General features: G+C 45.9%; 1 long non-coding RNA gene across 1 annotated transcript; it reads left to right on the top strand.

Annotated features, from left to right (window-relative positions):
• Window positions 1-31621: 31621 nt before the first annotated feature.
• LOC137209880 (uncharacterized) lies at window positions 31622-52265 on the top strand. The gene is made up of 3 exons (XR_010936162.1): window positions 31622-31746; window positions 32324-32478; window positions 52070-52265. It is a non-coding gene; the product is annotated as an uncharacterized lncRNA (long non-coding RNA).
• Window positions 52266-63952: the final 11687 nt, after the last annotated feature.

The following is a 63952-nucleotide window of genomic DNA, read 5'->3' as shown; positions in this document are numbered from 1 at the left end:
GCCACACAACGGCATTTCCTTACTGATTTTAAGAAACATAAATTTGGCTTTTTGGGAAGATGGTCATGTTTCTAGAGTAGAACTAGAATTTGGAAATGAAGGAGAAAACTTCAGACCCTACATTCCAGAGGAGTGATATCTATGTAATTTACAAATCGAAATACAAAGCAGTCTCAGAGCTGACAGATGAAAGGGAATCTTTTAACTTCGTGACAACCTTTGTTTATAGCCATTAGCACTTTGTTTTATTCCAAGGTGTCTCCTTGGTGTTGCGTCCCACTGTGATCACTTAAGATTACTGAGAAACATTAAAGTCAAAATTCAGGATTTCTCTATGACAACATAAAAGTAGCTTATCCTCTAGAAGAAAAGTGAAACAGACTTTAAGTCAGTGGTTCTCAAAATGTGGTCTCGGGTGGCCTTAGCCTGCAGCAGCTTGAAGCAGGGTTTCAGTTCCCGGCCAGTGACTGAGGTCAGGTCACAGCAGTGAGAGCACCGAATGCTAGCCACTAGACCAAAGGTCAGTGACAAGGCCCTGGCCCTACAGCTTTGCAGAAAAAGAATTCCCACAAAGACGGAAAGTAGTGAAACAAGTAAAGTATTTATTAGGAGAAAAAAAAGTACAGTACGTGTGGAGAGACACACGGGCAGACTCAGAGAGAGAGTCGTGCCCTCGTGAATCAGTGAATCACTCTTATGGGGCATTTCTTCCTGGTTTCCTTTGGCCAATCATTTTGATTTGCCTGATCTGAGTCCGTATTTGGTTTATCTCAGGATTTCCCCACGTGTGCGTGCACATCTCTTAGCCAAGGTGGATTCTACTGAAGGGGCCTATGGGCCACTTAGCATCACTCCCCTTTTGACCTCCAAGGAGCCTTTCTGGGCATGTGTAGTCGGGGAGGTCTCCTGACTTGGAGAATGAGGAAGATGTGGTCTCTTATCTTCTATCTGGACAGGGCCCAGCCTCCTCTCTCAATTGTCCTGTTATTCTCCTCGGAGTACCTGAGTATCAGTCCACATGGAACGAACTGCAACCATTTGCCCCGGGGGCCAGTCTACTTCCTGCCTCAGTCTGGGCCCAGAGGCATCAAATCATAAGGGAACTCACCGGAAGTGTAAATCCAGGGGGCCCAAACCCAATTTAACAAGTCCTCTGGGCGATTCTGATCAGTGCTGAACGTTTGAAAATAGACTTTTTCAGTACATCTTTTTTCTAAAGTACATATAGTTCATACATATGAAACTGGGTGGAAAACAGGCTTGCTTTGGTGAAAATACTCCATTCCTGGTATTCCCAGTGGCTATAAATCATCTCCTAGTAAGGAAAGTGTACTCATTGTTCATGGACCTTCCCCAGTGTTTCTTCCTTTATGGGCCTTTCTCAATCCTTTGAGCCACAATATGAAGTTGTTTTGTTGATATTTTTCACAGTCAAAGATGCTATTCGTGATGATGGGTGTGCACGGAAAGACTGCTCAAGCAACCCTTCCCCCGTATAAAGACTTAGAAGTCTTTATACTCAAAGAAGCTATGCAGATAGCCCCTTTGATCACCTAAATTGAGAAGTCTTAAGGTTACTTATCTTGTTGCATTTGCCTAAGACTCTAATTGTATACTATGTAATATTAAATTGGCCAGATGGTTTTCAAAGTGATGTATAATATCCATTTTATTAATAAGTAAATTCATAGAGATTCAGTGAAAATAAGAATAAGAAAAAAAAAAGGACAAGGGCCAGCCACGTTAAAGAGAAAATTTCATTTATTTAAAGATTTGAGAGATTGCTGTATTTATGTTCATATGTTTTTATCTCATATGATAAACGTTGGGTCTAAAATGTTGATGAAATCGATAGTTTATTACTATATACACTTAAATAGATGAAACAACTATTTTGAAGTGATGACATAACTTTAATTGCTTCGTCCTAAACAATTGAAGGGCTTCCCTGGTGGCGCAGTGGTTAAGAATCCGCCTGCCAATGCAGGGGACACGGATTCGAGCCCTGGTCCGGGAAGATCCCACATGCCGCGGAGCAACTAAGCTCGTGTACCACAACTACTGAGCCTGCGAGCCACAACTACTGAGCCCATGAGCCACAACTACTGAGCCTGCAGGCCACAACTACTGAAGCCCACGTGCCTAGAGCCCGTGCTCTGCAACAAGAGAAGCCACCACAATGAGAAGCCCGTGCACCACAACGAAGAGTAGACCCCGCTCGCCACAACTGGAGAAAGCCCGCGTGCAGCAACAAAGACCCAATGCAGCCAAAAATAAATTAAATAAATTTTTTTAATTGAAATAATTGTTTAATGATTGTATAGTTATCTTTGCCTATTTTTTCTCTTACTCTGGAACCTGCGTTCCCTCCACATGTCAGATTTCACCCCCTCTCTGACAGATTAAAAGTACAAAAAGTTAAAATCATTTCCCTAAGACAAATATTTACATTATATCTTTGTTTCAAATTTGGCAAAACAGGCTTCTTTCTGGAACTCAAATATGATCATGTGGTTTCCTTTTTCATTAGAATAACAGCTTAGGGGAGAAATTGCCCTAATAAGCTAACTATATATCATAGGTTTATATATTTTAAGCTACTAACATAATAAATGTAATGAAGATATTTTTATTGACAAAAATAGCATTTAAGATACTCTATTTCCATGAAAACTTTCAGCCTCTTCCTCTCGTCCTTTCTCCACGTCTTCACCATCTTTTCTACTGTGGGCATTCAGGCACTAGTAAATGGAAAGAGGAAGTTATTCCATTTTCAGAGATGATTAACGTTTAAGAGAAGAGAAATCTAACCATCTTGCATCTGGATTCAGATCCACCTTTAGATTTTTTTTTTTTCCCTATCAAAGCTTATTCCAGAGAGCTGCCTGTGGGCAAACTTCTATTATAAACTTGAAAAGTAATGGCATGATACCTTCAAATTTGATAAGATTAGGTTTTTTGTTTGTTTGTTTTGGGGCCACGCCCGCTTCTTGTGGGTCTTAGTTCCCTGAACAGGGATTGAACCCCGGGGCCCCGGCAGTGAAAGCACTGAGTCCTAACCACTGGACCACCAGGAAATTCCCAAGATTAGTCTTTTATGAATGAATGACTGAGAAGGAGAAAAACACTGGAAGTGTACCCATTTTCATACTTCCTATTGCTTGGTACTGTGAGAATTATATTCTATAAAAAATATATATATATTACATTTGTGCTAAGAAGGAGGAGGGGGGAGGGGCGGGGAGGAAAGGAAAAGCCTCCCGCTCTCCATTTAGTAAAATTCATAGAGGCCAAATTAATTGATTCTTCTAATCCTTTAGAATTATCATTCCCATATTATCTTATTTTTAACGGCTCTTACAGCTATGTTCACATTTAATTTATGGTGTCGACAGGCCTCTCCACATAGATTGTGAGAAGCTTAAAAGAGGCCTAGGGCCTAGCACAGTGGCCCGCGGGAGGGGCTCTACCAAAAAAGCATCAGTAGAATGTTCATAGTCTATAAACCTCTGCGGGAGAGAGACAAGCAGTCTTGTTAAGTGATGCGCTCATTCGTTCAACAAGTGTTTATTAGGATGTGAGCTCTGCTGGGCAAGGAGATACAGCAGGTAACAGTTGGAAAAGGCCCTGCCTTCTTAGAGCTCATATTTTAGTGCAGCTGTACATAAACAGACAGTGGAAATTATGGGGCAATAGTATAAAGAATTTCAGAGCTAACCAGTACCTTAGAAGGCATTTGGTCAGCTCTCATGTTTTAACAGATGGATTGAGTATTAACTGTAACTTTGCAATTACAGTAGATTTCATATTGATAGGATACTGGAAGTTCTTCCAGTAAAAGGAAATATAAAAATTATCAACAAAAAAGGAATTTATTTTAGGAAAATAAGCATTTCTACTTCATTGTCTGCAGTAAATAGTGACTTCAACTCTAATATGTTTTTTAATCTATAGAGATGCTTTTCTTTCACTAGGGATACTGCTTGTAAATTAGATGCATTGAAACTATAGATTTAATTTTTTTTCATTTATATGTAACTAAATTTTAAATTAATTTTTAAAGAATCTATTAAAAATTTAATGAACATTTTCTGAGAAACTGTGATAGATGTTCAAGATATGAAGCAAAATGTGACATCATTGCTTTCTTAATAAACTTGTATTCAAATAATGCAAGGAAGAAAGTGACGCGGCACGTGCTTAAGCTATGGCATCTGAATTCTGAGATGAAGATGATAAATTCCTTGGTCAATAAGCCTGTCTTTATTGATCAGATAACTGAACCATAGTAATGAGTCCAGGCACTGAAATGATAACTAGTATTCATAGATTCTTGCTGCTCTGAATGGGTTGATAATCTTGAACACAGTAATTAGGAGGAATTGACCAGAACCAACTGGCCTTCAAATAGAGTGTTTTTTAAAAAACCCCATTAAATGGAATAGTTTGCTAAAAATAATACTAAAAATAGGGGTTGTGTCAACAAATTCATTATTAGGGCAGAACAGAGAATTTAAATGAAAAACTAAAACAAAGCCTTGGCCTAAATAATCATCAACACCCTTCCTTTTGGCAAACGTGGTATAAATCAGAATGTGACTTAAAGTCTACGCTTTTTCAAGGAGATATTTACAGTCTGGTCCACCCCAAACACTCTGGAAGAGTGTTCAGTGTAGCCCAATTTGAAGGTCATGGTTAAGTGACAGAGGCAGTCCAAGAGCACAGGTGCTTGGATCACGCAGCTCCCCGGCCAGGACCAGCTATAAACCAGCACTTAACATGAGCAGCACATCAGCTCTCCTCCTCTGCCTGGTGCCGTCACGCTGCCCGACCCCTCTGTGGTCTCATCCCCACCTTCCCCACCAACATTCCCTCTGCCTCTCTACAATGTGTCCTGTTGGACCCAGGAGTAGCACCATGTTGGAAAGAACTTATAAGGGATTCACGGCAAGATGCTTCATAGACATAATCAGCTCGGTTTCCCTCCAGGAGTATTTTTACTTAGACAACTCTCTAAAAAATGTAGAATTCTTACAAAGGAATTAACTAACGATGTTCTAATCACAGAGGACTTTGGCCTCAGCGGTAAGCCGCCACTGAATGTTACAGGGAGAGGGCTTTCTGTCTCCTTAGCTTCCTTCAATTTCTAATGAAAAGGCTGAAATATGAAATACATCTCTGACACTAGTTTATATTTTTATTCTGCATCTGTTCCTTTTCCCTTGATCTGCTTGAGCAGGTAGGCAAGCCATGTGGCTTGTGCCTTGTGGGAGAGGTGAAGTTGGCAGGACAGAGAGCTGACTTTGTTAGCACAATTATGCCCCAAGGCCTCCCTCCCCAGATGGGAATGAAACAGATGACCCTGCGTCCAGTGAGCAGCAAAGCAAAACCAAAACCTGTTTACCAAGCCAGGGGCGAGACCTCGGAGAAAATGGACGCGCAGTATAGCTGGAGAGGCCGGACTTTCAGACTTGGAGTTTCTGGTTGCACGACATTCTCTCACGCCCGTAGGGTAGAACGGACTCAGTAGGACCTCCAGAAGCCAAGGGTCTACACCAGGTGGGACAACGGGCATCTCAGTAGTAACTACTGTGAGCTGATAGCTCCAGGCCAGGACAGCCTCCTCGGTGGTTTGACCTCACACAAGAACCCAGGAGGTTTAATCATTACGGACATAGGAGACCTACAAGTATAATTCAAACGGCAATTTCTCATTGGTTCCGTAGGTTACGAACTCACACTCAAAATTCTTTTGACTAGGAAAAAATATTTGACTGTATTGACTTAGACTTTAAAATTGCACAGTCTGCTGTGGTTTTAACTGCATTCCAACATACCACTGGAGTATTACTGGACGGCTGTCTGGAGGTCAGATATTCTCAGCCCACAGACTGAAGGTGACCATCCGTCCTGGTGTGCTCGTGGCAGTCCCAGTTGATGACTGCCGTCCTGTCATGATTATTAACAGTGCACCCTTTCACTTGCAAGTGCGCAGGTTTGGATGATACACTGCATGGCTCCCCGATACAAAACTCTCAACTACCGTCTGCACAGGCTAGATTCTGCCTCTGTAACAACACAGAGTTGCCGTGGTTTCCCCCGACACAAGTTTATCAGGTGAACTCTAGGCCGCCGTCCCCGTGGGTTGGCTCAGGGTTCCAGGCCCCACCGTATTAACATGTGTTTTCCACGACCTTTACAACGGGAAAAGAGAGCTCTTAAAGCGTCTCATGCCAGCAAATAAATGATCCAACTTGCTGGCCAGGACTATTCATACGGCTCAAACTATTGGCAAGGGCAGGGGTGGGTAATTTTGCCATTTTCCGAGAAGAAAAGAGCAGAATATGAGTGTGAAAACTCTCACTGCTAGCTATTCAAGCAAGAAGCCAAGGGGCCTATTTATTGTCATGTTATGAAGCTGAAAAATGTACTCTCAAGTAGGCGGATGAGTTCTTTGCCACTTCCCTCGGGCTTAACCACAGTTCTAGTCAAAGTGACTCTGAGGTTCCTCGATGGCGCAGTGGTTAAGAATCCTCCTGCCAACACAGGGGACACAGGTTCAAGTCCTGGTCCAGGAGGATCCCACGTGCCCTGGAGCAACTAAGCCCGTGCGCCACAACTACTGAAGCCTGTGCGCCTGAAGCCCATGCTCCGCAACAAGAGAAGCCACTGCAATGAGAAGCCCGCGCACCGCAATGAAGAGTAGCCCCCGCTCGCTGCAACTAGAGAAAGCCGGTGCGCAGCAACGAAGACCCTACTCAGCCAAAAATAAATAAATTAATTTATTTGTTAAAAATATATATTAAAAAAAAGATAAGAGGGTTTAAAGTTTTGTTTGTCACTAAGAAAAAAATCCAAAATACAATTCAAGATCCTTTGAGTTTGAGAACATTACCAGTTAAAAATAATAGTCATAAAACAAATGCACACTTCATAAATATATATGTATTGCCTAGCCCCTAACGTAACTAGTAGTCAGGAGAAAAAGAAAAAAAAAAAATCTAAGCTAATTCATACATATGCATTCATGGTCATTAGCATTCCTGTTGAAGAAATTAACCATTTGTTTTGACTGTAGAGAGAAACTTTATGTTTCAGTAGAAAACCATACCACAGCCTCTGGGTTATCAGATTCTAGTCCTAGTCACTGTCTTGGAGCGATGTGTCGCCTCTTTATAACCTGCATGGTATTCGTACCTACCTGTCAGTTGGGCTGGGTTCTGCTGTTGTGCACATTCTGCCCATCCTTTACCAAGTTTTCATTTCTTCACATTGGTTCATATTGTTCCCCTCCCCTCAGTGTGATCTGGGGAAGCTTGCCCAGGGGTCTGGTGGCTGCAGTCTGATGCTGCCAGAAGGTCACTACCTCAGCCCAGCTGTTACTAGTACTCTGCAAATACTGCTCGCCCCAGAAACACTTAGTGACCACTTCAGAGGAAATGTTTAACTTAGCACTTCTTTGTTATAATCTACCACGTTCTCAAAATTATCCTGTGTTGTCATTTTGCTTGATTACAAATTTTTTGTTGTCATTTTTCTTCTGAAGGCTACTTTTGTTTTTCTTATTAGTAAGAAAAAATATTCCTTCTTCAATATATTTCTATTATCTTAAATTCTTAATCATTGTTATTTGAATACATTTCAACCTGTTCCTTTTCTTAACATTTTTTTTGGAAATAATTATAGATCCACAGGAAATGATAAAGATAGTACAGAGAGTTCCCATGTACCTTTACCTAGTTTAATATCTGATGTGTTTATAATATGATATCAAAACCAACAGCTTGGGAGTTCTCTGGTGGCCTAGTGGTTAGGTTTAGGTGCTTTCACTGCAGAGGCCTGGGTTTGATCCCCAGTTTGATCCCGTAGAGCAAGCCGCAGTACGGCCAAAATAAATTTTTTAAAAAAAGCAAAAAAAACAAAGAGCTTGACATTGGTGCAGTATGCACTCTTCTGCTGGATCCAGTCTGAAGCTCTGTTGCATTCTTCACTTCATTCATTGAATCCTTCAGCTCCAGAACCGACCTTCGGTTCTTTTGAATGATTTCTCTCTCTTTGTTGAACGTCTCGTTTTGTTCATGAATTGTCTTCCTGATCTCACTGTCTATCAATGTTCTCACTGAACTTATTTAAAACATTTATTTTGAATTCTTTGTCGGGCAATTTGTAGATCTCCATATTTGGGGTTGGTTACTAGAAATTCAGTGTTCCTTTGGTAGTGTCACATTTCTTTGATTTTGTGTGTTCCTTGCAGCCTTGGTGGGTGTACAGTGGCCCCTTCCAGACTTGACGGACTGGCTTGGGTGGGAAAGACCTTCCCCTGCAGTGGTGCGAGGGTGCCTGCTGGCGGGGGGGGGGGGGGTCACACCGCGACACGTCCAGGGATGTGGGGTGCCGTGGAGGCATGGACTCCGGGGGAGCACAACGGCACCGCGGATGCGGGGGTGTGCGGTGAGAGGGTCTCAGGGGCGCCTCCAGCTGGGCAGGGGCCGCGGGGGCAGAGGTGGCTCCACAGAGGGAAGGTGGGGTCTTCGGCCCCTCGATCAGCATCAGCAGACTGAGGAGGCCATCCTGCTCTCCTTTTTCCCCCCAGAAGGAGGCTGCAGCTGAGGGTGTCCCTCTCTACACTCAGCTGTGCAGTCTGCAGGAAGAGGCCGACGCAGGTAAAATGCTCCCTATGCTTTTCTGTGCAGCCATCCTTGGTTTTTATGCTCCACTGGGTCGCTGAAGCATTTTAATTGTATTCTGGAACTTTCCCAGAGCTACTTTCTTTCTTCCATGGGTAGTTGTTCATTGTTTTTCTGGGGGAAGGAGGGCTGGGAGGTCTTAGTCTACCATCTTGCTGACATGACTTCTGTATGTAGAACTCTAGGTAATCTTACTACATGTGCAGATTCCTGTAATCATTACTGCAGTCAAGACATAGCACGATTCTATCATCACAAAGATCTCCCATCTATTACCCATTTATAATCACATCCACCCCTTCCCCACCATTCCTAACCCATGACAACCACTAATCTGTTTTCCATGTCTATAATTTTGTCATGTAAAGAAAGTTATAAACATGGAATCATACAATAATATGACATTTTGAGACTGGCATTTTTCAATCAGGTTAACGTCTTTAATATCCTTCCAAGTTGTTGCCTGTATCAGTAGTGTGTCCTGGGCTTCCCTGGTGGTGCAGTGGTTGAGAATCCGCCTGCCAATGCAGGGGACACGGGTTCAAGCCCCGGTTTGGGAAGATTCCACATGCCGCGGAGTAACTAAGCCCGTGCACCGCAACTACTGAGCCTGAACTCTAGAGCCCGCGAGCCACAACCATTGAGCTTGGGTGCTGCAACTACTGAAGGCCGTGTGCTCTAGGGCCCGTACTCCACAACAAGAGAAGCCACCGCAGTGAGAAGCCCGCACACCATAACGAAGAGCAGCCCCTGCTCACTGCAACTAGAGAAAGCCCACACGCAGCAACGAAGACCCAACGCAGCCAAAAATAAATAAATTAAAAAAAATAGTGTGTCCCTTTTCATTGCTGACTAGCATTCCATGGTACAGATGTACCACCGTTAATTGAACTTTTTATCATCTATTGAGGGATACCCTGATTATTTCCAGTTTGGGGCTGTTACAAATAAAAGTGCTATGCGTAATTATGCTATGCATAATTTTTCTGCAGATATAAGCTTTCATAAGTAAAATTTCTGGGTCATATGGTAAGTGTATGATTAGTTTTTTAAGAGTTTGCCAGGCTATTTTCTTTCTTTTTTATAAATTTATTTATTTATTTATTTATTTATTTATGGCTGCATTGGGTCTTCGTTGCTGCGCACAGGCTTTCTCTAACTGCAGCGAGCAGGGGCTACTCTTGGTTGCGGTGTGCAGGCTTCTCATTGCGGTGGCTTCTCTTGTTGCAGAGCACGGGCTCTAGAGCGCAGGCTTCAGTAGTTGCGGCACGCGGGCTTCAGTAGTTGTGGCTCGTGGGCTCCAGAGCACAGGCTCAGTAGTTGTGGCGCACAGGCTTAGTTGCTCCATGGCATGTGGGATCTTCCCGGACCAGGCTCGAACCCGTGTCCCCTGCATTGGGAGGCAGATTCTTAACCACTGCGCCACCAGGAAAGCCCCTGCCAGGCTATTTTCGAGCGGTTGTACCATTTTACATTCTCACCGGTAATGTATCAGAGAACTAGATTTTCCACATCCTCACCGGCCTTTAGTATTGTCATTATTTTTTTTTTTTTAACTGTCCTACTAGTAGTGATTCTGAACATCTTTCTCTGTGCTTACTTACCATCAGTATATCCTCTTCAGTGAAGTGTTTCTTTAGGTCTTTTTCTCATGTTCAAATCGAATCTAAAATAGGACACAAATGAACTTACCTACGAAACAGAAACAGACTCAGACATAGAGAACAAACTTGTGGTTGCCACCACTAGGTTTCAGGACCTCGGAATAACCATCTGGGCTCACAAATTCACCCTCTGAATTACTGACTGTCCTCTGGGCTTGTAGTCCCACCCTCTGGTTCCGTGTCTTCACACGTAGAGCCATTCTTCTTCTTTCATGAAAGGTAGCAGGTTTGCGATTGAGTAGTTTTATCAGCCTGTTTCCGGCCTGGAGAATTTGGGGAGTCTGACACCCTTGGCATCCTTCCTTCATTCTGTTCTGTCTGGTCCAGTTCAGCTCAGTTCAGTGTTTCTGCCAAGAACCGTGTGAGTCTCCCGTGTACGTCTTAGGGATTCACTCCATTAAAGACAAGAGGCTTCTCTACACATCGTTCCTGGATTTATTCCTTGTTTACACTTGTTTACACTTAGGTGGCTGAGGGTGGCCATGAGTCAAATATCTGGTCTCTTCAAAGATCCCCCTGTGTGCTTGAATACTCTCACGACAGCAAAAGATGTCCAGCCACACTCCTGGCTTGCTCTCAGAGAAGGCTTTCCTGCCAGTGAATCTCTTACTTCTAGCATCTTTTGCAATCTGAGTAGAATGTTTCCCAAATCATCAAACCCCGATTCTTTTTTGCTTCACAGTTCTTCCTTCAGTTTATCTCTTTCCTCTCACTTTTTACTTAAAAGCTGCAAGAAGAAACCGGGCATCAACTTCAACATTCTTGAAAATCTCCTCAGCTACATAGTGACAAGGACTCTCTCCTTTGACCAGACTCTCTCCTCTGAGCTCTGGTTTTGACTAGGTCTTGCCCTTGGGCTCTGTCCTTGGCTTACTTTGTCCAATTTTAGCAAGAATCCTGCTGATTCAGTTTAGTGAAAAACCCCACCCTGATCAAATTCCTCATCCTCAAACTTTGCTAGCCGCCTTCAGCAAAAATCCTGTCGGGCCAGTTTAGCCAGAATCCCCCTACCCACAGTGCCTCCTCTTAGTAATTTTCCATCCACGGACCGCCACCTGCTTCCTGGGGTACTTGTGCTTGTATTTGGCGTTAAGCTGAATCTCTTTGCTTCCTGCAAACCCCGTCGTAGTGGTCGCTGAATGAAGTCAACCTTACTGTCTTTCACATGAGTCATGAAAATTTTTCTTTACCATTGTCCAAGTTCATCACTTACAAGTTCTGCTTTCCACAGAAAGGCAGGAAACTGCCAGTATGTAACAAGGATCCCCTTCCTCCAATTTCCAGTAATGTTTTCCTCATCTCCTTCTGGGCCCTTAGAGCAGAGCCTTCGGTGTCTGTTAACGGTCTCTTCCTGATGATTCACGAACTCTCTAAAACAATATCCTTTCTCTGCCATGCTTCTCACTGCCTGCTGAGTCCATACTAGCAGACCCACTAACAACCACATTTTCTAATAGGGAAGAACAAATCTCCCTTTATTTAACCTGTGTATTCTATCGCTCTTGCTCCAAATTCATCACTAATGGGATGTTGCCTATAGCTTAAAGTACACACAATTGCCCATCTCAGGGAACCCTGCCCCCGCGCTTGAATGTTAAACTAGAATACCTTTGTTCAGCTCACAGAGAACATCCGGACCCCGCCCACCTGTAAATGGCTGCAGGAAAGAAGACATTAATACATCCCCTACAGAGTCTGGCGGAAACCCCGAGATATTTGAAACAACCTATAACCTAGATTGCCTTTTCTGTTGTTTCTTGCTTTAACAGATGTGCGGCTAAGCCTCTGATAAAATGATAATGTATAGTTCCAGATGAGATTGTCGACTTAAAAAAAATGCCCAGTGTGAGGGTTACGAGTTAAGTTTCATTGGGGGCAAAATGAGGACTGCAGCCCGGGAAACAGCATCCCAGATAGCACTGAGGAACTGCTCCAAAGAGGCGGGGGGCGGGGGGGGGAGGTCAGTATATATATATGTGATTTTGGTGTACTGCTATAGTCACGCGGAGCAGACGTCACCGTGAAGGAATTTAGTGCTTTTCTAGGTAAGAGGAGATACAAGAATTGGGCTCATAAAATCAGCTCCTGAAAATACCTGACTATCTGAAGACCTGTTCTGCCGGTTTTTCCCAGAGCACAGAGCGCCTCATTCCTGATCTCCACCCTGAACTCCTTTCTGGGGATGTTGAAGGTCAGCGGCCGCAGGGACACCTGATTTAATCCTCGAAGACATAGAGGGTGAGTGCCAATGGCGAGTGACAATTTGTAGTTGACAAAATCTTCGCCAGACCTGGGGATGAGCATTCCTACCACCATGGGACGAAACGGTTATGAAATGCCACGAAAACCATGGTCAAATTTAGGACCATGAAGGGGCCCTGCTGGCTGAAAATTGACACTTACCACCTGCCTCTCCACTGTAGCTGCTGTCCTTCAACACGCCCTGAAAGGAGTTAAGGGTGATCAGGAACGAGGCCCTCTGTGCTCTGGGAAAAACTAGCAGAACACGTCTTCAGATAGTTAGATGTTTTCAGGAGAAGATTTGACGAGCCCAAATTCTTGCATCTTCACATATCTAGAAAAGCATCAAAATCACTAATGGTGATGTCTGCTTTGGCCATTGAGGAGAGAAATGCATTTGGAAGTAAAAATGGAGTAGCGGTGTCAGACTTAGATGCCGCCAGCCATTCTCAAAGCAGTGTCGGCCGGAATGTGGGTATCTCTGTCAAGTTTATGATTAACTTCCTTATCTGAACCTTTATTCCTTTTCTTCTTCAAAACTTGTTCTCCTCAAGACTGAGGAGTAGCAAAGAAAAGGGAGAATTGTAACCGAACAGGACCCCAGGGCCTTCCCAGGACAGACCTCCCCCATGTCCTCTGCTGTAGCTCCTCTCTGAAGGACCTAGATAGTAGTATTTGATGCGAATTTCCTGAGTTGTTTTGCAGATGTGAAAAAACCCCACCAAAGGGAAGATGTTAACAATTGGCACCATGAACACACAGCCCCAGGCCTCCTGGAGCCTAAGGATTGATAATGTGAACCCCTGTGACACCACCCTGCAACCTCAGCCGCGGGCTTCAGTAGTTGTGGCGCACGGACTCAGTAGTTGTGGCTTTCAGGCTCTAGAGCACAGGCTCAGTAGTTGTGACACATGGGCTTAGTTGTTCCATGGCATGTGGGATCTTCCCAGATCAGGGCTCGAACCTGTGTCCCCTGCATTGGAAGGTGGATTCTTAACCACTGCACCACCAGGGAAGCCCCTTCCGTCCCTCTTTGGAACAGCTTCTCAGAGCCACTGAGAGGTTGTCTCCCAGGCTACAGTTCTCAATAAGACCCTGAATAAAACAACTCACAGCCCTTACGTTGTGCACTGTTCCTTCAGCCAACACTTGTCAGTTACCCTTGCTCATTACGAGTTCTTTAGGGTCTCATTCTGCAGGAATTCCTGGGTACCCGCTGTGAAAACACCTGTGTAATGAAGATTAGGAGTTGACTTTGGGACCCTAATTAAGTGGGGAAGAAATGAGTAGACAGAGAAGAAATATTACACATTTTGCACATAGAATTAAATGAATAAGATGAAATAATGTCTTTTCTCATATACCCTTCAATTTAAAATTGAACCACAGATCTTATAAACCTTGCTAAAACATGATGATAGATACAACTTTTACTACTATCTGGTTTTTGCAGAGAACGTAAAAGAGTGAGAACTATAAAATACGCATCAAGGTTGGTCAGATCCTAAAAGTAAAGCTAGAACATTTCCACAAGGATGGTCCAGAGGCTGCGAAGTAACTTCTCCCAGCCTTGACAGGTCGCCCACCCCAGGCAATGTCAGGGATGGTGAGGAATTCTGGGTGGCATTGAAGAGGCAACCGGGAGAATTTGGGGAAGAATTGGTGTTTGCTCTGACCACTCCCCTCCCCCTCCCGCGCAGGAGGCCAAAGGAGAGGATCTCAGAAGCGTGGGGAGCTGTGGTCACCTGGGACTTGTGGGGTTAACGGGGCCGCTAGGCTCGTTCGTTCAGCAAATGGGTGCAGGAGTCACAGTGGCTGCTTTTTTAAATTAATTAATTAATTAAATTGTTGGCTGTGTTGGGTCTTCGTTGCTGTGCATGGGCTTTTCTCTAGTTGCAGTGAGCAGGGGCTACTCTTCGTTGCAGTGCACACGCTTCTCACTGCGGTGGCTTCTCTTGCTGCGGAGCACGGGCTCTAGGGGCATGGGTTTCAGTAGTTGCAGCACACAGGCTCAGTAGTTGTGGCTTGTGGGCTCTAGAGCGCAGGCTCAGTAGTTGTGGCGCACGGGCTTAGTTGCTCCGTGGCATGTGGGATCTTCCCAGACCAGGGATCGAACCCGTGTCCCCTGCATTGGCAGGCGGATTCTTAAGCACTGAGCCACCAGGGAAGTCCCCGCAGTGGCTGCTTTGAACGTGAGCTCTGCTACCGGCAGCAACACCAGCTTGGGTGTGGTCCTCAGTACCTCCATGCCTTTGCTTCCTCATCTGTAGAGTGGGGTCACAGATGACACACGTCCCAAGACTGTTGTGGGGATTTAATGACGTTTGTGAAGGATAGTACTTCTGGGGCTTCCCTGGTGGCGCAGTGGTTAAGAGTCCACCTGCCAATACAGGGGACATAGGTTCGAGCCCTGGTCCAGGAAGATCTCACATGCCGTGGAGTAACTAAGCACGTGCGCCACAACTACTAAGCATGTGCTCTAGAGCCCACAAGCCACAACTACTGAGCCCGCGAACCACAACTACTGAAGCCCGTGTGCCTAGAGCCTGTGCTCCGCAACAAGAGAAGCCACCACAATGAGAAGCCTGCGCACCGCAGTGAAGAGCAGCCCCTGCTCGCCGCAACTGGAGAAAGCCCGGGTGCAGCAACGAAGACCCAACACAGCCAAAAAAAAAAAAAAAAAAGAATAGCAGTTCTGACACGTGGTAGGACTATGTGTGTAAGAACTCCGCTGATTAATCCCTGAGTGCCAGGGATTGTTTCTGTCTCTAGGGAAGCAGCAGAGAACTAAAGTACACAGGACTTTGTGATTCTGACCGTTGTCAACTGTGATCTGAACATCTCTGATTTCAAGATGCTTCATCTTTCAAAATCTTTCCAGCTCTGAAATTCTATGAAAAAGGGAAATATTACTAAATTGACAAAACACCTATCAATTCAATGCTAATTATTTTCCTACTATGATGGTTAATTTTATGTGTCAACTTGGTTGGGCCACTGTTCCTAGATATTTGGTCAAATACCAGTCTAGATGTTGCTGTGAAGGTGTTTTTAAGATGGGATTAACATTTAAGTCAGTAGGCTTTGAGTAAAGCAGATTACCCTCTGCAAGGTGGGTGGGCCTTATCCAATCAGTTGAAGGCCTTAACAGAAAGAAGACTGAGGTCACCTGAGGCAGAGGGAATTCTGCTCCAGATGCCTTTGGAATTGAGCTGCAACTTCAGTTCTTCCCTGGGTTTCCAACCTGACAGCCCACCCTGTGGGCTTCCCAGCAACCCCCATCATGTGAACCAATTCCTGAAAATAAATTTCTCTCTCTCTCTCAATAAATACATAGACAGATGGATAGATAGATAATTGGTTCTCTTTTTCTGGAAAAATTCGACTAATGTACCTACCAAAATTAATGTACGGGCCCTATGTTTTCTTGTTTGGGGATTGTAAGCAAGATTACATTGGTTAAAGTGTGATATACACTATCTGATACGTGAAACTGCACAAACTCATCTTTTTATTTATTTATTTAAAAAAAATTTTTTCTTTTTATAAATTTATTTATTTTTGGCTGCTTCGTTGCTGTGAGCAGGCTTTCTCTAGTTGCAGCGACCAGGGGCTACTCTTCATTGAGGTGTGTGGGCTTCTTATTGCAGTGGCTTCTCTTGCTGCAGAGCACGGGGTCTAGGTGCGCAGGCTTCAGTAGTTATGGTACGTGGGCTCAGCAGTTGTGGCTCACAGGCTCTAGAGCTCAGGCTCAGTAGTTGTGGTGCAAGAGCTTAGCTACTCTGCAGCATATGGGATCTTCCCGGACCAGGGCTCAAACCCGTGTCCCCTGCATTGGTAGGCGGATTCTTAACCACTGTGCCACCAGGGAAGTCCTAACTCATCTTTTTAAATTGCTCAAATCATTAACCAAGGAGGTGAGTATATAAAATGGGCAATTGTTAACAGATGTCAATTCCTTCCTGTATCTCACTAGCCTCTCCGGTTTCCTACTAAATTTAGATACTGTAAGATATTAAAAGAAAAAGTCCCCACCAATTTAGGTTTTATTTTATAAGCTCTTCTATCCTTCTGGAATAATAATAATAATAAAAAAAATCCCAAGTTTAGCTGCTGGAAGCTGCATCCTTCTTAGAGGAGGTTTCCCGAGATCTGGGACCATCTTCTCGCCAGCTGAAACCCAGTTATCATCCACACAGGACTGGTTCAAGAAGCATTCAAGGCCCTGCTTGCATTTGACCATTATAAAGGTGAACTGTAGTTTCTGCATAAGTTAACTTGTCTCTAAATTGAGGTTTGCTGGCCTGGGGATTCAGGGGCGGTCACGAGCTGGCCTGGCCTCCCCGGCTTGTCAGGTGCCCTGGAGGAGGTGACAGCTTCTGTCCTCTGTTCCCGACTCCATCCCAGAGATTTGGAGTCTCCAGGTCACAGGCAGCTCCCGGAATCTGGGGGGCTTCTGATCCAAATGTGAAGAGAGACTTCCTTTCCCTTTGTTTTGTCCCAAATTTAAGGTATGAGCCCCCTAGAGAAGAGTTTTCAGTAGTGTTTTAATTTTGCGCCCCAAAGAACACTCAGAAATACGATATTTTCTGCACCAGTTTCTCGATCTTCTACTGAGGCAAAATTGTTTTGCTTGTTGTGCTTTGGGTTTTGGTGATGTGTTTCAAAGTTCTGAGAACTGGAGGCCCAATGTTCTCAGGAGAGGTGACCAGAAAAGTGTTCATTCATAATTTATCACAGGGCTAACAATAGTACCTGCCTGACAGGCTGACCTGGAGGTTTGCTAAATCAGCACCACCGTCAAGCTGTCCAAGTATCAATCAGCACATAACGAACGGGTGCCACGGATCTCAGTTAAGGGAACCTGTGGTCAAGCTTTGTAGAGGCTGCCTTAACCCTAGCAAGGGGACCTGCCGCCCTCTTTTACTACTCCAATAGCATTAAATTGCAACCCTGCCTTTCTTATTTGAGGGCATGGAGGGGAGAACTAGATCTGTTTTGTAACAAAAATGTAGCAAAGTTCCAAGCATACAGGAGGCTAGAGCAAGATGAAAAGATCAAAGACCATCTCCTGCTTTTGTTCTGAGACCAGAATAGCAGCATGCCCGTTCCCTAAGGCAGTTTATCCAGGCCAGACTTGCAGAGGGATAGAAACACTCCCCACAGGCAAGGAGGCAAGCTGTGGCGTCCGAGGGTGTCCAAGTGTCTCAGGCACGTTTAGGAAATGGGATTTTTGATACCCACCTCAGATAACTCTCATGCAGGTGGTTTCAGGATCACAATTTTGAGAAACAAGGGTCTAGTCCCTTATTAAATTTCAATCAAACTCAGAACTTTTAAAATACGTTGCAATTTAATTGAATAAACTGCCTGAGGTTTTCTATGCTTTGTAATTTTAGATGAGATAGGAATAAAGGACTTAATAACAGTTATGCTGGATTTTTACAAACTGTAAAATGTGCAAAATGTTCTTTGCATAGGAGCAGGTTCCTTCATTTAGCATTTCTGACCTACTCCTTAATTTCACATTAGAGTCCTTAATTCTTTTTCTGTTTTGTAAATGACTGAGAGGCTTCAAGCAACCCAGGTGCCTGCATTCCAAGCATCTGTTGTCTGGGTCTATGCACTGAGTACAATTTTGTCCACTGGGATTTTGTTCAATGCTTTTGCAATGTGCCACGGAAGACGGTCCAACAATGTTTTAATTGGTTATATCAAAAACAAGAAAAAAATTCATGGTGGATCAAGCTGTTAAGATAAATGTTTGTAGCCATAACTTAATAGTACATGAAATTGTTTTGCTTTTTTTTTTTTTTTGAGTTGATAAATGTGGGCATGTTTGTGGGTAAATTTACCTGAGGCTTTACTTCTAACTTTGTCCTTATGTAACTATTAGGAAATGGCTCATATGGGACACTTAAAAAAAAAAAACACAGTGCCATAAATAAATGTCACATCTCACAGAAATCAAGATTTTCCCAAAGATGAAAATCACAGGAAACAGGACTGTTGAATTCTAGGAAGTCGTTGTCTGTACCAAGGACAATGGTCTTTTAAATTTCGACATTCCTTTTAAATTGTGCCTTTTCAGATAAGCCAGTGGGCCAGTAGGTGGTTATACACAAGGCCTTTGGGTTCTGTTCATGGATTGGGAAATTTCTGGCCTTTTCAAAATGCTCAAAGTTACCATGTCATAGCCCAGCACCCTCCTTGTGTCTTTGTTGAAAATAAGAAGACCTATACTAATGGAAAAAAATCAACACTGTTTTTGTGAAGTATTTTTTCTCCTAAAGAAAAGAAATGCCTTTAGTAAAAAAAAAAAAATTATCTTTCTATCTCCAATATGACATAACAGGGCCTTTAAATATTCTTTTGTACTCATATGGTGAACGTACCATTCCCTACTTAATGAGGATTAATTCATGAAAGTAGCAGATGGTCAGGAGTGGGTATGAAAGGTAGGGGCTCAAGGGGAACTACAGTGTCACAGTGAGTGGGAGAGAGAAGTAATGACCACCCTTATCTAAAATCATCTGAGGAGAGAGAGAAATCCTCAGAAGATGCAGAGGCAGCGGTGAGTGGCGTGTGACAGAGGTGATGTTAATTAAATGAAACAGCAAGAGGACCCAGACCGTGTGAGCGCCTACAGGCTGTGGGTGATTTTATTAAGGAAGGTATTCGTGGCACAAATGTAGAAGGATGCCCATTCCAGAAGATTCCAGAGCATTCTTCCCAACCTCATCGTAGGCGAGGACGTCGTCTTTCTTGCCTAAGCTCTTTCCGCCACTTTCCACATGGCCACGAGGACAGAGCCCCCATAAATGCTTCCACATTTTCACCGCTGCTTGGAGAAAAGAAATTCCACCCTTCTTAATAATTTAGACTCACAACCCTTCGGATCCAAAAGATCTAGGTAGAATTGGGAGAACCTTGGCCAGTTCTGTGGAATTGTGGAAACCTGTGGAAAATTCTGTGGAGCCTGTGGAAAATGAACCTCCCCTAAGATTTTATGGGAATTTCAGAGCCTGTTCTGAGTCTACACTTCTGTTTCTACGAGAGCGGTCTCTGGGAAACACAATGCTGTCCCATGGGTGAAGCCCACGAATGATCAGGGTGATCCACTCATACAAACTGTGGGTCAACATGGACGTGCAGAGGTGCTGGAGGTCTGTGGTCCCTGGGGAGTGACACACGGGGTCCCCACCCTGCCCTTCCCTCCTCTCTCCTCACACTGTTCCCCATCTCCTTCCCTGGGGCAGAACCACACTTTTCCCACGGCTGCCTGTGTAGGCATTTAACCACCAGCGTTTGGGGGTTCTTGGGTGTGCATTTGGGGTCTCACCATCCATCTCAAGGCGCCCACTGAGGCATTTTTCCCCCATAAGGAGTTCTCCTGAGCTGCACATCCTCTTACTGTCCCTCGGAATTTTCACTCTGTCTGGCTCTGCGGCCCAGCGAGCCTGGGGACCACATGGGCCAAAGTCCCTCATCTTAGGCTCTGGTCACATCAGCCAATGGAGGCTCTGAGGTGATGGGGCCGGGGTGGGGGCCTGTCCCCAGCAGCGTCCCCAGGGAGCGGCGTTAGCTCTTGCTGGTGTCCTGAAGCCGTGATCCCTCTTGGTGAACTGTCTGCTGATGATCTCCGGTTACCAGCCTGACGAGGAGGCAGGTGCCTCTGCTCTGAGTGCTGGAATTTGCCCACTTGACGTCACAGGAGCACCAACACGTCATGGTTTGTTTGCATCCTGTCTCCTCTCTCCAAACGCCCGGCCTCTCCTTGAACCCAGCAGTGTTGTCCCTTTGCTTCCCCTCCTGCAGCACAAGTCTCCTTTCTGCCCACACCTGCCCCTCCATCTCCAAGGCCCTTCTCAAGCATCCTGGGTCTGGGAGCCTTTCCCCTGCCCCCTCGCCCAGAAGGGCTTGGATTCCTGCCCCTGACTGTTTTGTGGCATGTCTGTCTGCCCCACAGGAATGATGTCTTCATTCCCCCAAACAAATGTACGTTGAGCATCTTCTATGATTCAGGCGCTGTTCTACATCATGGGACACAGCATCGATCAAAACCCCATCCCTGCCCTCCTGGAACTGAGACCCTCGTGGAGAGACAAACAATAGACCAGGAAGCAAGTAGGTCTGTGAGGCATCCAGTGGGGATGGGTACCACGGAGATAAATGGAGTGGACTGAGGGTCCGTCTGTGTTGGAGAGAGGGGTCCCCAAAGGCAGAGAGTTGTTGCCAGGGGGGCCTGAGTGAAGACAGGGTATTTGAACAGAGGCCTCAGTGAAGTGCGGTGATCTCTGAGGCTACGTCTGTAAGCCATGGAAACAGCAGTGCAAATGTCCTGAGGGAGAAATGGGTTTAGCACTTCCTTGTGAGGAAGAGCCGGGAGCCGCGGGCTGGGGGAACCCTAGGACAGGAGGTGGGGGGTGCCCAGGGAGGTGAGCCCAGGAGCACAAGATTCAGAGGCCCCTGGAGAGCTGTGAGTTGGGGGAGGGACCCGGACTTGACTGTGCAGCCGGCTTCCCCTCCCCAGGGCCCAGATGAGCAGAGTCATTCACAGTTAATTCTGTGCTTTTTCTTTCCCCTTTTGCCAACATACTTTCCTAAGTGTTATCAAAATAACTGTAGCTTTTCTTAACTACAAAGCACCAGGGCAGCACAGCTGACGCCCACGGGGCCAAGGCTGGGAGGTGGCCCGTCCGTCCCCAGCTAGCCTCCGCCTGTGTGTGGGTCTCTCTGTGATGTGTGAAGTTCCTTTCAGTCTCGGTGCCTGGGCTCCCTGCACAAGCGTGAGGGCAGGAGGTGACGAGGCTCTTCCACCTCTGTCAGGACCACTGCGCATAGTGGTCACAGATTTTTTTTTTAATATAAATTTATTTATTTATTTTTATTTCTGGCTACCTTGGGTCAGAGTTGTTGCGTGCAGGCTTTCTCTAGTTGCGGCAAGCGGGGGCCGCTCTTCGTTGCAGTGCGTGGGCTTTTCATTGCAGTGGCTTCTCTTGTTGCGGAGCACGGGCTCTAGGCACGTGGGCTTCAGTAGTTGTGGCACGTGGGCTCAGTAGCTGTGGCTCGCGGGCTCTAGAGCGCAGGCTCAGTAGTCGTGGCGCACAAGCTTAGTTGCTCCATGGCACGTGGGATCTTCCTGGACCAGGGCTTGAACCCGTGTCCCCTGCATTGGCAGGCGGATTCTTAACCACTGTGCCACCAGGGAAGCCCAGTGGTCACAAACTTTGCCTGATTAGTTCTACCTTCTTAAATCAATTTTTATTAAAATTTAAAAAGATGGTAAAAAGAATGATTTACACTAAGAAAAATGCATGCTGATAACCCATGAATTAACAGAATGGTCTCCTTGCTAAGGATAGATTTGTGAAACGTTTTATATTCTCATTCATGAATCAAAATATGAAGTTACCTGTAAAATGTATTAATTTCATTATGCTTTTTCCTCCTGTAAATTTTAGTATCATGTCATTACTCGGGGGAATGAGGATATAGATAAAAACAGAAAAAGCTTAACCTCTAGTTCTGCACTGAATATTTATTTTAGTTTCTGGATTATGCAAATATTTGACCAGAAAGAAACTATTCTAGAAGTACATATTTATCCGTGTAGTTTATTGTACTTGCAGTGAGCTTCATTGCTTCTATTAGGTATACTTTGTGATTGAGAATTCCAAACGGAAAACTTATAAAAATATATATGTTTAAATTTCAAAACAAACTAATTTTTGTGTGTGTGACATGGTGGATGGATTTGGGTGAGGCAACCAGGAGATCCGGGTTTTTTTTTCCGTTATCTACCATTCTTTATTTATGACTTATTTTACTGAACTATAGCTGATTTACAATGTTGTGTTAATTTCTGCTGTACAGCAAAGTGACTCAGTTATACACATATATGCATTCTTTTTCATACTCCTTTCCATTATGGTTTGTCACAGGTTATTGAATAGAGTTCCCAATGCTATACGGTAGGACTTTGTTGTCTATCCATCCTGTATATAATGGTTTGCATCTGCTAATCCCAAACTCCCAATCATCCCTCCCCCACTCCCCCTCCCCTTGGCAACCACAAGTCTGTTCTCTGTGTCTGTGAGTCTGTTTCTGTTTCGTAGATAAGTTCCTTTGCGTCATATTTTTGATTCCATGTATAAGTGATATCATATGGTATTTGTCTTTCTCTGCCTGACTTATTCACTTAGCATGATCATCTCTTGGCCCACACATGTGGCTCTCTGTTTTTATTTTTTTATGAGCACCATCCTAATGAGAAGTGGGTTTTTTTTTTAAATTAATTAATTAATTTTTGGCTGCGTTGGGTCTTCGTTGCTGCCCGCCGGCTTTCTCTAGTTGCGGCGGGCGGGGGCTGCTCTTCCTTGCAGTGTGCAGGCTTCTCGTTGCGGTGACTTCTCTTGTTGCAGAGCACGGGCTCTAGGCGCGTGGGCTTCAGTAGTTGCGCCATGCAGGCTCAGTAGTTGTGGCTTACGGGCTGTAGAGCACAGGCTCAGTAGTTGTGGCGCATGGGCTTAGTTGCTCTGTGGCATGTGGGACCTTCCCAGACCAGGGATTGAACCCGTGTCCCCTGCACTGGCAGGTGGATTCTTAACCACCGTGCCACCAGGGGAGTCCCTCGCAGTGGTTTTGATTTTCATTTCCCTAATGGTTAGTGATGCTGAGCATCTTTTCATGTGCTTATTGGCCATCTGTGTGTCTTTGAAGAAATGTCTATTCAAGCCTTTTGCCCTTTTAAAAATTAGGTAGATGGCTTTTTGTTGTTGTTGAGTTTTAGTTCTTTATATAGTCTAGATATTAATCCCTTGTCAGATATATGATTTGCAAATATTCTGTGGGGGACATGGTTGAAGTAAAAATTTTAAAAGTTACAAGTAAAAATATTCTAACGGGAGTCAGATAGCACACAGTGGGAAGTGTCGCGGGCCACAGCTGATTTCCCAGAAACTGGCCTCTGTGTCGCTTATTTTCTTAGGCTGCGCGCCAAGAGCGAGGTTTCCCCAGATGTTCGTCTCCAAGTGGGATGATTTAAGTGATCGCAGACAGGCTGACACCACTGAAGGTTTCCCAGCACCTGCCCATAGACTTGTTTTCAAGACCCTGCGTGACCCTGAGTAAGTCATTCACACTCTTGGGGCCATAGTTTCCCATTTCCAAACTCCCCTTTAATGCTAAGTTCCTCTGTGGATAAGTTATACCACCAGCACCCCTGGTTCTTGTTCTTGATATTGAATAGGCTATTTCTAGAACTCACTTGGGCAGAAAATCCAGCATAATCTGTAGAGAATATTCTCACAATTTGCAGTAGCTTTTAGAACAAGTTAAATTCAGAGTCACTAATCATGTACTTTCTCTTCTCTCTCCTCCTCTCTCCAACCTCACGCTTTTTCTTATGATCTTAAAATATTATGTGGTGCTATAAATATATTTTGAAGTGAAAATCTTTACATTCTTTCATGTAAGGCACTCAGGGTACTAACTTTATTAGCAAATTAATTGTAGTCAATGTTAATATTGTACAAGTTATTAACATTTTATTGCCAATAATTTCCAAAAACCGTTTTAGTTACTAAGCATTTAGTATCCAACATTACGGCACCCATAGTCGGATGGTGATTTCCTCTTGCTTAAATTACGTTTCAGTACCCACCAGTCCTGCGTGAAAGCACTAGAAGTTTCACGTTATGGGACGCGAATGATGGCAGCTTCGGACATGGCGTGTTCAGATTGGAGTCTGTGGAGGTCAACATGCTGGGAATGCGGTGAGTGGTCTTAGCTCTGGTTACTGTTAGGGAATTCCCACCGTTACCCATCTCACTGCCTGGCAGCACTCAGGACCTGGGGTTTATACACCCTTACTAAGCATGACTCTGGGCTCCCCTATTGCTGGTTCTCCCCCTGTAAGGTCCCTGACAACCCTTCCATCAACCTGCCTTGCTATTTAGAGCTAAATAGGTGTTGGAAAGCCCTCCTCTTGAAGGGCTTCTGCCCAGGAGACTAGTTTGGTTAAAGGGCCAATGTGCTCCGAGATACTGAGCACATCCAAAGACCCTGCAGCTGTTAGCACCTGGCTGGGACACCCTTGGTCTTTTTTTTAAAAAAAACCCACTATTTTATTTATTTATTTATTTTAAAAACTTTTAAAATTAATTTATTTATTCATTTATTTTTGGCTGCGTTGGGTCTTCGCTGCTGCACACGGGCTTTCTCTAGCTGCGGCGAGCGGGGGCTGCTCTTCGTTGCTGCACGCAGGCTTCTCATTGCGGTGGCTTCTCTTGTTGCGGAGCACAGGCTCTAGGCACACAGGCTCAGTAGTCGTGGCTCATGGGCTCAGTTGCTCCGTGGAATGTGGGATCTTCCCAGACCAGGGCTCGAACCCGTGTCCCCTGCATTGGCAGGCGGATTCTTAACCACTGCGCCACCAGGGAAGTCCCTGGCACCCCTGGTCTTTGATCCCTCTTCCTGGTGAATGTTTTACTGGTGAGAAAAGCCATATTCCACACCGTTCCTGGCCCTGATGGTTACTGTAGCCACTCAGTGCTGCCCAAACAACCCAAGGAGCAGCCTGTCGTTCTATTTTCATATTCTACTCGAGCCGTCTGTCTAAGGGACACCTTTGCAGCCTTTCCCTGGATTCTGTGTTCAAGTTTACTTGAACAAACAAACTTGCTTATTTGTTTGTTTCTTTCCTTAACGTACATTGATTGTAGGATATATCACCCAGAGGTAAGACTTTTAGGTATTTCCACAGGGTGACAATATTTTTCTACATTATATTGGTGATGTAAATGATATTCCTTCTGTCTTCCATCTTCCCACTTCAGTGAGCTCCCTCCAAAGCTAAATGTTCCCTACTATCAGCGCATCAGGACACTGGTGGCTTGGGTCTGCCAGCCTCCAGTGTAGGTCCCACCTGTGACGGAAGAGACAGCCACCAGGTTCTGCCTCTCGGTGGGTCAGAGGCTGCCCCCGACCCCGAGCATCTGGGCAGACTTCAAATAGAATGTTGACTTCCTGTGACACCAGCATCACGGGATCAGACAACACTTCCATCCCCGACCTCACAGTGCGTTTCGGTCAAGACTCACATACATTAGTAAAGATCTCCTGGCTTTATGTGAACCGTCAGGCACGTAAGGCCCACTTTCTAACCAGGGCAGGGTGAAGGCCAGGCAGGGTAAGAGGGGTTCAGGGTTTCTGAGGTGACTGTTTAATGAGACAGGAAATTAACAGAGACAGTAGATTAAGCGTGGGAAATGGGACTTAAGGCAGGTCTGGGTTTCAGAGCACCCCCCTTACTTGTGATGTGTACTCTGAGATCTCAGTTCTGGTCAACCCCCCGCCCCTCCCCTCCCTCCATATGACACCAGGGTCTCAGAATCAAGCATTTCCACGTCTCACAGGGCGGTAGGATCAGTGACAAAAATACCACAGAATGTGTTTGTCGAGAAATTACATTTTGTCTTCATTTTGTAGACCGCTTCCCTATTTGCAACGCGGACAAAGCCTCCTGTGGAGCCCGTTGTTTCCATGACAACCCCTCCCAGCACCGCCTCCCACCCCTGCACAGCCTGTCACACCTGGTGCCCCCTTCTGGCCCTCGAGGGGCAGGACGCTGCGCCCAGGGACGGTGAGTCCAGGGTGTGGCCCGGATGCCCTGAGCTGGCTGCGCCAACACCTCCCACGCGTCCCTATCTCTGTTTTCTCGTTCCCCTTCCAGCTCCGAACTCCTGGTGGCTCTGGAGCCGAGCTGGGGTGATGGAGGCGACCCCCTCCAGCCCCTTTACCGGCACACGCACGGCTTTTTGCTAATCACGGATCAGAATTCAGGTAAAGGAAGCCGTGGCCTCCCCAGATCGCATGGGCAACGCCTCTGTGTGGTGTGGGATCGAGCGCAAAGTCCCCACAGCCCGGGCCCTCGGGGTCCTCGGAGGCAGCTCGCTGAGGCTGGGGGCTTTGGAACGCAGGACGGGGTCTGCTCCGAGACAACCAGGAGGTGAGCGGGATGGGAGAGAGAACAAGGGCAGGAAGACCCTGAGAGGGGCGCCCGGCCTCCCGGCCCTGATCTTTTACGAGACGATAGGTCCCAAATAAAGTGACTTACACTGAGCCCATGTCGTCAAACTGAGACCTAACTGCATTAGTCTCTGCTCTCCCAGAAACGGAATCTTAAACCGGCCAACTGGGAATGGTCGTCCAGCACCAGCGAGGTCATGTGCCTGGTAGACCCCGGGCGTGCCCTGAAGGGAGTGACCTTGACACACTAGCCTGCTGTTTGCTGGCGTAACCTCCTTGCTCCCTGCCTGTAAAATCTCACTGCATGCAGCTCCTCGGAGCGCCTTTCCATCTGCTGGATGGGATGTCGCTAATTGGAATCATTTTTTTGTTGTTGTTGCTGTTTTTGCAGTACGCGGGCCTCTCACTGCTGTGGCCTCTCCCGTCGCGGAGCACAGGCTCCGGACGCGCAGGCTCAGCGGCCATGGCTCACGGGCCCAGCCGCTCCGCGGCATGTGGGATCTTCCCGGACCGGGGCACGAACCCGTGTCCCCTGTATTGGCAGGCAGACTCTCAACCACTGCGCCACCAGGGAAGCACCTGGAATCAATTTTTGCACAAATAAACTCTTATAAACTTTAATATGCTTCAGTATATCTTTTAACACCCGCTTCAGCCCCCTTTTGCTCTAAATGAGACCAGGATTGTCATTCTTATTCATAAATGCATCCTTGAGGGGGAGACTGAGCCACAGGCAGCAGGGAAAGGAGGGGACCTGCGCTGTGCTTGGACCCCCTGCCCTTGGGCCACAGGCCGGCATGGGGAGCTGATGTCCTTCAGACGCAGCACCGGAGCCTCAGCCAGAAGACGGCAGACAGGCCAGGCCAGCAGCCTTGACGGGACCCCTCCTGACGCCTGTCCCTGTGGTCTAAGTGCACAGTCTAGAGCCTGGGAAATGTCTCATGCACTTGTACACAGCGGGGACTTCCTGAGTCTGCCATCCCAAAGAGCATCGCGACAGCACGTCCCTGCCGTCTGGGCAGCTCTCCTTTGGCAAGTCCCCAGTGTGTACGCCCAGAAACCAAGCGAGAGCCGCTCTTGTCAACAGAGGTCTCCCCAGGCTTCCACCTTGAGTGACTTCATATTCTGTGTCTATCAGAGACTTAATTAATGAAGACTGTGTCGTATAGAATGTAGAACTTTTCGAATAAAAGCTACAGAACGGAAACTCTTATCCCAACGTTAATTTTCTCTTCATGGGGCTTGGCAATTAGTTTTCACACAATCCCTGAGAAACTAAAATTTTCTGGAAACAGAATAGAAACCCTGTAAATGAATTTAATATAGTAACACTGGATACCTCTGCTAGAAAACAAAAACGCTTCTAAACGCTGAACGATAAACTGTGAAGTGCAGCGGTTAATTCCTCCATGTCAGATTCCAGTACCAGATGCTATGGGGGAAGGTTTAAGGGTAGGGTGTGTGTGTGTGTATATGTGTATATATGTGTGTGTGTGTGTGAGTATGTGTATATGTGTTTGTGTGTGTGCAGCGCATATATGTGTATGTATGTGCATGTGTACATGCGTTTGTGTGTATACACATATATGCGTGTGTATGTGCATATCTATGTATGTATGTGCATGCATATACATGGGTGTATGTGTACGCGCATGTGTGTATGTATACGCATATGCATATGCGTGTGTATGCTTATGGGTATATGTGTTTGTGTGTATGTATGTGTGTGTATATATGTATGTGTGTATATGTGTGTGCCTGTATATATATATGTGTATGTATATGTGTGTGTGTGTGTGTGTGGTGTTACTTGGAGAAAGACCACATTAAAGCAGGAACTGAAGGAAGATGTTGTCTCTTCTCCTCACTTGCCCCCGGGGTGGTAGATTTGGCAGAGTAAAGGTGAATGAAGAGGCCAAGATGGTGTGTGTAGACACAAAACCCAGAGAGGCGGCTGGACCCAGGATCAGCGACGGTGTCTGCATGGGTGGAGAGCAATCCAGGAGGAAGGAAGAGTAGATGCCAGAAAGCAAAGACGAGGGAGGACAGATCAAGGGGGCAGCAACCACAGTTGGAGAGATGGCCCTTTGGTCTGAGGAATGCGTTAGTTTCCCAGGACTGCTGTTACAAGGTTCTGCAGGATGGGTGGTTTAAACAAAAGGAATTCATTTTCTCCCAGTTCTGGAGGCTGGAAGTTGAGATCAAGGTCCCAGCAGGGTGGGGCTTCCCTGGTGGTCCAGTGGTAAAGAATCTGCCTTCCAATGTAGGGGACGTTGGTTCCATCCCTGGTCGGGGAACTAAGATCCCACGTGCTGCGGGGCAAATAAGCCCGCGAGTCACAACTACTGAGCTTGTGCTCCACAACGAGAGAGCCCGAGTGCCATAAACTACAGAGCCCACATGCCCTGGAGCCTACGTGCCACAACTAGAGAGAGAAAACCTGCGTGCCAGAACTAGAGAGAAGCCCACGCCCCACAGTGAAATATCCCACATGCCGCAACTAAGACCCGACACAGCCAAAAAATAAAAGAAAATAAAGAAATAAATATTTTTTTAAAAAAGAAAACAAATAGCATGATATTTAAAAAAAAAAAAAAAACCCACCAGGGTAGGTTCCTTCTGAGGCCATGAGGGAAGGGCCTCTCTCCTTGGCCGGTGGGTGGCCGTCTTCTCCATGGGTCTTCACACAGTCTCCCCTCCGTGCATGCATGTCTGTGCTCACCTTTCCTTCTCTTATAAGGACACCAGTCACACTGGACTAGGACCCACCCTAATGGACTCATTTTAACTTCATTGTCTCTGTAAAGACCCTGCGTCCAAATATAATCACTATCTTAGTGCATTTGGACTGTTTATAACAAAAATGCCATGTAACTAACTTATATGTGGAACCAGCCGCCAAAGCAAACCAAAACGAAAGAACAAAACAAAAATAAACTCATAGATGCAGAGAACAGATTGATAGTTGCCAGAAGGGGGTGAGGTGTGGGTGAATTGGGTGAAGATAGTCAAAGGTACAAACTTCCAATGATAAGATAAATAAGTCCTGGGATGTAATGCACAGCGTGGTGATTATAGTAAACAATACTGTACTGCAAAAAGTTACTAAGAGAGTATATCTTAAAAGTTCTCGTCACAAGAAAAAAAATTTGTCACTATATGTGGTGATGGATGTTAACTAAGCTTACTGTGGTCATTACTTCACACCATAGCCAGGTATCAAATCATAATGCTGTACACCTAAAAATACAATGTTATGTGTCAATTATATTCAATAAATAATAAAGAGAAGCAAAACGAGAAAAAGGTACAAGGATTAGAAGATAATTATGGGAGGTCCAACATCAAAATAATAGGAGTTTCAGATGTACTACAACAACAAAAATTTTAAAAAGGGGGAGGACATTTTTAACAGGATACTTCAAAAAATGTTTATGTTGGGAAAAATATTTGCTTCTCCGTTTGAAAAATTTACTAAATATCCAGCAAAAGAAATGAAATGTAGATATTTTCCATCTGTTCTCATCTACACTAGGACTTTGCCTTCCTTCAATCCCATTTGAGAAAAAACTTGGCCAAGCCAGAGGTTATTTTAAAAACTGGCCCCTAGAGGGGAGCCCAGCAGGTTCTACCTAGACCTCCCGGCAGGTGGAGATGTGACAGACGGGGGCCTAGAGGAGGCTGGTCTGAGGGGGTTCCCACTGGGGACTTGGGCAGCGGGGAGGTCCCCAGGGAAACAAGTGCCCGGTGTTCCTGGGGGCTGGCTTTGCTAAAGACCTCGTCTTCAAACTTGGCTCAGAATTATTTGAGCTCCCAAACTTCTGGACTTGGACTGTGAACTTGTTAGCAATGTCCAGTGTTCTGGAAGGTGAGGAAGGAAAGGACCTCGTTCAACCCCCAGGGGGGGACTTTAGAAAAACTAAATTTGTCTTGGAGAGATGCAAACCCTGTGACTTTCCTCATCCAGGGAGTGAAGCTCAGGCTTCCTGTGAATGGAATCTTTTATCCATTTAATGCAGCAGAAATAAGAAATAATCATAGCTCCACCAGAATGTTTGACTCCACATGTGAAATTCAAAGCAAGAGTATACGGAGTAGGAATGGTCTGGGTGCTGTAGGGTCCGTAATCAAGTACGGGGAGCATCTCCATGGGAATAAAACCTATACACCTGGGGAAGAGAATTCGTAGACTCGGGGCCCTTAAGCAACATTTATTTCTCACTGTGCTGGAAGCTGGGGAGTCCAAGGTCAAGGCTCCGGCAGATCTGGTGTCTGGTGAGAGCCAGTTCCCTCGTACATGGGCCAAGGGACTCTGCCCTCGTGACTGTGTGGGACCCTGGGTGGGTCGCCCCCAAAATGTGCCTCAACAGCACATTGGCTATTTTTGCACTAAAGTTACTTAAGAAACACCCGACGCAAGAGGGACACTCTGACCCTCCGCTCTATCTCCCTGAAGCAGGAAATAAATCTCCCTTGTGAAACGTGCTTCTCCCTGCGTCCAGAGGTAGAAGGACGTCCTTATCTCCAGAGACAGGGAATTCGGCCAAGCAGGCTGGATGAACAAAACTTGTGACTCCTCTCGTTGACTCCCCAGGCCCAAGGTCTCTTTAGATTCTTCACGAACTGAGCACCCAAACCTAGGTTTCTTTGTCCTGTCAGTTCCTCACCAATGTATTGTTTCTTTGTCTAAAAAATATAAAAGCTGCCTGCTTTGACCACTTCTTAGTGTCATTTCTCTGGAACCTCCATGCACACAATTAAAATTGGTTTCTTTTTCTCCCGTTCTTCTGTCCCGTGTCAACTTTATTATTAGTCCAGCCACAAGAACTCAAGAGGGGTAGAGGGGGAAATTTCCCCTCCCTGACATGACTTAATCACTTCCCAAAGGTCCCACTTGCCAACACCGTCACACTGGGGGTTAGGTTTCAGCGTGAACTCGGGGGTGGGGGTGGGGGGGTGGGGGTGGGGGCTGGGGGGGGAGGGCGACACAAACACTCAGTTCACAGGAGACACATTCTGATGCACTGCGCTTAGGGTTTCAACACATCAATTGTAATTCAGCCCGTAACAAGGAAACACGTTTTTTATTCCTGTAACAGAAGGGGAAAGCTGGGCAGACCTGGGTAGGTGTGTGGACTTGGGGGCAGAGATGGGGGGAGGCTGCGTAGTTTTCGGGGTCTAGCATCTCAGGGAAACAAGTTGCTTGTTGGCCATGAACTTGCTGAAGACACAGAGCAGGAATCCGGGCTGCGGGGAGGCCTGGTTCAGGTCATGAATTTAAAGTGAAACCAGTCAGCTCGGTCTGTAATTTCTTCCAGCAGCTGCTCCGGAAGAGCAGAAGAAAGGGGAAGGGCCCTTTACCAGCAAGCGCCACTCACCCCCCGGAATGAAAATAACACGCAATGACCAGGGGGTAGACTCCATCCCTCTCTTCACCCAGTGTTAGCTGCTACCAATCACACATTTATCTCTTTCTGGTGCTCTCCGAGCTTGGATAAACGAACTTGCATCCAATGCTGTCTTAGAACCAAGACTTCCCACTGACCGTGTCACATCTCCGGGCTTCAGAATAGCTGACCCGGGCCAGCGAGATCCTCTAGATGAGACTCGGGAGAATCCAGCTGCAGGGGGTACAGCAGCCAAAGCTCCAACCTGGGGAAGGCTGGGAATCCACTGACTTTCTTGTTCCCTTGTAACCAGGGAGCCTGGAGAGGTTCCAGCGCTGCGCGTTCACAGCCTACAGCGAACTCCTGTTTGTTGGCTCAGCAGACGTGTCCTGAGAGCGTTCCACGTGCAGGTGCTGTTCTCGGACTGGAGGAGGTGAACAGATCTCTGAAGTTTGCAGGGACATAAATGTAAGCAAAATTCCTGTGATTTAACATGTGGATAGCACTATGAAGAAAATAAAGCGCAGGAAGGAGGTTGGGGGCCGGGGAGTCAGCCAGGCGTGGAGTGAACTCAGAGGACGTGCATTTGGGGAACACATGAAGGAAGTGAAGGACAGGCCCTCCGCAGGCCTGCAGCCCCCAGAACCCTTTGTGCTCAGTGTTTGCTGAGCTGCAGGTGGAATGACGATAAACCTGCGCCTTGAGGATTCGACTTCCTAACACACAGCACTTTGCATACAAAGTTGATTAGCCACTGCTTTACTGGAAACGTGGCCACAGGGTAAAAAAGTCCTGTTATCCAATTATTAGTGAATACACAACTATTGTTTCCACTGTACCTGTTGGTTCCCCTATATCTGAAGTTTTAGTGACTTTTTAGTACTCATAAACAAAGTTAATAGAGACGTTGAAGGCACACAGACTGTCAGTTTTCACGGACAGCGGCTGGATACTAAAATATTCCCCCGCCCCCATCATTACAACTGCTAAGTGGGCTTTTGGACTAGGGGACTCTTCTGATGACACAGGGGATATTTCCACATCACAGGACTGTCACATGAGCTTTTTCCAAATATAAATTCATCTCTCTGCCAAGGCACCACGACATGCTAGCTAGACGAGTTTGGTATTAAAAGCAGTGGAGACATTTAGAGAGAGATAAGGTCACAGTTTAGAAGGAAGCTTGCGCGCGCGGCGTCTATGTAGATATGTGCGTCCATCTCCCAAAGTGCTACACTTCTGCCTATTTCAGCACATTTAGGAGTCCACAGGGGGTGGTTTCCGTTAAGGTAGGTCAGCCCCAAGGTGCTACTTCATTTAGGTGATGCCTTTTTAGGGTAGTACTTTGCGTCTGCCTCTTTGCCATGTAGTTGAAAATATGCTGTTGGTTCAGCTTCCATCAGGATGGATTCCCACCAGAAACGGTCGGTTCCGGCGGATCAAAGAATCCGTCTCTGTTCTCCTTGGCCGACCACCGCTCAGTCAGGTGAATAAAACAGTGGATGTAAAAGCCCTTTGAAAACTGAAAAGCACAATACAAATACACAGCTCTGTTGTGTTTCAAAACCATTCAGAGAACGATAGATGCACATTTGTCCATCTGTAGGAGACTGGTTAATTATATATTATCATATATCGAATATTTCTGGAAAGTTCCAGATGCACAGCTTCCATTGACCTGAGGACGTGGAACCCTCTCAGCGTCAATGCCTGATACGTGGAGTATTGCTGAGCAGGGCAGCTTGTCCGGGGTTCAGTGTCAGGGTTTTTACTGAGACTGTATCACAGGGCATGCTTGATTGACTGAGTGATTGACTGCCCGAGGGCTGACTCAGTCTCCAAGCCCACCACCTGCCCCAGAGGTTGGGCTGATATAAAGTGACCCATATACCCACCATGCGTCAGCTTGTTAACATAAACTGTCAGGCTCATTTGAGGGGCTCAATGAAGATACTATTATTGCTTCAGAAATTCAAGCGGTTTAGGGGTTCCCTCCCAGGAGTTGGGGACAAAGGCCAGACCTCTTACGGGGTAAGGTCAATTCTTTACCACACAACCTTTTTTTTTTTTTTTTAAACTATTTAATTAATTAATTTATTTATGTCTATGTTGGGTCTTCGTTTCTGTGCGAGGGCTTTCTCTAGTTGCGGCAAGCGGGGGCCACTCTTCATCGCGGTGCGCGAGCCTCTCACTATCGCGGCCTCTCCTGCCGCGGAGCACAGGCTCCAGACGCGCAGGCTCAGTAGTTGTGGCTCACGGGCCGAGTCGCTCCGCAGCATGCGGGATCCTCCCAGACCAGGGCCCGAACCCGCGTCCCCTGCATGAGCAGGCAGACTCTCAACCACTGCGCCACCAGGGAAGCCCCACCACACAACCTTTGTAACAGAGTTGAACTACTATTGTTTAACTAAATCATGAAAACAGAAATTCATGCATATTGGAAGCATGCAAAGCTAAAACTATATATCTCGCACATATGAATTGCTTATAAAAAGTAAAAAAACCGGACTTCCCTGGTGGCACAGTGGTTAAGAATCCACCTACCAGTGCAGGGGACACGGGTTCGAGCCCTGATCCAGGAAGATCCCACATGCCACAGAGCAATTAAGCCTGTGGGCCACAACTACTGAGCCTGTGCTCTAGAGCCCGCAAGCCACAACAACTGAGCCCACGTGCCACAACTACTGAAGCCTGTGGGCCTAGAGCCTGTGCTCCACAACAAGAGAAGCCACCGCAGTAAGAAGGCTGTACACCGCAACGAAGAGTAGCCCCCTCTCGCCGCAACTAGAGAAGGCCTGCGTGCAGCAACGAAGACCCAATGCAGCCAAAATTAAATTTAAAAAAAGTAAAAAAACCTTATTTTCTTATTTAGATAAATGATTTGTCAAAATGTATCAAAAAGTCTTAAAAAAAAGCATGCATTGCATCCAGTGATCTCATACTGTGACTCATTCAAAGAGTAATATCAAATATATTAAACAATTAATGTCGAAAAATTGAAAATAACCTAAATTGGGAAATGTTTATGTTTGGAGGAATTTAATGAAGCTCTTCGAATCCACCAAATTGAGAAATGTTTCTATATATATAGTGTTATCTGAAAAAGTATGTAAAATTATACATGTTACATGAGTAAAATAATATTTTAGAAGGCGTACTAAAATTTTTATGGTAGCGATCTTTGATCTGTAGAAGAGAAATAAATTGCTAATTTAGTTTTACTTTTCTGTATATTTCAATTTTCCACAAGCATGAATTTATAACAAATTAAAATTTAAAACATAAAACACAAACATAAATTTGCATGAGAGTTAGTTTGTAAGTAGACTCCTTATGTACCCTTCACATACATGGTGTTTAGTTGTTTTAATGGACTTAGACACTGGATCCACACACAGAATTTGTACAAAATCCTTGATTGAAGTTTGGATCTCAAGAAAGGATGGGATTAGAGTACTCAAAGCAGGAGACACTGCCCCCTTGTGGCAAGATTGAGAATTTCAGGGAAGGTGCCCGGAGGAGTAAATCAGTTGGGAGTGTTAATTTATAAACTAGGATGGATGCCATATTATTAAATCACAGTGAGTCAAAAGAGTTGTCTATTTTGGGGCGGGGGGAGTGAACGACACTGAAAAACTAAGTGAAGAGGAACTCGTACCTATCATCAAAGTCCAGTACACAATATTTTTGGGGTGGGTTTCAAAGTATGGCCCAAGGAACAATCCTAAACGGAGTTGACAAACTGAAACCTTATGAAGTAAATTTGTACAGTGTGACATTGTTCTCCACCCTGAAAACCCCTCCTCCCGTAGGCCTTACCTGTCAGAAGCCCTGTCACCTGTAAGAAACCTCGTCACCTGTAAGAAGCCTCATCCCACTGTCTAAGCAGGGGCAGCCACTCCCCTCTCTGTGGTCCCATGACATCAAGGATGTCTTGCATAGCAATTATTGGATAAGTAAAATTCGAGGGAAAAAAAGATGATTTAAGATTGTTTCCAGCCTTTCATCTTCTTCCAAACCAGAGACGGAAGGGATAGGAGGAAAAGCTGGCGGCCAGGAGAGGAAAGAAGTTTATCTCTGGGGAGACCGCAGGGCACGTAAGAAATTTTAGGAGAGTCTCGTTCCCTTAGAGTGTTTGAAACCACGGAAAGTCCAGGGAGCGCACCCCTTTGACCCTGTCCAGCCGGGGCCCCCGGCCTGCCCCCCGCTGCAGCACCGCTCACCTCCAGAAGCCCCTGGGGAGATGCAATGTTACAACACACCTGTTACTGGCTTCGCTCCCTCCCCGTCTACTGGCCGCGTTTCCCGGGATCAACTCCCCCGTTTCGGGGCCTGGGAAAACCCAGGTTGACTTTAAACTCACTCTGGATGGACCGAGTCCTGGCTGTCACCACTCACTCCAGGACCGGCAGGTGAGGTCCTCCATGTGACTGTCTCAGAGGCCTGGTCTCATTGATCTAACGAGCAGCAGATTTTTGTGAAGTGAGTAAATGTATGACTGAATGAAGGCGACCCCAGAGCGGCCACACGGTAATGTGGGAGATTCCTAAAATGCTACCAGTTAGGGTCCCCACTTTCCACTTCAGCAAACATACCCACTCTTCATGGACCGAGCCATGTTAGGTAGTGAGTGAAGCTCTGAATATCTGAATCACGTGTGCGCTCTCCAAATGAGTCATTGTTTCCAAAACTATGTAATGCATTATTGGCTTTAAAGATGTTTTCACTATTTCAAATGATAATAATACAGTTTCAGAGGAAGAACGTTTTACTGAGTTTAATGATCCCGGAGACTCACTACTTTTCTTTCTTGAAACACGGAATCAAAACATTTCCATCTCTTCCTAAATCATTTTTATGAAGCTGACTTTCTCCACCACTGAATTTAGAGAGAAACCTCTTAATTCAGAATCAGATATTACATGCTACGTGTTAAGACTTAAATATGTAAGTATATATGTAAAGTAGCTTATTTTCTGCACCATGGAACAATACAATATTCAGGTTGATATTTTAAAGTCAAAATACAGAAACTGAAAGGAATAAGGGTTAATTATTTTTAGTTGGTTAGGAATCAGGTTTAAGACGCTAAAATATTATATTCAGCAGAGGATGGTTGATACTCTTCACATCTCATGTGTGGTTTGAAAGCATTCTAATTTTTTTTTTTTTTTTTTGCGGTACGTGGGCCTCTCACTGTTGTGGCCTCTCCCGTTGCGGAGCACAGGCTCCGGACGCGCAGGCTCAGCGGCCATGGCTCACGGGCCCAGCCGCTCCGCGGCACGTGGGATCCTCCCGGACCGGGGCACGAACCCGTGTCCCCTGCATCGGCAGGCGGACTCTCAGCCACTGCGCCACCAGAGAAGCCCCCCCTTTAGACTTTTTAGGATCAGGTGAGCCATCCGGTGGGTCTCCCCTCCCCCTGCAGGTCGCTGGTGTGGGTTTCTCTGCAGGGGCCACTCCCTTGAGCGAGGGCTGGCTTCAGAAGGTCAGCAAGGCGGGCAGGTGTGTGGACGGCAGGTTTCACTTTAGGGTCGCGGGCAGGACACAGGCAGGCGCGCCGAGGGCCCGAAGCGCCAAGCAAAGCCAGCCTTCCCTGGCTGCGTGTATTCCCGCCCTGGGCGAAAGCTCCCTCTTCCTTTCTTTCTCGTTTACGTTTGTGTTGCTGGTCCAGGGGTTCCTGAGACACACCCACTGTCTTAGGTGTTTTCTCCCCACCAGAAGGCTTCCTGAGGCCTGAGTTCACTCTCTGCACAGGGCAGGTTTCAGGTTTAAAGCGCTGGTCCCGGCCAACCGCTGACGGATGCTGCACCCTGTGCGTGTGCACACAGGTGTACACGTGTGGATGTGCGTACACGTACACGTGTGTGCATGTGCATACGCGTGTACACAGGTGTGCAAGTGTATGTATGTATGTGTGTGCATGTGTGCACGTGTGTGTGTGGCAGGGGGAGCTCTCTGCCCACCCACCTGCTACCAGGATGAGACTCGCCGTGGCCTCAGCGGCCAGGATTCCCCACCGGCTCTCGTCCACTGATGCCCACTTCCTGGTTCCCAAGGCTGCTGTGTATTTCCTGTTTCTGTCCTTCCTTTCTTTTCCTTTTCCTCCTTCCCTGCCTCCCTTCTTTCCTTCCTTGTTTTTTTTTTTTAATTTGTATTGGAATATAGTTGATTTACAATGTTGTGTTAGTTTCAGGTGTACAGCAAAGTGAATCAGTTATATATGTATGTATCCACTCTTTTTAAGAGTCTTTTCCCATAATGGTTATTAGAGTATGGAGTAGAGTTCCCTGTGCAATAGAGTAGGTCCTTATTAGTGATCTATATTTTATGTACAGTAGTGTGTATATGTCAATTCCAATCTCCCAGTTTACCCCTCCCCCCTTACCCCCTGGAAACCATAAGATTGTTTTCTACATCTGTGATTCTATTTCTGTTTTGTAGATAAGTTCATTTGTACCATTTTTAGATTCCGCATATAAGCAATACTGTAGGATAGTTGTCCTTCTCTGTCTTCCTTCTTTTTCTTGTTTCCTGTCATTTTGTTTTCAGTCCAGTATCTGAATCCAATCCTTCTTACTTACTTACTGGAGCCCCATTTTTCTTGCCGGAGAGACGGTGCAGGATGGTGGCTGAGAGCGTGTACCCTGAGGCCAGGCAGCCAGAGTTGGAGATTCAGCTCTTTCATACATTCTCTGTGTGACCTTGGGCAAGTTGCTTTACTTTTCCGTGCTCAGTTTCCACCTCTATTTGATTGTTTTAAGGATTCAAAGTTAATATGTGTAAGTCAGTTAGAACATTGCCTGGCAAAATATTTTTATTGTTTTATATATTATGTTCTTAAAATTCAGTGGGTTCTTTTTTTTAAATTATGATTAAAAAAACTTTTGGTTTTATGGATTAAACTGTTCATTTAATTTACTTAGTCCAAAGGTGAGAAAAACATAATTTGTATAAAGATAGTTGTACAATGTATTATTCACAACTAGAAGTGATTCACATGTCTAACAATTAGAGAATGGATAAGTAAACCACAGAATATATTATTGTGCATTAAAAGGCAGATGTGTAGGAAAAGCAGATTCACAAATATTTGTGTGGCATAACTAGTAATATTTATACATTGTTTTCATGTATAACATTTGAGTGTTTATATATAACTTTTGAGTGTTTGAGTTTTATATATAACCTAATAATATTTATACATGATTTTATATATAACTTCTGAGTGTTTCTGATTAGAATCAAAAAGATTACATTCTACCTTTTTTTGTTTTAACTTGGTAGATTGTTATTTGCAAGGAAAGGACAGAGAAAGGAGACGCTGGAATTCCTGTAACAACCAGCTCAGGTTTTAAGTTTATTTTTTATTTTTTTAAATTATTTTTTTGGCTGCGGTTGTGTCTTCTTTGCTGCACGCAGGCTTTCTCTAGTTGTGGCGAGCGGGGGCTACTCTTTGTTGCGGTGCGTGGGCTTCTTATCGCGGTGGTTTCTCTTGTTGCGCAGCATGGGCTCTAGGTGCGCGGGGTCAGTAGCTGTGGCTCGTGGGCTCTAGAGCACAGGCTCAATAGTTGTGGTGCACGGGCTTAGTAGCTCTGCGGCATGTGGGGTCTTCCCGGACCAGGGCTCGAACCCGTGTCCCCTGCATTGGGAGGCAGATTCTTAACCACTGCGCCACCAGAGAAATCCCCAGGTCAGTTTTCAGATGCCTCCCAGCTCTTCAGGCCTGGAGATCGACGATGCTCTTGTTCAAGCAGGCTAGAAATGAAGCCTCAGATGCCGTAATTGCCACTGGGACCCACCCTAGTCTAAGAAAACAATTCTGAGACTCTATTTTGCTGAAATGAAAGAGCTCTTTGTGTTTCAACGTTCGAAGGCGGCACTCCCTGCCATGTATATTACAACACCATAGCTACAGTCAGAGCTTCTAGGAAGAATTTTCTAGCGAAGAACAAAGCTTCTGGAAGCTGAGATTAGAGGACTCCAAAGGAGCCTAGAGAAGGCGGTTCATATTAAATACGCCCGACAGTGTTAACGTAAATAAAAATGAGGATATAGTTGGTGAAAAATATTTTAGGTTTCCTTTTAGGGGCGGGTCCTGGGACAAGATGAGCCAGATACTTAGAGTGTTTCTTTCTTTCTCGTCTGATTTAGGATTAGACAATCAGCAAGGTATTTTTAAATTGTGGACAAGCAAAGAAAGCTAGGGGTGTGGTTAACATGTATGATTTTTTTTAAATGCATGTTTTGATGGCTACATTTTGGAGATTTTATAATTTTATTATCTAATAATCACCTGCATTAAAATATTTTAAAAGGGTAATCATATCCAAGCTGGTGTTGAGCACCTTTAATCTTTTTTTATTTATTTATTTATTTATTTATTTTTTTTGCGGTACGCGGGCCTCTCACTGCTGTGGCCTCTCCCGTTGCGGAGCACAGGCTCCGGACGCGCAGGCTCAGCGGCCATGGCTCACGGGCCCAGCCGCTCCGCGGCACGTGGGATCCTCCCGGACCGGGGCACGAACCCGTGTCCCCTGCATCAACAGGCGGACCCTCAACCACTGTGCTACCAGGGAAGCCCCCCACCTTTAATCTTTTAAAAATTAATTTGAAAACTAATTTTTCAATCATGAAAGTAGGGTTAAGCTTATCATTCATTAACATGTTGCTTCATTTTTGTGTTGTAAACAAGCGAGAAGGATGTTTATACATATATATTTTTTCCTTTTAGGAGATCAAATTCTGTACAATAATACTGATAAACCCTGATTTGTATACTTTAAAAAAATTATATGTGGAAAGATACACTACATCCCTTAAAATGTCTCTCTGATATTTTCTTTTAGTTAACAAATTAAAAGGGAAAAAAAGAAATGTGACAGCTGAGAAATAGGAAAGAGTGTATTTACTAAAAACTAGTTTACAGATCGAGTTAAAATAATGTGCTGAGGAGGCTTCCGGCAGACACATAGGACTTGTTTACGTTTTGATTGCAGTTTAATAATTTGTTGATTGCATTATAATCACAGCAATATTGCATTTTAATCACATGCATACATTTGGTTAACAAAATTAATGCCTTTAAATCACAATTTGATTTTTGCTAATACATAACCAGTTCTTTTTCTGTCCCTGCTCCAATAAGGATCATAAGCAGTAAACCTGGTTTGGAATCAATTCTGTTTGGTGAACTCCCTAGCCACAGCCGGCTTCTAGCCTACCAAAGAAACTATCTTTCACACAAATGTGGAAAAATGAATAATGCTTCATAGAATCATGTATAATAAATTGGGAGCATGCCTCATCTAGCATAAACCTGCAATATTCCCTGTGTGAGTAAAAGCCGCAATTACGGAGGCCGGCAATTGCTCTGCTCTTCACACACTGGACACCTGTCTACTTGGTGCCGAGGCGGCCTGGCTTCAGAGGACCAGTGGCTGGACCAGCTGTTGCAGGAGGGGACCCAGGCACGTCATCAGACCCGCTCAGATCTGCAAACACTGTGAAGCTTGTAACGTGCCTCTCCCCACAGGAGTCCAACATCTACTCATTTTTAGTAGAAAATATTATAAGAAAGCAAAAATGACTCATCAGCCACTGCCCAGAAAATCTCTGTGCCATTTTAAAAATAAAATGAAAGTACTACACCTGCGGTAGAACATTCAAACCATATAGAGGGGTTTGGAGTGAAAATAATTACTTTCCACTCATTCCTACCTCATTCTCTTTCTAGAAAGTCCACAGTGCCATGAAGCCCTTCCAAAAGAGTTTTCTCTAACAGAAGAACATTGTTTTACTTCTTTACATCTGAGATGTGATGTTCATGAATAGGCCAGTTCTACTTGAATTGTATCCCTTACTCCTTACAGCTTCAGGCAATATCATCTCATTTTTACAGATGAGGAAATTGAGATTGGATGGATGAATCTACCCGAAGTTGTGCAGCCCAGAAGTGGTGCACCAAGTTTTGTGCCCAAGGCCCTCAAGTCCAAAGTTATTTTGCACTGGATCAGTCAGGGGACAGTCAGAAAGTGGAAACCACACCAGTTATTTCAATGGAGAAAATTTGCGTAACGTTCACTAGTATCAAAAAAACGGAAAACTCAGAAAGGTGGACACTTCTTCCTGTGTCTCCTGGACTATGAAGGTGATGGTTGGAGCCCTGGGCACCATATTGGACCTTGAGGTTATCTTAAAGATAAGAATCACAGGACTCAGAACTTGAGGATAAAAAAGCAGAAAGAAATTTTGAGGATCTCAAATGACAGTGGAGTTTATGTGTGATAGAAATAGATGTTTATCTTGGACTTCCCTGGTGGCACAGTGGTTAAGAATCCACCTCCCAATGCAGGGGACATGGGTTTAAGCCCTGGTCTGGGAAGATCCCACATGCCACGGAGCAGCTAAGCCCGTGCGCCACAACTACTGAGCCTGCGCCCTAGAGCCCACGAGCTACAACTACTGAGTCTGTGCTCTAGAGCCTGCAAGCCACAACTACTAAGCCCACGTGCCACAACTGCTGAACCCGCACACCTAGAGCCCGTGCTCTGCAACGAAGAGCAGCCCCTGCTCGCCTCAACTAGAGAAAGGCCACGCACAGCAACGAAGACCCAATAAATAAATAAATAAGAAAAAGAAATAGATGTTTATCTTGTTTAAGTCACGGTCATTTGGGGTTTCCTTTACATGTAACCAAGCACAGTCCTAGCTACTTATGGATACAGGATTCCAGGAATATTCAGTAAATTGCCTCAGATCATGCAGTGTATTAGGAGCAGAGCTAGGACTCAAATCTAAGATCTGATCTTCCTTTGCATCTCATAAAGTACTATGCAGTACTGAATAATAACACATAATACATTTATATCAATTCATATCAGTTCATTAGTGCAGTTCACTTTTAAAGCTCCACTGGCATACTGAAATGGTACTTAAATGAAGTAGCAAAAAAAGATCAAATATTAGGATCAAAGCAGGGTAAGACAGTTTTTTTTCTTTAAAGTTTAAACAATCTATTATCCAGATCACTGATGGTTTAACATTTTTAAACTAGGACATCTGCTTTCATCTCAGCAATGAGCTTCAGCGGTAAGAAGCTTTCAGTGACTGGGTTCGTGGCAGAATGCCGCTGTAGGAAAAGGTGCAGAAATTCTGAGCTGTACAGGTACTGCCGCTATAGTCCAGTCTGGAGCTGATGGGGGAGCTCTGTGACCGCTGGGTCAGGGCGAGGCCGGCTGGGACCGGGATGCTGCCCTCCTGCGGGAGAGGCTGCTGCGTATGCGTTGCTAGGGCTTTTCAGGGCGCAGGCTTAGAAAGGAAAACCCAACTGGAGGCAGAAAGCTTGCTCAGTCCCTTTCTCTGAATTCACCTGAGCCCCATGTCCTTTAGAGCTCTTGGCAGGATAGATTTTTACTGATTAGCCTTTATTTTACATTTTAAGTAACAGAGTCTTAATCAATAATCTGAAAAGACCACATGTTAGAAAATATAAATCTAAAAGCCCAAATGACAATAAAAAAATTTGATTTCGACCTTCCTGGGTACATTCGCATCTTTTGCATTTACATACTCAGTTTCTTTTTTTTTTTATGTTACGCGGGCCTCTCACTGCTGTGGCCTTTCGCGCTGCAGAGCACAGGCTCCGGACGCACAGGCTCAGCGGCCATGGCTCACGGGCCCAGCCGCTCCGCGGCATGTGGGATCTTCCCGGACCGGGGCACGAACCCGTGTCCCCTGCATCGGCAGGCGGACTCTCAACCACTGCGCCGCCAGGGAAGCCCCCTACATACTCAGTTTTAAGCCATCTTAGGGATTTGATGATATTTTAATAAATTGATACAGTGAGTTAGTATAATTAACATAATTATGACATAATAAATGAAACTTTGTATTTTGTTTGACACTTACACCTTGGTGAGTTAGGTAATGATTAAAAATTATACCACTAGGGCCTCGATTTAATTAGTGTTCTTTGACTTGAAAGATACAGTTGCTAGGCTATAAGAATGCTGAATTGAGATCATTTAGTCATTTCAAAGAAAAGGACCCTTTCTTTAGTCCCATAGGATATTATAAAGTCTCTAAAAGGAGAGCTGTTCAGAAAAGGCAAATTGGGTGAGAAATTTTTTTTTTGTAAATATTTATTTATTTGGCTGCATTGGGTCTTAGTTTCAGCATGTGGGATCTTTTGTTGTGGCAGGCGGGCTTCTCTCTAGTTGTGGCGCATGGGCTCTAGAGCACACATGGGCTTAGTTGCCCCGTGGCATGTGGGATCTTAGTTCCTTGACCAGGGATCGAACCCACATCCCCTGCATTGGAAGGCGGATTTTTAACCACTGGACCACCAAGGAAGTCCCTGGGTGAGAAATTTTAAATGCTAATGATTCAGTTCTTAGTTTCGGGCTACTTTAACCCAGTGAGGAGGTGCAGTAACACTGCAGCTGATTGTGGAGGCATTTGAAGCTGATGCAAGTGGAAATGAAGGGAGAGGAGCATCATGGGAAGCCACAGGAGGACGGATGTGGCTGGAAGGATGTACGGGCACCAGTCCCAGCAGCCCTGGGACTTTTGTCAGCATCAAACCGCCACACAGCCCCAGGGAGGAGTATCAGCTGCCTCTGGGCTTGGTGACCAAAGGGTAGACCGTCCAGCCTGCAGTACTTCTGAGGATAAAAGGAGTCTCTAAGTTTAATAAAATTGAACACCCATTGGTTTTATTATAGTGGTAGACCTGTAAAATAATTACATTACAAATAATGTTCAAATATAAATTTTCTAAAAAATAAAAGTAGCATATGTTTGCCTACATTAAGGAAAACATGTAAGCTGCTTCATATTGGTTATCTGATCATTAAAATAACACAAGCAAGATCATTATTCTTGGTATATATTCAAACACTTTAATCAATTTTTTTAGACATCTCTCTCTTTTTTTTTTTTTTTCTTTTTTAAATACCGTGGCACTGGTATTTTTTCTGGAAAATGTTTCACAATTTTTGTTATTTTGTTAAGTTTTAAAAAATAAAATTGCCTGCAGTTTTTTTCCAAATTGCCTTTAGCGTTAAAGTTGAAATTATTGGTACTTCCCACTGAATTTTCTGTATGGACCATAATTGTTTTTTTTTGGCTCAAAACAACATTTATTTTCTCACAGTTTCTGTGTGTCAGATATTCAGAAGCAGCTCAGCTGGACAGATCTGGTTTAGTCTCTCAAGAAGCTGGAAAGATAGAGTTGCCACACGATCCAGCAATCCCACTCCTGGGCATGTATCTGGAGAAAACTCGAATTTGAAACGATACATGCACTGCAATGTCCATTGCAGCACTATTTACAATAGCCAAGACGTGGAAGCAACCTAAGTGTCCATCGACAGAGGAATGGATAAAGAAGAGGTGGTACGTATATACAATGGAATATTACTCAGCCATAAAAAAGAACAAAATAATGCCATTGGCAGGAACATGGATGGACCTGGAGATGTAAGCCAGGCAGAGAAAGACAAATATCATATGATACCGCTTACATGTGGAATCTAAAAAAACGATACAAATGAACTTATTTACAACACAGAAATAGACTCACAGACGTAGGACACCAACTTACGGTTACCAAAGAGGAAAGCGGGGGCAGAGGGAGGGATAAATTCGGAGTTTGGGGAAAAGAAAAAAGAATTTGCCGTCAAGATTCTTGGACCGTAATACCCTTATCTGAGAAAATTCTCCACAGGTGTTGAGCACTCGGTAACCTCAGAGTAAATTCTGCTTCGTGGAAGACGCTTAAGACGATAATCCGGAACGTTTTGGGGGCAGCGCAGCAGGACAGTGAAAGTGGTGGCCTGACTAAGTGGAGAAAACCAGGAGCAGGAAAGCCCCGGATTTGGCCGAGGTGTAGACCCCATCCCCAGCGCGCCTGCACCCGCTGCAGTGTCGCTCGGGTCTAAAGAGAGGCGGCAGCTGTCAAAATGCACGAGTGTTCGTACACGTGTCCATTGCCGAGCGCATGTCGTGTAATCCTTAAGTGCCGGCCTGAGGCCTTGAGAGGGAGCGTTAGTAAAACGCTTCTGGAAAGGCCGGGAAAGGACATGGGCTGTGGCCGAATCGCCCGCACACGGTCGGCCTCTGCTCACCGGGCAGGGGCCTCCCGTCCACCGAGAGCCACCGAATACAGGGCTACAAACCCTTCCAGCTTATGTCAGTGCAGCTATTAGCGCTGCTTTGTTTAAAGATCAAAAACAAATCCAGGAGAAGCGCCAAACTGGATGACTCTGTCAGGACACTAGGTGCGATGTAAGGCCGTCCTGGGGGCCGCAGGACAGGGGCCCCCACCCTTAGGCTCTGCGTCAGTGATGTGTCCAGCAGAAATCTCACACCCGTCAGAGAGGTCATTTAAATAATAAAAAAGGACACAGGTGACTTTTTTTTTTTACAGGTGACATTTTAAATGATATACTTTTAACCGGTAGCTTCAAGATGCTCTAGCTGTCGAGGTAGCTGTCGTGGAATTGCTGATGAGCTTCTCTGCGTGCTCGTCCGGGCCTCTGGCTTCTGCGGTGCATTTGCAGCTCGAGGCTTTCTCCTGGGACCATCACACTCCACGTGCTCAGCGGCCGCCTGTGCCCAGCGGTCCCTGTGCTGGACAACGCAGCTGTAGATGACAAGCCACTCGTAGGCGGCAGAGAGGCTCCCACCTGGGGCTGGTGGCTCTGGCGCCCAGGGCCCCTCACTCTTCTCTGCAGAGGCAGCTCCGTCGCTCGGCCTCAGGGCTGTGGGGGGCCCCCATGAGATCCCTGCGCCCAGGTGCTGCCCCAGGATGGGGGGCATTTCCCCTTTTCCTGTCACCCTCGGGTCCCCGGCCCTGGCAGCAAGCCACCACTCAGCCACCCCCAGGCCTCAGGCTGCAGGTCCCCCAGGTCCACCCCTGGAGGAGAGACCAAGGGAGAGACGAGAAAGGCTGGACGCGGACGCAGGCATCTGGGGACGGAATGCTGAGCCCCTCGTACCTGGAGGAGAGGCGGGGACACAGCAGGAGGGCCTGGGGGCGGGGCCCGGGGGGGCCTGGGTCTAAGGGTGGACTGCGTTTCATTCGTCTCCTTCATAAATAACTTGCTAAGTAAGTACTTAGCCTCATTTAGAAACTCAGTTTCCGCAAACAGTTCTGGGAATGACCTGAGATCGGTTCAATTCTACCGATGTGTCCACAGCTGCCCTCTTCTCTCCTAGCATCAACCCTGCACTTGGGCAGCCCCAGGCCTGACCCACCTGCTTCCCGGGCAGTAACTCGATTTCCTCCCCGCCGGGCAGTACCCCTGCTGGTCCCTCTGTGGGGTGCAGTCCCTCCCCTTCAGACTGTCCCCACCCAGGGTGCTAGGCTTGGTCGAGATGCGGCCGTCCCTGGTTGTCCCCGTGGACACGGTCCTCATGGGGTCCACGTGTCCGGTCACTGTTCGGGCGCGGGTGAGGCCTCCTGAGAGGACGGGGCGGGGGCAAGGGGGCGGCCCACAAGCCCCAGGGTCTCTCTGTTGCTTTCATCACCTGCCACGTGGTACAGCAGGGGTGGGCCGCGCTCAGCGTAGGTGCAGATTACGGTGTCTGGTATTAACTAAACCAACACCACAAAAGGAACAAGAGACCAAAAAGATTCCTGCAAAGACATCATGACTTGAAGATAATAGCACCGAAATAAACACAAGCTAAAAATAACAAAACTGCGGAGCTGTCACTCTGACCCCTAAGACAAGCCCTTTATCAGTCACACGACAAGGCAAAACCCCAAAAAGCAACAAAAATCAGATCTGACAATAAACCACACAGAATTGAGATTATCAATAAGACAACTTTGAAAAATAGGTTTGTACATGTAACCATGAGCCTCAGCCCCATCCCTTGAGGAGCCCTAACGATAGTGCAGAGCACCCCAGAGAGCAGCATGTTTACCAGAGCACAGAGACACATCACTACATCTTTGTACACGTGATAATGAAGACAGAAGCTCCCTCATAATCACCAGTATCTCTTGTTGGTTGTTAGAAAAAGAAAGTAAATCCCAGCAAAATACACGATAATCGGCAATATTGGGTTTTCTAGACAAACCCTGACATTCTTTCTGAACAGCCTTCCTGCAGTTTGCCCGTTGTAATGACAAGACCACCCCTTGCAGTTCTGTGAGCTGGTCTAGTTTGTGAGAACCCCTATACTTTGGGTTCGTTAAAAAATCAGTGTTATGACCACCTAACTTCCTGCTGGGAATAATCCCTTTCTCCTGGCAAAGCAGTTCTGAACGGATGACCGTGGAGATTTTAAATGTGATGTCTGAGTTCTTCATCTTCAACAATACTCAATTCAAAACTTTAAAAATATTTATTGAGTTAAATGAAAAAGTGATTAGAAGCCGTTTTGTGAGTTTTTGTTTTTAATAGCAAAAGACAAAAGCCACATGATATTGGGGAACCACCAAAGCCCACCGGAACACACCAGGAACACACCAGTTGAGGAAGCTGGGTTATTGCTGGTTGCAGCCAGGGAGGGCACACACCATGGGGAACGGTGGCCTTCTCAACAGAGGAAGCTGGAAGGAAACGACTGTGGGATTTGGGAGGAAGGTTCAAACGAGAGGGTTCTGCTAAGGCTTGATGCTGTCAGGGAGCAGGGGCGATTCTACGACTGGGCATCGTACTACATCTTGCCCTATTTCTAGCACAGAAGCAGGGCTGAAGCCGGGGTCTTCGCAGAAGCCGCATTACCTGTCCTGGCCGGCAGAGGGGGATGTATGGTCATTTGTGCCTGAACCGCTGGTGTTCTATCTGGACAGAGTGGTCTTGCTTCTGTCCCCATGGGTCATGGTCTCAGAACGGTTTGTCTGATGTCGGTGTCCTGTGAATGGTTCCACAGGAGGACACCCAGCCTGTCCGTGAGTGCCACGCGACTCCGACGTCAGGGCTGTGCTTCTGAGAACTTCAGCAAGTGCTCCTAGGAGATGGGAAGCTGCTCCAGGGCTTGAGCTCAGGGGCACCGTCATGGGATGCTGGGCGGGGCGGACAATTTATTTTACAGCAGAGTGCTTTTATATACTTAATAAACAGTCTCAAAGCTATGAACTAATCTTTCATAAAAGTGCTTCAAATACTGCTTCTTTCTGCTGGTCAATTTGCCAAGGCATCTTGCGTTGTATCTTAACGACTACGACAGATAGAGCCTGAAACATAGTGACCCTGATTTTTGCATACAATTTATTCCTATAAAAAATTCAACCAAAATAAAAATAAATGAATAAATGAAATAAAATAAATAAAAATAAAAATATTGAAAATAAAAATAAATAAAATAAAACATATTTTTATGTCTCTGGCATCTTTAATGCACTTGATTGTATTAGCTTGAACATAAGAAAAAAAAAAGAAATTACTTTAGTAAGGCACTTGATTTTACACTGTAGAGATAGAAGAGAAATGTGTATTTTGCCTAATTATTACTTTATTTTAGTAAAACTTTAAGCTCCTCGCTCAGGATACCCAGTGCTACACATTCAAGTAAACAAATAGAAAAGCATCTCAGCAGTTAGAAGTCTCCAGACTTAGTAAGTCTCATCCTCCTTTCTGGAAATGAAGGGGCATTTAGGGAAATTTGGTTTGTACCAGCTGTGCTGTCACAGATTGTCTCTTTGCCCATCCTGCCTATCCAGGGGTAGGACGTTACACACCAACATGAGAATCCTCTTTTGACAACTTCCCTAAAATGTTCATGTCATTCTGCTCCTACAAGTATTCCTTTATACTATTTATCATTTAAAAAAGTAATGATTAAATATTTAACATATTCAAAAACACAGTAAAAAACATAACAGGAAACTATAACCCATATTTAACAGAGGTCAACATACTTTCCTAAGAAGATACCCTCAGACCTTTTCTTAGAGATTAATGGGTTTAGGGTTGAGATTTTGTGGACAGGAAGTGGGCAGAGGAGGATTCTATTGGATGCCAAGTGAACGGAGTGTGTTAGTCCAATGTAAACGCCATCAGCGATGTTTAAACATTCCCACCATATTTTCGCCCCATGGACGTGATCTTAAGTTTCCGGCATCAACTGCACATGGCAATGTGGTGTCCAGGAGTCGGATTTGGGGTATCCAGCACACGAAGAATTTTATAAAACACGGCTTACAAAGTGAAAACCATATTTTGTAAAAATAGTTCTGAAAGGACAGATGCCTAAAGACATATTTCCAAAATGCATCTTCTAGTGGGCTGTGAAGTACAGCTAGAGCAGTGGGAAAACCTCATCTTGTCATTTTTTGTAATAACCTATTGTCAGTTTGACTTCTGATTAGGGAGACAAACCAAAAACACAAATTCTATTTCCTTGATTAACTTGTACAGAATAATTTCCAGGATGAACCAACTGGCTTCCATCCTTGAAACTCAGAATTTATACCTCAGAGGTCCTCAGTCACTGGAGATTTGGTTAAATACAAAATCAAACCTAATTCAGGCCATTAATTACAGAGCCCTGATGCTCTATTCAGCTCTGATAGCTGTATTCTTTTGAAGAAAACGGCAACAATTATAAAAGAGTTATTCCTGTTGGCTTGGAGATTCCAAGTTCTTTGGGATTCTACCCAACTCTAAATTTATTAAACCTTATTTTCCCACGTGCTAGGAGCGAGGTGCGTTGGGAATTTGCACAGATCCGCTAGGGTTGTCTCGCATTCAGCATCGGCACAAGTAGGCAGAGCTGTGAAGCAGGAGGACAGGACCGATGTCGTCCTACCTGCCCAGCGTCTGTTCCTCCTCAGTCATGACGGCCCATCCACTCCATCCACACAGCCTACGTCTCACTGGGACTCTAAGCCAGCACTTCCCCCAGCCTGTGCCATCAGTGGTGACCTGATGGGACAACGAGATGCCCTCCATCCATCCATCCCAGACTCCGCTCCTCCCAGGTGTCCAGGTGTCCAAGCATCCCTGCCCCCAGGTCTCCAGAGCTGCCCGTGGTTCCCATCAGCCCAAAGCCCAGTTCTGCAGCTTCTCTTCCATCCCGGAAACCACCTGAGGGCCTGGAAGGAAGTCCCTTTTTCCCTGTTACACAGAGTGGGTTCCTGTTGCTTATAACCAGAGAATTCTAGCTAACACATTTAAGAAAATTTGTATTAAAGGGAAAATATTTTAATCTCAGCATCATCTTTTTTTTTTTTTTTTGGGATACGTGGGCCTCTCACTGCTGTGACCTCTCCCGTTGCGGAGCGCAGGCTCAGCGGCCATGGCTCACGGGCCCAGCCGCTCCGCGGCATGTGGGATCCTCCCGGACCGGGGCACGAACCCGTGTCCCCTGCATCGGCAGGCGGACTCTCAACCACTGCGCCTCCAGGGAAGCCCCCAGCATCATCTTAATCAATGTCCGGTGGCCGTCCTCCACCCACCGTCTGATGATGGACCCCCGTCGCTGGGCGCAGTCTGCCAGCTCCCCCAACCTGACCTGACTTTCTCATCTGTAAAACGATGATACGAAGATGACAAGATACCCTTTTATACAGACTTGCTGTGACCGCAAGTTTTTTTTTTTTAAACGGAAATAAAACTTTTTCAAATCACAAAGCATTCTATAAAGTAAGGCATTTTTATATACCTCTCACTTTTTCTTTTAACAGATATTTCTTTAAAAAAACAAACTGTTCCTACAGAAAAATCTACCCTGGGGATATTTTAGTGTTCATAGTACATGTTCCAAAGAAGTAGTCAGCTGTTCCTTAAAGTGTGTATCTGTGTATCTGAACATTGACTGTGGGCTAAGATTGTGGTCTTAGGCTTTTCTAAGTCTTTTCCTTCACTTTGGTGTGGACAAAACCGGATTGCAAGTCCACACGGTCATGGCTGCATGGCACCTGTGTCACAGATGAGCTGCGTCCTTATTTCTAGGTGAAGAGAATGAACTTATGAATCTGGTCTTCAATTCAAGTGAGATATTAGAGTTTAATGTGCTTCACGTGGAGATGTTTGTTGCATGGTCTCTTTTAAATTATTCTCAGGAGTTAGGTCATTATGTTTCCTTTTTTGTTTTCTAGAACGTTTTGCATTGAGCCATTCTTCAAGATAGTGGACGAGAAACACCCTGGACCCACGCTCACCAGGCTTGGCAAAGGGTGAAGAAAATCAGGAGAACAGAGAGAAATTCCACAGGTGGGTGGCAAGATGCCTCAGTCCTCCCCCGACTGCTGCCTGGCATCCCCTCCAGCTGGGACGTGGGGACTCTTCTCTGGAGAAACCCAACAGCCTCAGGGAACATGCCGAGACGAGGGACCCAGAGGCCCCCAGCTCCCTGGCTGATTCGTCTTCAAGTCCTGCCCACTGAGAGGAGGTTCCGAGAGATGTGTTAGTGTCGTATTCTTAGTTATGAATTAACAACCATCACCAGCAGTAAGTCAGAAACTCAATGATTCAAGAAGGAAAAACAAAATAGGAAAAAAATGAACTCAGTTGGAAAACGATAATAAAGATATTAGAATGAAACAAAAAAAAACACTATGCTTAAAACCCTTGGAGAAATAAGAGATGACATTTTATTCAAGAAAAAAATATCGCAAGGCACAGAGAGGGAAAACGAAAGAGCCCTGTACAATAGAATATGTGAGAATTGAAATTACAAACTCGGCTGAAGATTTGGAAGAGAGAGTAGAGAAGACCTACCAGGAGAAATGAAAATAAAATGGTAAAAAAAGAAAAACGAAAGAGGAAGAGTTAGAAAATAAAAAAAATAGTGTTTGTGTTCCAACGTATTTAAAAGAATTTCATTAAGAGACAAAGAGTGGGAGAGAGAGAACGTTTTTTGTTTTTTTCAATGCAGATTTGGTGTTTTTTCTTTCCCAAACTGAAGAACGTTAGCTTCTGGTTTAAATGCCTCTCCTCCCACTAGCCTGATTCCCCACGACAAAGAGCAATAAAGCAAGGTCAGAAGCTCTGATACTTTTGAAGACCGCTCTCTACAGTGGAGATACGGCTACAAAATGTCAAAGGAAAGCAGCCCTGCCCAGTGGTGGCGGAGAAAACGAAACCACAGAAAGGCACCTCGGGGGCTCTGAGGGGCTCTGCGCCTTTTTTTTAATTTATTGTTATTTTTAATCTTTTTCATACAGCAGTTCTTATTAGTTATCCATTTTAACAGCTGATGAGAGTAGACTTGATCCAGGAATCAAAGAAGAAGTCGTTTCATGGCAGAGAAACTTCCAGACCTTTCAGAAAGGAGTCAAAGAAAATGCAGTGAGAAGTAGGGCCTGGGCTATTATACGTCATGGTACAGGTAAAGGGAAAATAACTACTCTGCAAACTGTGGTTTCCTGGTTTTGCAAATGGGACTAGTCATGACAGCACCTTCCTCCGGGTGGTCGTGAGGATGTGCTGACACAGGGCCGGGTCCAGAGCCCACTGGGCACACAGAGCTCACGCCAGACGTTCGCAAGGGGTCCCCGGGCCTCTGAAACTTCCCCCACGCTCACCACTTTCCACATTGAATTGCCTTTTGGTAAAACAGTAGTAAAAGCTGAAATACCAGTGCCTTTCTCTTTCCTGAGGCAGCAGAGAGAAAGGGACCTGGAGAAATCAGGACAGTCTGGTGGCCAATCTCTAGAGGAAGGCAGTGGGATGTCCTTGAGAAAGGCCATGTGCAGAGAGGAGGGAGAAAGCTCAAATCTTGAAGGTCCAGCCAAAACCGGCTTTAGGGGCCCACCTGGCAGGAGGCGCAGGTATCATTTTCTGACTCAGAAATGCCCACTGTCCAGCTGCAGACTCCCCCTGGCACCCGCCTGCCTGTGCGTTTCCCGAGTCCTCCTGTACCTGGTCCTGTGTGTTGGGCCTCAGGGCAGGGAGACAGCTCAGTGCCGTGTCTTCAGCTGCTGGAGCCGGGCGTTGCTAGCCTTTAACCCACCAGAATCGCACCTGGGCCCGTTACCTCCAAGTTCCCAGACTTCTGGCATGACGGGCTGGCATCTGTGGCCCACTGATCTCTTTGGTCCTTTGAGCACTGTGTACCCCTGGCGGGGTGAGGAGTTGTCTGTGATCATGTTGGTGAATTATGGTCTTGTATATTCAGCCTTACCCGTAACTGCAAGCAAGACTCAACCTAAAGAGAAGGTGAGATGCATAGAAAATGTTCACGGCCTTTTTAATTGTCCTGGGCTTTTCTTGTCTTTGAGCTCTCGCGCTTACATTAGTGCTGGAAACGGTTCATCGAGTCATTCAGCAAATATTTGAGTATGAACTGTATGCCAGCTACTGCAAGGCAGGGCAGAGGCTACAAAGTCAGAGATGTCCCAACCCCCTGGGGCTTGCTGTCACACGTACAAAAGTAGCTTTGGGATTCTGCAGGTATGACCACCCTGGAGCGAAAGAGAACAGTGTTTCAACTACCGAGACACTCATAAATTATCTGGAAAGTTTTCTGACCTCAGACCCAGAGAGTCAGTGCTTTCCCAGCCTTGTTTGTCTCCTTTAAAGCTCCATTGAGGGGACTTCCCTGGCGGTCCAGTGGTTAAGAATCGGGCTTCCACTGCAGGGGTTGCAGTTTCGATCCCTGGTCAGGGAGCTAAGATCCCGCGTGCCAGGTAGTGCAACCAGAGGGAAAGAAAACCTCCATTTGGATTGTTACACAGTAATCTATGTTAATTTTGTGAGAAACAGCTAAGAAAATTTCCCAGAAAAGTGACACATTTATGTTTATCACAAGTGGTGATGAGAAGATGGAGAGAAAAGTACTGCATTGGAATGGTCACCACGTCTGACCTTCCGGGATTTTCAGAATGAGCTCCAGAGTCTCTTAAAGTCAAATAGTTGTTTTTCATTAGATATTCTTTTTATATTATTCATATATTGAAATGTGCCTCTTCTATTTTGAACAGGAGAATAGATATCTCCACAGTCTTTAAGAAATACATGGTCAGGGCCACTGGGTCCTGGAAACACTGTGTGTTTTTCAGGTTGGAACAGCTGTGGATGGTGAATCATCCTTGCCTCTGAGGTGAGCAAACAGTATTCAACTACTTAATCCTATTATCAAAGTGAGTTAACGAAATTCAATGTAAATTGCATCAGTTCAGAATTGCTAGTGCAGATCTTCTGGTTTCTCTGGATATAAGACGAATACCGTGGGTTTCAAAGTGTCTAACACCGTGCTTTTCAGAAACTGAGGACCCACGTCTGTGTGTTTGCACACGTGTGTGTGCTTGTGCATGCATGTGTGTGTGCGTGGGAGTGTGTGTGCAGGTGTATGCGTGCACGTGTGTGATGTGTGTGTTCGTTCAGCATTAAATATATCCCTGACATTTGACTGGCTTGTGCTTTTTCATCTCTGTTGAAAGAATGCAAGTCCTTTTCCAATAGCCACCGCCTCTTAGTTGACTAGTATTTAAACTTAGAATTTTCAGGAAGAAAATTGAAACGTAGACGTCCATCGATGGGTATTGATTCTATGCCAACATCTTTTTAGTAAACACTTTATTGTTATTGAAAAATAGTATAATATGTAAAGACATGTTAGACATGCAGTGTTTGACTCTATAGAAAAAACGGGAGAGAATGAAAACTAATAGGTCAGAATGAGGTGGAATAATAATAGCTAGAATATAAAAAAGGAAGATCAGTAAATTTTATAGGAATTCAGAAATCACAATCAGAAATGCAACTTACAGAGAAACAAAATATTTGATCTAGAAAAAATCTGAACAGAATCTATCTTCTATGTTATCATGAGATAGTCATAATTAACCTTGTTCCAAAATTATAAATGAGTCCACACTACTAAAAGGTGTTCTGACATTGAGAGCTCTTTTCTAGAGGAAATAAATAGACCTAATTTTCAATGTACTTAAACTAGAATCAAATTTTAAATGAAGTCAGCATACGACTTAGCACCAGGTTTTGCAAAAGTTTGATCATGTTGAATGAGCAGCGTCAAATGAAATATTTTTTACTTTTAAATTAAAACTTAGAGGGTATATGAATAATATAAAAATCAGATGGCAACTAATTCAGATGGAGTTTTACCATTATCACTAACATTCACGGCATGAAGAGGACCAAAAATGTTTTTGCCAAGCACAGGATCAAAAGTTTGTAAACTGCTCTGTCGTGCTGGTGTCAGTACTAGCAACCTTCACATATAAAAAGTGGGCTCAAATCACGCATATAATTCACAGAGCATCTTTGGGATAGATGTTCTATTTTCTGAATACAAATGACAATTTGCAAATGTAATTCCATTTTCTAAAATACGTTGGATTCCTAATAACACGCTCCTCTGCTCAAGCTGCTTGGAATGTCGGGACTCTTTCCCTTACGCCACAATGTGGAGTTTGCTGTTAACTTTGGGGAGGATTCTCTTGAATTCTACTACAGCAAAACTGTGGTTGAATTGTGACTTTCTTCTAGAAATGAATCTCTCAAGCTGAGTCTATGCAGTATTAAGAGAAGGGATTATCTGGAACTTGTCCAGTTTGGAGTGAAGAAAGAGATCATGTCTGGATAATGGAAGTCTCCAGGTGAACGTTTGGAGTCTGACAGTTTCCACAGTTGAAGTCAACCCAACAGATTTCATGTCAGCCCAGAACCCTCTGCGCTTGGAAGCGGACTTGGCTGTCTCTCAGCGTTTAACATGTGTTCAGTTCCCCTTAAGCTGTCCCAGCCCTCGGAGCAGCCAGATGTTTCAGAATCTTGTAGAGAAAGCCCAGCGAGTAACAGATCTTCCAGAGGCGGGAATCCTGCTGGGTCAGGGCTGACCCTGCACTTGGGGAGCCCAGGACTGTCCCCGGGAGGGGCAAGCGCCTCCTGCTGTGGGCCTGTCTCCTTACTGGGGTGCCCTTGACCTTGGTGGTCTGTCCCGTCCCCTCCCACCGCCACTCCCACCAGCAGGAGGCATATTTAGCAGGTTTCAACGTTCTGTCTGCCTTCGCCGCTTTCTAACCCAAATTTAAGAATTGAAGCCTGCCCCTGTCCCTTAGCGCTTTTGGGTTCTATTTTCCTAAAATGCTTCTCCAGGTGACGGATCCATCAATCCCATTCGATGATTAGGTTTCCGCTGTTTCCGCGGCTTCATCTTCATTCCTCTGGAAGAGCTCGATCTCCTCACCTCTCACCCATGGAGTTCACTGTCCGTCCTTCAGGGAAACGGTATCATCAGTGTCTTTGTGGCTTTGGATGCTCGCAGCTTGAGATGGGGATGGAAATACAGCCACTCGGTGTAGTGAGCACAGTCCCCTCCCCCATGGCTGGCATCGTGGCTGTGGCTCATCCCCACCCGTTATCCTAAACCCACCCACCCTTTTCTTCCTGCTGTCCCCATAGCCCCCAGGCTGGTCTCCGCACTCAGACTCCACCCACCCCAGGACATTTGTTGCTATGTTAGCGGGATAAACGAGCTTTCGAAAACTCATCCTGAGCATGTGATTCTTCTGCCTAAAATTCTTCAATGGCTTGCAACTGGGCAAATTCTAAAATCCTTCTCATGACATCTGAAACCTTTGAGAACTGAATTTCTGCCCATGTCTCGGTTCCACACTAGAGCTGGCGGCCCCTGGGGACCTTCCTGCAGGGCCTGTGGGGTCTTCCTGCTTGGGGACCCTGACCCTGTCACTGGGAGGCCTCCCATGACACCCCTACTCTGTCCCTTTCGAGAACCTAACATGAGATTTTTTTGCATCATGTAGTGTAGTGGATTACTGTTTACTTGTCTGAATTTCCTGTTAGAGTCTAGACATGGAGCCCTGTGGGGATGGACCATCTCTCTTTATATTGGATTTGTTTTTGCCTGTTTAACACATAGTAAATTCTCAAAACTTTTAATGGATTAATAATACATTTGTGAAAATCTGAGGTCAAAATATATTCCCAATATCCTTTCCTTGAGTAATATAATGATCAATCATCATTTGAGTCACTGCGTCATTTACCTGTCACATCTTTCAAGAAAATGCAGTTATCTTTCGAGAAATCTACATCGTATCATTACAGGGAAGCTTAAACAGCAGGAATTACACAGCATAGGATGGGCTGGAGGCTATGATTCTACCTTGACTGTTGGGGAAAAGCACAGATAAAAAGGCAAAAAATAAAAACACACAAAAAATTACCTACCATTGAGTGCTATAGCTTAGCTTAGAAACCTTTAAATATAGAAGAGTTCTTTTGTAGCTGCCGTGCTCTTTCTACTGACTGTATCTCCTCTTCTCCTACCAAACAAGGATGGTATGAATGTCCTGGTGGGGAGTGTCTTGGCCTTGGGAGTCCATCAGGGCCATATTTACAGCTTGGCTCCTGCAGAGGCCTGGAGCCCGCACACCCTCCCAGGCCAGCATTCTGTTTGGGCAGAGGCCGCCAGGTGCCTGATTGCACAGAGAGATTGGATGGGACCACTCAGTGTGCAGTCAGGGAAGGTTTCACAGATCGCGCGTGTTTGCAGGGGCTAGTCACCATCGCGCCATGGAAACGCGGCCTGCCATCTTCCCGCTAAACGGGGGGGATCCGCCGAGCAAGAGGCCAAGGTCACACAACAGCACCGCTCCTTTGGATGATAAGCCCGGAGAAAGGAACGCCTGTGGTGTGACATGGGTGGATACCATTGTTTGAAAAAAAAATTCCAAACTCTGTTCTTTACCTGATCAGCCAGCAAGCACAGGAAATTGGAGTTTAGCATCACTCAGTGGATAATAGCCTTTAAGTAATGACATTTTTGCAGTCCGTCCTCAAAGGAGTCCAATGCCAACTTTGTTGTAAGGCAGATGGTGGGGAAAAGGTGGATGTGACTCTGATCATTTAGCAGGCAGATTAATTTATGTGACAATAGCCAGCGTCCAAATTGGGTTTATTGACTCATTACATTTTCTCCCTATGAAATTTAGTAAAATGCCAAACTCTATGTTTTAAAGGAGCTGAAGGTTATTTTCCCATTTTAAAAGGGGCACATTCAGCATTTATTAGGATCTGTAGGAACAATATTCCCACAGCTTCAAGGTAGTTGGTGATTTTTCTGTAGTTTCCAGATAATTTGTTGGTAATAAAATTTTGGTCCCCTCAGCAATCCTTAGTTAATCTTAAAAATAATCAATTATTTGATTGCCGGGTCACTTTTTTTTAGGAACCCAAGTAATTAAGAAAATAGATTGAGTAAAACTTCAAATTATTTTGATAAGTAAAAAATAAAATAAAATAAAGAAGGAATGAAAGGAAAGAAGGATGAGGTGAAAATGTTAATGTCATTTTAGCTGCTCCTTGAGTTTGCAAGGTCTGCTTGTAATAGAAAGGTTGTCTTATTTGACCTGCTAAAGTCAAAGTAATGAAAAGGAAGGGCTTTGACTCTAGAAAATCAAGAAGAGAAACAGAAACACAGACATTATTGATTAAACCGTAGACTGTGCACTAAATTCTTCTAACCCAGACCTCAGAATCGCTGGCTGGCCCTGCAGGACCGTGTCGGTGTCCATCCAAAGCGTCTCTGAAGGTGGCCTTGTGCTGGCAGCAGCACTCGGAGGCTCCTTGGGCAGGTTCTCCAGGCCCCGCCCACCCCGCTGCAGACTCCTGGACCTGCTCATCTCGACTTTTAAAAAGCCACATCTGGGCTTCCCTGGTGGCACAGTGGTTGAGAGTCCGCCTGCCGATGCAGGGGACACGGGTTCGTGCCCCGGTCCAGGAAAATCCCACATGCCACGGAGCAGCTGGGCCCGTGAGCCATGGCCGCTGAGCCTGCGCGTCCGGAGCCTGTGCTCCGCAACGGGAGAGGCCACAGCAGTGAGAGGCCCGCGTACCACACAAAAAAAAAAAGCCACATCTAACCCACATTTTCTCGCTTTAGTTTTTGCTTATCTCCACAAGCCAAGAAAATTTGGTAGAGGTTTCCTTTTTGTCCACAAGACAAAAATGATCAGTTTGGGAACCATGCTTTTAAATTTATCTTTTAACAAAATTATCACATATATACATTCTTTTTTTTCTTTTTTCTTTTGGCTGCATTGGGTTTTAGGGGTGGCACCTTGTGGCATGCGGGCTTCTATCCGATTAATTCCCCGACCAGGGATCCAACTGCGTCCCCTGCACTGGGAGGCGGATTATTTACCCCTGGGCCACCAGGGAAGTCCCTACACATTCTTGTCGGCGCAAATGTGAGTGGTGTGGTTGGATACAGGCTGACAAGGGCGTGTTCCCGGTCCCTCCAGAGCTGCTTCCGCGTGGCGTCTTTGTACTAGGCCCACGGAGGTCTGAGTGGGCTGCGGCCGCCCTATTTGTTCTCTAAATGAGTCGGCGGGTCCTGTGATGCTGTCTGCTGCCGCGCGTGATTCACAGAACGACGTGTGAGTTCTCCGAACCGTGCGGCATCACACAGCTTTTCCACCGCTGCAGAATACTCTGGGGTGTAACTGCATCGAGTTTGTGTATCCAGGCCTTTTCTTTCCTCCTCTGAGAGGACGACATAGGACACATCTTCCTCGTTGCGGGAAAAAACTCTAACGTCACCATTTTCTTACGTCTTGCCCAGAGGGAAGATCTGGCAGGACACATGGGAAAATAAGTATAGCAAAGCATAACTAGGATTAACGACCTTTAACGTATCTAGGAAGCCATGTACCCAACAGATCATTTCTGTAAAATGCTCTCAAGCTGGTCCACCCAGTATGTCCCCTAAAACACACACTCCATTGCCTCCCCCCCGCCCAGGGGCCTCCCTGCCCCCTGCTTTTCTGCTCCTGCCTGGCCTTGAGCCTGACCGCAGACCGTTCCTCCTATGACCCGGATCACGGCACCTTGTGCGCAAAGATCGCTAACGGCTCTGCCAGCAGTCGGGTTTGGATTAGCCGAGTCCATGCACTGATACTCAGGGCCCCTCGCAGCCCAGCCTCAGGACGGATGTTCTGACCCGTCTCAACCACTGACCAGCCATGGGCTCGTCCATCACGTCGCTGACCCTCCCCCCGTGGCCGTGTCCGCACGTCCGCAAGGGGGGATCTTGACTGCGTAACCTGCGTCGTTCTTCTCCATTGTGAGACCCTCAGCGCATCTCAGTGACGATCAAAGAGCTGGGAAACTGCTCGCGGCGCCAGCTCTCAGATCCGCGTATTTCATCCTCACTTCAACACGGTTTCAGTTCTTTTGAAGGATTTTGCTTCCGCTTTAAACATATGAGTGCGGATGTTTATAGAAATCCGAAAGCCCCTGGGGCCTGGCTCACTCCCAGCTTGCCGCCACTTGTGGTGACCGACGGGTGAGCTTGGGCGGCTTTGGGCAGCAAGGCCTGCTTTAATCAAACGCTTTCGTCTGAAAGGCAGTTCACAACTTCTGGGGGGCAAAGAATAGCTCCCTGCAGGGTGGATGTACAAGGCTGTGGTGCTGAGCTCTTTAAACACTTTCAGCGGGAGGGAAAGCTCCTTTCACCGGACAAACTTGCAGCAAGTGCTCTTTGGGGTCACTGTCCTGAGGACACGCGGTGACCACGACGATGTTCCTGCCCTCGTGTGGCTTTGAGTCCAGCAGCGCCTAAGCCAGCAGCACTACCCTGTGTTAGAATATGGCAAACGTCACTCTCGAAGTTCCAAAAACTCCAGGAGCTCACAGAGGGGAGACGACACTGGGGACCAAGGCGAGGAGGGAAACCGTCCCGAAGAAAGTGGACTTTGCGTGTTCTTTGTTGGCGTTTGTGGCGGTTAAAAGGATTAGGAGTAGGCAGTCGGGACTCGAGGTTAGCATTACACACGGGTGTAGACTTCACTTCCCCTCACCTCCCCAGCCAGGCATGACTGTCAGCTGAGACCCAGTGATACACCCCGTGAAAAGCGCGGCTCCCCTGGAGCATATGTCCTGGCATTAGTGGCGGGAGGGCCGGGGTGGCAGAGCTTCAAACAGGGACCAGAATGTTGTAGCCACCACGCTCTAAGTCCCAGGCTGTCCAGCATCTCCAGCAGAGCTTTCTGTTACCGCAGTTGAGGTGTGAGTGGTGATAATCCTGCACACTGGGACCCTTCTCCAAGTGTGCAACCGTGAAGGAGGTGCAGAAATCACCGGGGTCCGAATTCCATCCTCTGTCCTAGCGCGCTGCTGAGGTGGAGAATGAGGATGGGGTCTGGCCAGCAACGCCCTGCCCCGCACCCCTTCTCCACCCGCCTGAACGGACTCCCCCCGCCCCCCTGAGCCACAGGCCCCCCACCTACAGGCTGCAGTGTTGACTGAACGAGGGAGGGCAGGCTGAGGCCAGGTCAGCCACTCCTGTGGAAGAGGAAGGGGGGGCCACCCAGACAACTCGTACCCTGGGGATTCACCAGTGAGAGAAGCCACGCCTCCCCTGGGGAGAGTGACGAGGGGCAAAGGCCAGGGGTGTCCTTCTAGGAAAAGTGCCCAGGGAAGTTTCCAGGGACTGGAGAGTGTTCCTGGGGGCTGCATCTTCTACCACAGGCTCGTGGTGGGACCCTGGGTGGAGGAGATCAGAAGTCTGATGTTTTCTCCCCCAGCCTTGCTCCGGCTTCTTGAGCTGGGTGCCGCTGCCCGTGTCCCCCGAGATATACGTCAGCTGTATCAGCACAGGTATTCATGCACCTGTTTTCTCCAGGACCGTGTTGTTCTGAGCCGACAAGCCCCTTCCTGCTCTACCTGCGGCCCTTGTCCTGCCCAGTCGGGTAGTCAAGTGTAGATCTCCAGACATCATAACGCGAGGGACAGGCCAGCACACTCCCAGCAAAGTAAAAACGCTCCAAATTTGACCACTGTAAATTCCTGTACGCAAACAGATCTCCAGGGAGAAAGACGAAGCCCAAAATAGTCCTGACCAGTTTTCATTCCTCTCCGCCTCTGCCAGGACGTCTCCCCTGTGACCCCGGGTAGCAGCCGAGGCTCAGGCTGCCTCCGCATCCCACGCTTTCTTCCGGACCCTAGAAGTCCAACCGCTTCAAGATGACGCACGTCTCTCACTGCTTCCCTTTCTAAAGAATCATTAAGAAATCCCAGGAAATCCTTAGGCTATGGAGGTTCTATGGCAGTAACTCCACAGGCTGAGGATTAAGTGCCCAGGATATAACATGATTTTCCTTCTTTCTTTCTTTTCTTTCTTTCTTTCTTTCTTTCTTTCTTTCTTTCTTTCTTTCTTTCTTTCTTTCTTTCTTTCTTTCTCTTCCTTCCTTCCTTCCTTTCTTTCTTTTTTTCTTTCTTTCTTTAAAAAAAATATTTATTTATTTAGGCTGTGCTGGGTCTCAGTTATGGCATACGGGATCTAGTTCCCCCACCCAGGATTGAACCCGGGCCCCCTGCACTGGGAGCGTGGAGTCTTACGCACTGGACCAACAGGGAAGTCCCTAACATGATTTTCTTAAATACATTACGCATAAACTTCCACTGTCTCCATTCATGAAAATAAAAATGACAGAATACATATTTTATATGTATAAGAAAGGTTGGAATCATTCCACTCAAATTTGAGGGCTCCTGGAGAAAACAACATCAAGGCAAAGGCAGGCGCTGCCCCTGGTCACCTCCCCGAAGTGACACAGCCTGTGCCCGGAGGTGGCCGAAGGGGACAAGCCCCGGACGCAGGGATGGCTCTTACCCGTGGCTCCGAGCCCGCGGCTGGGCTACCACATTCCCTGCCTTCCCTCGGGGCCACGGGAACGCTCCCGGCGCCGCAGAGGCAGGTCCATTCCTGGCAGAGGCCACGGCCGCTTCAGAGACGCCGGAGACACACCAAGCCCAGCTTGGAGCCTGAGGGAATGAAGGCGAATGTTTTCTTCTCAGCTGAATGTCCCATAATTTATTCCTTTTTCTGTCAATTGTAGCAGATCCTTGGATTCAGCTGTGGTAGTTAATATTTAATCAGAATGGAAAGTGAGGATAAAAATCATCCCCTCGAATTCAAACACAAAGGCTTCTTCCAGAAAGTGGCCCCTGGAGACCCGTCCTCCACCCACCGGTGACCAAGCAGCTTTGCAGGT

Source organism: Pseudorca crassidens, chromosome 17, assembly GCF_039906515.1.
Source record: "Pseudorca crassidens isolate mPseCra1 chromosome 17, mPseCra1.hap1, whole genome shotgun sequence".
NCBI lineage: Eukaryota > Metazoa > Chordata > Mammalia > Artiodactyla > Delphinidae > Pseudorca > Pseudorca crassidens.
This window is presented reverse-complemented; position numbering and strand designations above follow the sequence as displayed.